The sequence below is a fragment of the Phasianus colchicus genome, chromosome 1 (assembly GCF_987193195.1).
Source record: "Phasianus colchicus chromosome 1, bPhaCol1.hap1.1, whole genome shotgun sequence".
In the NCBI taxonomy this organism is placed as follows: Eukaryota; Metazoa; Chordata; class Aves; order Galliformes; family Phasianidae; genus Phasianus; species Phasianus colchicus.
Genome location: NC_143436.1, coordinates 87,794,219 through 87,866,307, shown reverse-complemented (window position 1 = coordinate 87,866,307; position 72,089 = coordinate 87,794,219). Strand labels below are relative to the sequence as shown.

Sequence of the window (72,089 nt, the reverse complement as noted above, 5' to 3'; positions counted from 1 at the left end):
AGGCAATGGAAAAGTAAATAAGCTGCTTCCATCAATAGTCTTCACCTTTGCCAATAGTCCCTCCAGCCTACAGGAGGATCTAAGCTAAAACCTGTTAACTAGATTCGGATCCATCAAAGCAGGCCAGCACACAAGTATAAAGCAGTGATTGATACAAAGAAGTTAATTTTATGAACCAAGGTCCAAACAAGGAAGGCCTCTACAGAGGTTTGGAATAGTGTTTTTGAATTCTATTTCTGCCTTTCCCTTCCTCCAAGGCATTAGATTTGGACTGCCCCCAAAGGCAGATTTAAACTCAGCACATCCTGATACGTATTTTAGAGTTTTATAAAATAATCAATACAGTATAAAATAAGCTATTTTCCTTGACCTTCACTCAGAAAAGATTTCCATGCAGGATTAAAATCCCTGCCAGTGACCAAGTTTCTCTATATTCTTGTTCCTGAAGTTTTCATTTTCCCCTGAAAAGAATGCCCAGCTCCAAGAGCAAGAGGCTGTCATCTGTCATTGTGTTTCATTAGAGAGCATTCATTTTGCTTAACCTCACCTTTTGCATGCCAAGAGCCAACATGTCCATTTAAGCTTTAGAGAGGGTAAGACAGAAGGAGATTCTGCTTGCAAGTGCCCTTCCCATTACCATCTCACAGAAGATCCTTTACATAAGATACTTCCCTATTTTAAATCCAGCTGCCAGATCCACGCATATTGCCATCTTCTCAAACACCAGCAGACAAAACACTGATGCTGCTCTGCTACATCAGGTTTTGTGGATTTTTCCTCTTAATTCCATAGTACTCTGGTTTTTCTGTTCACTCCCACTGATAATATTAAAGAATCCTAGTAGAAAGTACATTGTAGGGAGAAAAAGCCAGTGAAATTAGAGACCAACTGAATTTAAAGCAATAGGCATGAGCTGAGCACCTGCTAGTTTCTTCTTTCAGTAGAAATTAACGATATGCAATATCAAAAAGAGAATAAGAGAAAAATAACCCCCTTTCCTCCAAATAATAACATAACAATAACTAGTCTTTTGCTTTATTCAGTAGAGCTGATGTATGGAAGTATTTCACTTAAAAGATTTGAAAGTGGCTTGGAGGAGAACAGTAATAGAAGGGATTTTAAGGCTTCCCAGCACCTAGCAGCATCCCACAGGGACAGCACTAAAATTTATTTTGGTAGTGTTTACCCTCCTATTGCCTATATTTTAGCAAAATTCTGTCTTTAAAGCTGAGTTCTACTACTAGTACTACAACTACAAAAAAAAAAACCCTGCTTATTAACAAGAATGCATTCACTACAATTCAGAGAACAATTTGTTATTCACATGCCTGCCAGACATCTTAAGTAGTGCCTGAAAACCCCAGATCCTGTGAATTTTAGCAGAACTTCAAACAATTTTTCCTAGCCACAATTTGTTTGCTCAAAGTATTTGGGTTTCCCAGCTGGAACTAGGAAAACAAAGGGCGAGAACAACATTTAAACAACACCACACAGCTTAGATGACAAAACAAATGATGTATCAAAGACCTATTGTGCACTAAGCCTTCCATGGTAAGGGCTTCTAATCAAATACATTAAAATAAAAGGCACTAAAAAGAGGCTATCAATCCAACAAAAATCTGACGTTCATCTTCGTGCTCATGAAGAATATAAACACATACATGCACTCTGACTCACCAAAGAAAACAATACAGAGGTACAGTAAAACAGGAAGAGAGCGCTTTCAGAGCAGGCTTCCTGTTCTAGGAATTCACAACTTTTACTTAGAGTTGCCTTGGCATGTACAACTGGCTCAGCATGGGTAGATCTGTGGGCCAAGCAGCAGCTTTTGAGGGCAGTGCCCACTCTGTAACCATTCCAGGAGATTTACTTTATGCTTGGTCCAACGTAGCCCTACAGAGCAAGCAAACCTTTGCTTCTGAAGTGTTTTAGGTGCACTTCTGGCATCTTTGCTTAGTTTCTTCCTGCAGAAATATGGTTCATCTGTTCCAAACTGATCCTCCTGCACGGACAATTAGGAAACACTCCTAGAAGTACCGTACTTCTAGGTACCAATCTAAGACACTGGAGTAGATGTAGTCATACACATTTCAGTGTCTTCCGTGCTCAAATACTGAACCAAAGCTTGTTCCCACACCATTGTAGAATTTTCAGAATTCACAGGAAGTGAAGTTGGGATTGAAGTAACCACCTCCAACAACAATGTGAAAGATTAAAAAGAAAATTGGGACCAAACTTAAAGAAACATACAGTGATAAAATAGATACAATAAGAGCACAAAGCAGGGTTACAGGGAATACACTACTAGTATGATCTCTTAAGTAATTAACCTTTTCAGTGTCCCTCATCCCTATCTACAAGGATATGAGAATGAGTAGTGAAAGACTGGGAGTTACTCAGATATTAATATGAATCACACAGCTACTACTTCAGATTAAGAGTGTCAGATTTTGAAGCAGAGAGGTTAACTATATAATTTTTATCTAACCACACAGTAGAAACACCTTGATTCCATAGATAGATGGCAAATCTTAAAGCGGAGCTTGTGCCTGCTGGCATCCATCTCACTATTTTACTGCACTTTTTGCCTGGAAAATCATTCAAAAAAAAAAAAAAACCAACAAAAAACAACAAGAATGACCACTACCATCTCTCACTTAAGCTTGTAAGAACTTAAAAAAAAACTCTAAAAAGCACAGCTATATGAGTGCTACCTGAAGGCTCTTTTAAGTACATTAAATTTAACAAGTAGGAATAGCAGCTTTTAAAGGGTGGTATTATCACAGCAAGATTTGAGTTAAAAACAGAGCAAAAAATAGACATGTTCTGACATTTACAGAAAGCAAAGGGTACAGAGAAAAAAATAACAAAAAAAATCATACAATTGAAATTCTAAGGTCTGATAACAACAGGAGGTGCTGATGAAACCACAAGCTCAGAAAAGAGAGAAATGCGTGTGGTTCCTCTCAGGGAATCCAGTGATTGATCAGTCAATCACAGGCATATTAACCTACTCTATTTTACTTATAGTTCAAGCAAATATATGATCTAAAGCAGAAAAAAACAGCATCATGAAGGAAGTAATCTGCATGAATGTAATTAACATGGATAGTTTAGTGATGGAACAAAACCAAGACAGGGGTACAAGTGGGCTTGATTTAATTGCTGGGGGAGAGGATTGACCACTCTCTGGCAGAGAACTTCAATACACGTGCGAAAGAACTCGTGTTTTTAAAATAATCACATGCATCATGAAAAGAGCAACAGCTGCTCAGCAGCAACTTGACATGCAAATTTCTGCCTTTATTCAGTCCACACATGCTGATGAGATATAAGCAGAGAGGACTGTCAAAAACTGCTCCCAAGCTGAACTAATGATCATTGTGAAAATTAATTTTAATGTATTCATCTTACATCATCACATGTAAAAGGGATATAATTGTTAGCACTGAAAGCAACCCTTAAAAAAAAGCAGTGTCACGTGTAAGCAACAAAATATTACAGTTTTCACTGCAGTTTTATTTCTTTGACTAGAAATAGGCCAAAGTATACTGAGTTGAACATAATCTCATACAAAGGTTCTGCAAAAACAGAATCTCTGGTAATCTGTAATAAGCACTAATCTGCAAAATTAACATCTAATTTAATTATTTCACTGTGAAGACGAAAGAAACCTCCACGTAACTATTGTTCCCCAATGAAGCCAGATGGATTTGGCCAATTGCTTACCAGCTTTCAGTGCTTAAAAGTGACCACACCAACAGAACATGCCCACCTGTTCCTGGATAGATTTGTAGCTGTTGTTCACTGCTGGTCAGATTTTTTTTTCCTTGGGTAGTATAAAACCAGAACTTCTTGTTTAGGATGATATATACAGTGAGGCTTATCTATAGTAGTCTGACCTGACAGGCATCATGATAAAGACATTGAGTATGCTCCCCGGGTATGAAGCACAATAGAATTTCACTGCAATTACCGATGACAGCATCCTTCTCTATACCCCTTAAGCAAGTCCCTAGTAAAAACTCTGAGAATCTCTAGCTTTCCTCATCATTCCAATCTTGCTTTGGATTTTTTTGTTGTTGTTTAGGTTTTGCTTGTTTGTTGTTCCCGCCCCTCTCCTACATTTTCTTAAGGCCTCAGTATCATAACTCTTCTTTATTTAGGCTTTTCCTTCAAACATTTTCAATCTACGGTAGTTGCTCTAAAAGCAGCTTTATCCTGAAATTCCAGTAGATTCCAAGCATAAGTGAGAAAAAAATTATGTAAGTAAATTAAAAAAAAAAAAAACAAAACAGTTCAAAAAGCTTTTCTCATATTAACTACAGAAATTACAATAACTTTGTTTGTCTTACTGGTGAAAATCAGGAGAAATATTAAAGAGAAATAGTAGAATTTCATGATACAAAAGCAGATGTCTGCACGAAGGAAACCAGTATAAAAGTAGTACAACAAACACATCTGAACTTAAAATACCTTTTTTTAAAAACCATTAGTAGATACACATATTTAGTTACTCCAGTTAGTATCAGAAGTAGCACATGGAAATAGGAGACATGCATGCCTAGGATGTCTTAGAGGGTGAACTCAATGTACCACACAGTACAGACAACTACAGAACTACCAATAACTGTTGTCATCAACATTATGCATCCCAATCACGGAGAAAAAGAAGGAGTCTAAACATTTTCCCTGCCAGAAAACATGCCCCAACATGAAAAGAGACCAGAGCATTCTCTGAGTCAACAAAAGCACAGACTGTCACAATCAGAAAGGTCAATGCAGTGCAGGGATGATAGAGGAGTGTAGTAGTAAAGGCGCTAGTGCAAATGGAACGGCGCTACAAAGGAAAAGTGCTCACCTTCCTCTGAAGATCAAGGCTCGCAAGGCAAATACTACAAGGGAAGGATTTCCAAGCAAAAATCCTTCTCCAGTGGCAGTCAGCCCTTAAATGAGGTCTAAAAGAGGTGCAGCCAGGCTCCACAGCTGAATTGCCTTCACCTGTGCTCCCAGTGCTGACCCAGTCTTTTCCCCAGGTGCTCAATCAGTGCTTCAGGCCATGGCTCAACAGTTACCATACACACACATTGCAAGAAGTCATGTCTGAAGAAAAAAACAACACACTACAACATGCTTGAAGACCTAGGTGCACAAAGGCAAAGCAGGAAATTAAGTGAATGGCTAAATCAGTATTATATTGCCTACAGTAAAATTAAAATATACCTCTGACAAGTCCAAGCCACAAAGTTGGCATTCTGTTAATGTTCCAATGTTAAGTGTCTCAATGGAGTGGACAAGCAACTGGGAATAAATTAAAACAGGATTATACACATCTATAAAAAGTATATAAATCCCCTGCCATCTCCCAGCTTTTATAGCCATACACTCTTCCAGTCCTCTGAGTCTACTTGCACACAGTTACCAGAGACTGTCTGAGAGACTATAGGATGGCAAAGATCATTGCCAGCATCACAGCTTCCACTCCTTCATTTTTGTGACATCACCCATCTCTTCCATAGCATCTCCAGTTTCCATAAGGGCGAACAGTAGCAATTATTATGAATTCATTCCTCAGTCAAGAAGTCAGAACTCACTTCCGCCAGTCAGAAGTCAGAACAATATTGGAGAAACAGTTGTTTTAACACGACCTGATTTTCCTCAAAATGATTATTCTAGAGGACTTTGGACTTCTTTGATTGCACGAAAAAGTTCAATCCACGCAATAAAAAAGGAAACAAGCCTGCTTAGAGACTGAAGAGATGAAGGTGGTCAGACACACACCTGACATTTAAATTAAATTTAGCAAATTTGAAAGTTTGTCAAGACCTGTAGAAGAAAGTCCTTCATCTACAAGACACCAAGCACATTAGAAGTGCAGCTTGAGCTTTATGAGTAACTAAAAGTGTGCAACTTATTTCCCCACCTTCTATCTGAATAGTTCAGGAATATTTCATGACTTTCAAGGATGTGTTGCTCTCCAGAAGTTATATAGGGAATCATTTATACATTCTACCTGAATAAATGGTTGCTCTCATTCAGTGTTGGAAATTCCAGCTGTACTGTCTGGCATCTAGCTCACAGCACATCTCTGCTCTTCCTCTGAACTTAAGTAGCTCTTCAAAATTTTGATTGTGTGAATTCCAATTTCAGCCCTGATTCAGTGGCTTGTTTTCTGTGATTGTGGTACTCGCAAACAATAAACATTCATACTATCTGTGCAAGCTCTGCAAGCCTTATTGATACAGCTCCAGGAAGAGACGCTGGCTTTTGGCCAATAAAGGTGATCACCTCTCAGTGCTCAAGTAGAACTTGTATCAGAGAGAGTCATAATGATCTTCCTCCTTTAAAAAGCTACTGACAGCAATCGACAGGCAGAGCTATAAATGATCAAGTTCAGGTTATTAAACTCACAAAAAGGAATAATTACAAAACTGCAAATATTCACTGAAGATTTCAGTATCATATTTACCCTAAATCTTCAACAGTTTTTCCTTCCAGCAAATGCATTATATAAAACAGCAGATATAAAACCCTTCTGCCCTTTTGTAAATGAAGTGGACGCTGATCAAAGTGTAGATTAGCTGTGCGGGGGGTTGGACAGAACAGATGTTGGAAACAGCAGTGTAACCATCCTAGTAGTACAACAGATGTCAGTAAACATCAAAAAAGTGTCTCATTTTTATACTTTATTTTTGTTTCGTGGAGTTGCTTTATGTTTGGTTGGTTGCATTGCTGTTTATTTGTTGTTGTTGTTTTTACTTCTCTGTTATTTTTGTCAGACACTTCACTCATTTACACAAAAACATGCTTGTCAAGCATGCGGACCGCACTTCTTAAAGCTTAATCTCCAGATGCGGTACTTTGAATCTGCTGTCAGTAATCTCCAAAGGAAGACTTTGAAATTGATTCTTATTCAGGATTCTAGTTCAGAAAAGCCCTTTATTTCTATGCTAGGAACTTTGGAGATGTGGGTTATTGTCCCTTTTAGTTTAAGAAAGAATTTCCACTTTACAGTAAACTCTGTTAGACTCTGTGGGGAAGAAGAGAACTTTTGAGTTGAAATACAATTCAGAAAATTCTCTATTCAAATCAATAGTTATCCTCCTGACAGACAGATGGGGCAAAGGATGACAATTTGATGTTCTGAAATTCAGATTCACTTTCCAACAAAAATCATGTGAAGTTAAAACACTACTGAACAAATTCAGGTGCAAAAGCTAATGCAGATGACAATTCTGGTCAAAGCTTGAATATATTCACAATTATCTTTTTCTTTAAACTTGTTGGATAAAATGAGCATCAAAATAGAAGTTTGAGTAGTACAGTACTTCACTATAGACAATAAGTACTGTGTTCCCCACTTCTAAATAGACTTGACAATTAAATCTGAACATCAGGTTCTTCCCAATTAAGGTGTCACAGCAATTTCAGGATGAATGTGAAGTGGCTAAGTGATCCAAGGCTAGCTTTTAAAGGTCAAGTGCCTGTTGCAGAAATAGTACACTTGTCAGCAGCCTCAGTTGATGCAAAAGATTTCACTAGCACCAAAATTTGACTGCTACCCATCAGTGCTAGAATGGCTCCCTCAAGAACAGTGTTAAGGTATGTTAATAAGGCAATATGGAATAAATATTTTTTAAATATGAAGTTGTATTTCTGCCAAAGTAATTCAGAGGCACTGAAGCAAAACAATCACATTTTCCTTTACTTGCAGAGGGTTTCTATGCACTGCTAAGGAACATTCCTGAAATTATTCACATAGTAATGTCTAATGAAGAAGCAATGGTTGAAAATCATAGAATCATCACAGAATTGTAGAATGGCTTGGGTTGGAAGTGACCTTAAAGCTCATCCAGTTCCAACCTGCTGCTGTGGGCAGGGCTGCCCCCAGCCCCATCCAACCTGCCCTTGACTGCCTTTAGGGATGGGGCATCCACAACTTCTCCAGGCAACCTGTGCCAGAGCCTCACTGCCCTCTGAGTAAATAATTTCTGCCTAATATCTAATCTAAATTTCCCCAGTTTTAGACTAAACCATTCCTGCTTGTCCTATCGTTATCAGACCATAATATATATATATATATCAGTCTCTTTCCTGTTTATATGCTCCCCTCAGCTACATGAAGGCCACAATGTGGTCTACCCAGAGCCTTCTCCAAGTTAAACAAGTCCAGCTCTCTCAGTCTTTCTTCATAAAAAAAGGAGTTCCAGCCCTCTGATCACCTACACAGCCCTCTTCTGGACCCACTCCAACAGCTCCACATCTTTCACGTGTTGGGAGTCCCAGGCCTGAATGAGTGTTCCAGATTGGCCTACCAGGTTGTTCTCCTCACATAAGATACATTAACTAGGATGTCCAGCATACACATCTGTGCAGTAATGAAAGGATGACAGTGCAGCCTTCTTACTAAGACCCCACTGAAGTGAGCGATGCCAATATCTCATCTTTCCAAAAGGGCCAGGCTACACATTTAAAATATTTGGAAGTGTAAATACTGCCTATGCATTTTATGACACAGTAAAAAGTGGTTTAATGTAGCAATAAAAACTCAAATATGCTTTGACAAAGTTATTTTAAACACAGTTCTAAAGCCAATAGCTACTAAGTTTTAGACAGATGATTTCCAAAGGGCCTTGGCACAATACCATTTAAAATGAAGGTAAAATATTCTACATATCAAGGCTTGCTAAATAAATCCCAAGATTTTTATGGCACTAATGAGTGAGTATGAGCACAGTGGGACTGCTCAGTAATTCACATTAAAACTATATATATTGTAGATGCAAAATATAGAACGTGGCATATTCCTTAATCCTAAAACACTCTTCCAGCCTATCTGGAACAGGAAGGCTGAAAATGGGGAATTCCTCAGATTCAAACAAGAGTATTTACAACCATAACCTAGGACACAAATGAGATCAAACCTTTTGAAGAACAGGTAGCACCACACACTGCATGCTCCTCAAAGCCTCACACAGTAGAAACAACACCACACAGTAAATTAAATGTTTTTCCCCAGTGGTCAGTGTTCCATTATGACTGGCCCTGAGCAGTGCACCTGGGCAATATTACCCACCATGAAGAAGAAGGTTTCACCTCCACTATTTCCAAGACATCAGAGTGGAATTCCCACAGCCACCCCAACTCAAGTTCGTAGCACATCTAGCCCCTGCAACAAGGAACAGGGCCTGGACATCCTCTGCAGGCATCAGAGGTGTCCCCAGGGTGAAGAGACATTCCAGCAGAGTTGTCAGCACACACGCTGCAGTCATGGCTAGAGCTCATCCCATGTTGTCTGGACAAGTATCTATGCAAGGCCTGCCTTTAGGGAGGCCATGGGTGGCAGCAGAAGTTTTGAGAAAAGCAAAAAGAGGAAAAGCATGAGCTTTATGTAGATGATTTGGGATGGGGGGGGGGGGGAAGAATTCCTCCCCAAACTGCCCACTCAGCTCAGAGGTTAAGCTAGCAATGCTTTGATTTTTATCCAACTTAAAGCCAAATGGATCCATTTCAGAAGAAATGAGTCACACATTGTTCTCAGAGATGTTGGCTCATCTAACAGGACGGTCTGTGGCTGGAGCAGTAACCACTTTGTTGGGTACCAATACCACTGAATTACACCACTTGCACTGAGCCCTTCTCTGCACCTGATAACTGGGCACAGAGCTTGTGGGGAATGGAAGTGTCTTCTTCTGAACCATCACAGTCCATTCCAGAACTGCTAAACCAGCAAGGTTTAAGCACAATCAGTATGTAGAGTTGAGCAGGGTATGCATGACCTTTGTCAAGTAGTTCTGTTTTGACTGCAATTCTCAAACTCTAAATGAAGGGAACACACCAAAAAGTTTCCTGATGTCCACTATTTGCACTTCTTTACTTCTTTTTTCATTCAAAGTTATTTTTAATACAGAGGGAAAAAAAAAAAAAGCACAACAAACAAACATTAAAAAATGCTTATGCTGTGTTAGTGAGAGAAGCCTGGTACTGCCTGATCCTGCACTCATTGACACCAGCACTTTTCCTTTACCAGCATTAGCTAGCATGCTTCTAGGGAACCAAGGCAGTATTACAGCAAGATAAAAATTAAAATACACAGCATCGCCAAATCATACGCAAGTAATTGGCAGAAATAAGACTCAGTCTCCTGATTTAGACACTGTAGAGCCCTATTCTTGTTAATTAAAAAAGGTTAGGTGAATGATTTAGACGAACAATTCAGAAGAAATATGAACCTTTCTAAACCTTTGTTCAAAATAAGAGCTGAAATTTCTGGAGACTCATAAAAAGCTAATTCTGGACACACATCAGATTCTACATGCACACACACGTGCATGCACTGAGTGCTCCTCTTTCTTCTATACTTCCCACATTTAACAAGCAGTAAAAGTGTCAGAACAATCTTGAAGAATAATGCCTGTGTCAATAGAAAAATTTCCACTCCATACCACCTTCAATAAGGTGGCAGGAATTTTTAAAACATTTTGCCTTATTCTTTTTAAGAGCTACGATAGATAAAATGTGATCAAATAAGGAATAAAGTTTTGTTGTTGTCAACTAGAAAGATTTTGATTAACTCATTTTGTGGTTGACTGTTTAAAATGATATTTAGTCTGACTTATAGGAGGCTTTTGTTTTTCCTTTTAACTTGAGTGACTTTGGTATAGACAAACACCTCTAACCAAACAATTATTTAATATTTAAACACAAAAATACCTACTTTGAAGACACTGCTCAGAAAAGGAGCCAGACTTTTTTTCAGTGGTTTTCAGCAGTGGAACAAGGGGCAATGGGTACAAACTGCAACATGGGAAGTTCCATACAAACATGAGGAAGAACTTCACTGTGAGGGTGACGGAACACCAGCACAGGCTGCCTAGAGAGGTGGTGAAGTCTTCTTCTGTGGAGAAGTTCAACACACATCCCCGTGCATCCTGTTTTAGCAGGAGGCTGGACTGTATGATCTCCAGAGGTCTCTTCCAAGCCCTGTACTTCTGTGATTTTGTGAAATTAGTTTACTGGCAAGGAAAAGCAAATAGAAATTAGGCACGGTAACACAAAAGGGCATGAGACGACTTGAACTTCCATTCTCACTGTGACACCAGCTGTGCTCAGGTAGCAGCATGACCCCATTTATACAGAACTAGTATCCTGTGTAAAGGGGCGGCAAACCCAGCCAGCGTTAGCACTGTGCCACCGCCACTTGACAGCTGGACCTGGGGAGCCCAGGGGGCTGTGACTCTGTTCACACATATCCACATAATGATACCTGTACAGGGAGCCCAGGCAACATATCTTAAGGGCTTATCTACTCAGGACAGTAAAAGCAAGTCAGCTGAAGGTATGTAGTCATAGCCAGGAACCTGAAGTGTTGACAGATGAAAGTTAAAGCTAAGTGGGAATACTGAGACTGTACTTAAAACATTTTAATGCAATACACCCTGACTTCAGAGTTGATTTGTTTATCTCCTGTTTTTAAAGCATGTACATGAAGAACAGTAGAGTGAGGTGAAAAATAAACAAAACAAAACAGGAAATGTCAGCCTTTCAAAAGGTGCAAGTTCTTGACTTGTTTAGATTATATACATGTAATTACCTTTAAACATAATTGGGAAAAACATATACTACAATAAAGTTACCAGACCTTTTCTTCGAAGCTGAGAAGGAACAGACTGTGGGTTTCATCTTGAGGCAGTGTGAGCTCATCCCAAGACCCTAACCCAAAAGATAAATTAATTTTGGTAACTAATTGCTCATCATAAACCTTCAGGCTACTCCAGAATTCCCTCAATTCTAGCACCTCTCATTAAAGGGCTAGGTCTATATTCTTTTCCTATAAACTACTATCTTGCTGCAATTTCCTGCCAGCAGCTCCAGTTGGCTGCACCTCAGTACAGGATCAGCAGTTGACTTTTCAATCTGAGACAGCAGCAGCATTTAGCAACCTGCCAACTAACACAAAGCAAACTGCCATTTAATTTCAGAAAAATCAGAACCAAGAAATTTATATTGTAAAGGAATAAAGAGCACAAAACGTGTCTTCCTATCAAATATGGGACCCGGGGCACAAATGTGAAAAACTTTATCTGGCTGGGTCCTATCTAGTCTTCCCCTAAGGATGTCCTAAACTCATTTCCAGATCATTTCCTTTCACTCTTGTATCTCTTGATGTTCAGCTTAATTTTCTGTAGGCACAGATGAAGAAGTCTAGAGAAGTTATTGTAGTGAACAAAGAAGAAAGTCTGTCTTAACCTTGGAGTTTCTGCATTGTTTAACTAATCTGAGCCAAGAGCCAATCCTTATGAAATCCCTCTGAGCCTTCTAAGGTCTGTTCCTCAGGGGAGAACAAACTGAACATATCAGAAGTTAAATTCTGAGGTTTTTTTTTCACTTGGGAATTTAGAATTACAGAATGAAATTAGCTAAATTCTGTCCATAGCATCCTTAAATCAGCTTCAAGGCAGAAGTGATTGAAAGAAAAAAATTCAAACTGAATAGTGCGAAGACTGATTTCTGCATAACCTTCCACTTGATTCAGTTTTTGGTTGATTAATTGGTGTTCATATAACATATTATGCAGAATGAAATAGCGTTCAATACTGAAGCAGTGTTTAAATTTAAGAGTACAGATAAGTTGAAGCTCTGTATTGAACCAGGCTCTCTTTTCTTTAATCAATTTTGAAATGTTTTTGATTTTGTATTTTAATTCTTATACTGTTTTATTTTTTTAAATGCAGGTAACCTTTTCAAAACTGAAGAGATGAAATAGTTTTAATTAATGAATAATCTAAACAGCACTGGTTTTGTGGGTTTTTGTTTTTCGTCAACAAAAGAATTCAATTTTTTCCCCCCTTTCTTCCCCAAAAGGCAATACATTCTTTACTTGATAATCTGTAGGAATTTGAGTGTTTAATTAGCCTTATTTTTGTTCCCTGAATGCTATCAAAACATAGTGAACTACAACAGAAACATATTGAGAGTTACAGACAAAAAGTTAATTAAAAATTTGAATTTAAGGACTAAGGTTAAAACAAAAGATTTTTCCCTAGTTCATACCAAGATTTGGCAGCATGCATGATTATACATAAATCAGACTAACTTCCTATGCCTTGATTCCTCTATAAAAATAACGTCCATCCCCCTCTCCCCGTGCAATCTAACTATACATTTTATGACTGTAGTAGAAGCTCTGGTTGTGAATATCTTGTAGATGTGATGTTAAAATTGTGCACAAAAGAACCAAAAAGTACCAATGATTTGTACTCTTGGGGCAGCATGCCAGGCTTCCCATCTAAATCCATCCTATAAATGGAGGTATTCAAGTGCAAAAAAAAAAAAAAAAAAAAAAAAGTTTTTTAACTATCCACTCTGGTTTAAAGACAAGTTCCTTCAACATCAGCTTTCCACAAATATAAATGATTGAGTTTAGCTCATAAATGTCATTTGAAAGCTAATCTGAAGATTGCCTCCTCCAATGCCCACAAAAAATAGCAGATTTTACATTGAAGGCTACAGCTCAACATACTGAAAGAGTATTTCCCTTACCTCTCTTTTCCCCAATCTTTTCTTTCTCATGAAAGCCTTGGCACACAAGGACTTTGTGTAAGTAGGCAAAGATTAAATTAAACACCATACAGAAAAAGATGATGCACAAAGACTTTTTAAAGTTTTGATGGTAACCAAAACTGAAAGCTATCTATACAGCTCCAACCTTATTACAGTACAATTTTCATCTCAAGAAAGCTGTTAGTGACACCAGTAGAAGCTGTATTAAAGGGAATTCAAGCAGACAAGACAAGAGTCAGGGCAAAGACATCAAGAAGGATGCCAGCAAGTTTCTCATTTGTGTTGGCAGACGTGGGAACCTGCTAACTCTCTGTTCTGGTCCCTCCTACACATCGAGTAACCCTAACCAAGACAGGATATGGGGCAGAGTCACTGCTTAATATAACATATTTCCAGCTTTGGAAGGAAGGCTATGCTGTCACTGCCACTAGTTTCTGAAAGAGTGTCCTTGAGACAGATTTGATAAAGCATCACTGGAGATCAATCATAACTTCAATTTCTGTAACTAGTTTGAGTAGTTCAAATAGTGCCGTGTGCACCAGCACAAATCTAATACAGGTTCTGGGGCAGTACTTCTCTCAACATGTAGCTGACATGAAAGAGAGAGCAACTTTAATAGCAGCATCATGGCAACGGTGTTGTATGAGTTGAGAGGCAAGACTAATGAGCAGAGGTAATCGTTTTTATTTCATCATCATTAAAACAAAGGGAAAAGCATACAGATTTTTAAGAGTCAGTGTAGAAGCACCTACTGCCAGGATAGCATAAATGAAGTTTGTAGTATCTTGACAAGCACATTTATAGAAGCCCTGGCCATTATACTACCCTGACCTGGGACCAGTACAGATTATTTAACTATCATCTGTGAGACTGTCTTCAAAGGCATTTTCCCTGTACTCCTTGCCATCAGGCATCACTCCAGCTTTGCCAAACACTAATTCCAAGTACACAACCTTGTTGTACCACATAAAAATACACCACACTAAAGTAATACGAAACATAGCAATATGTTTTCATAGCAGCAACAAATGCTTCTGTCATACAACAGCCATCAAAATCTTTCTTACACATACACTTCACAAAATGTATTATGGTTCACCACATGCATCCAATGCTCTCCGAGAAGAATCACAGTTATACAGTCAGAAGGTTGGAAAGGACCTAGAAGATAATCTAGTCCAACCATTCTCCCATCACCATTACTACCACAAGCTACTAAACCATATCTTGTAGCTCCTCATCCAGACACCTCTTGAACTGCCAGGGATGAAGACTTCTTCACCACCTCCCTAGGCAGGCCATTCCAGTGAAGAGCTAGACAGTTCTGTATAAGTTAGTGGACTATTTGTGAAGGACAAGTAATAAAAGTCAGCATGACAGCTCTCTAGCAAGATCTCTCTACCTCTGCTTCCTATCTTTAAGTAAGTTCTATGGAAGTCAAGAAACAAGATTCAGACATCTAACAGATATTAAATACTCATTAAAATTCATCAAGAATTTATAGACGCATTTACTTTCCAAGATAACCTCTCCATGCAGCAAACAAAATGGCAACCCACCACGTATATAAGCAGATCTCTTAAGAAGGAGATATCCACTGAGTTTTCAAGTGCACGTGCAACAGTTCAGTATAAAAACAACTCTGCACTTGCTTATCTGCTACTAGTTGGCTAATGATTTAAAGGCTTTCTCCTGATAAGAATTATCAATAGGAGAAATGCAGCTCAAAAGCTCAATGTCAAGGAATCTTCTCGTCCATAAGTTAGTTAGTACAGCTTAAGGAATGACCTGCTGGAGAGAACTTCTGCAGAGAAGGACTTGGGTGTTCTGGTGGACAGCAGGATGACCATGAGCCAGCAGTACGCCATTGGTATCCTGGGATGCATTAAAAAGAGTGCAATCAGCAGATTGAGGGAGGTGATTCTCCTCTTCTACTGTGCTCTGGGGAGGCCACATTTAGAATACTGTGTCTAGTTCTGGGCTCCCCAGTTGAAAAAACAGGGATCTTCCTAGAATGAGCACAGCAGAGGGTAAAGATGATAAAGGGCCTGAAGTATCTCCTGTATGAGGAAAGACTGGGTAACCTGGCTCTGTTAAGCCTAGGAAAAGTCCCAGTCCCATGGAGACCTCAGACTCCTGATTAAAATCATGAACTTGTGCCAAAAAAAAAAAAAAAAAAAAAATCAATTCAACACAAGATTTGTGTGACCTGGAACATGAAGGAGCACAGCACATCCTAATGTAACAAGGGCTGACTTCACATATATCTGTAGAAATTCAACTAACCACATGACATATTTTGGTATGTTTGTATATATGTTAATATACATATTAACATATATGCTATATTTGTTGTTATATACTATATTAACAAAGAGATATGCTACATAAATAAAATCCAGTGTCACTATTATATGTTATGAAGTATTCTCTTCTGGCAATATAACTGTTCCAAGGATACAGATACATTGCCTTTCCCTAAAGCACACCTGCCCTGGCAGCACAGAAGCAGGGTTAGAAAGGGCTAACTTCCAAATAAGTAGATTCAAACTTCCAAACAAGTAGACCATTCTTTCCTCAAAGCAAGGTAGCAGAAACATTGTCAGTTTTAATAAAATGAAGCAATACCTGTACCAGAATCTCACTCAACTCTCACAGAAACACAGCTTGGTTCAGATGACAGAGACTGTTCATATAATATATCTTTTTCATACCTAGAAAGTGTTTGCAGTAATACATGGATGTGTTAACACAAAGTAATATTTTCCTTTAAGACACATAGAACATTAGATTATTATCTGAATACTTGCCTTTAGCATCCTCCTTGTTATTGCTATTTTTTATTCTGAGGGCTAAAGGAAAACTTCCAGCATTTAGAAGCTGTGGCAACACTTCCAACTGCATAACAATAGAATAGATGGAGAATAATCCAAGCATTTTCCAAATACCTTTGAAAAGTACCAATAAAAAATATATCTGTAAACATATATGGGAACATTGAAATGTACAGCACATTATTCTTACTAGTAAGTCTGTACTTGAAGAGGCAATAAAGCTCAGCACTCTTACCTTCCCTTAATTGCATTAGAAATGACCGTTTGAGGTTGACTGAAGCTCCTCTTAATGGATTTTGAACGGTATGCACTTTCTCCACCTCCTGTTTTAGAAGTCTCTTATTCTATTTTGATGTACATCTTGTGCCTAAATTGGCTGGGAGCTGTTCTCCCGTGCACTAGTTAGCTTGCAATCACATGGGGAGTTATCCTTCACTTTCACAAGGCTCTGCGCCACCTCTAGATTTGAAGCTACACAGTTCCAATTGTACTTGCAAACAGAGTCGCATATTTGGCAGAAACAGGACACACCGGCTTCATGTCTTGTCTGTTCGTAGTGCCTCTGTAGCCACACTTTTTGGCACCTGGAAAAACAGCTGCCATTTGCTCCTCAGGCATTAAGAAATTACATTCCGCTGCTTCAGCTCTTCCCTTCAGCGCATCAAAAAGGTGTAGGGTTTTTTCATGTGTTCTGCAGCCACAGATTTTGCAGAAGACAGACAAATACACTAATGAGACATAGGAGAGCCTAACTGCTCTCATTAGAAGACATGATCTCTTCCTCCATACTCTTACAGCTCCCTGGCTGTGTGCCACAGATTTGTTTTCAGTAAGATATCCTCCATGAGGCTTAAAAGTCCTACAGGGACCTCTACACATGCTGAAGAACAAACATGAACACAATGGGATGGAGCACCAAGGAGATCCCAAGGAGTAAAAAGAAGGTAGGTCTTACCAGCCAAAGTCTAGTCCCACAATGTTAAAGTAGGAAAGGTCCAGAGTTGACTCATTCCAATAGGAATCCATCTCATTAAACAGTGTTCTACTGATGAGGCAGATATGAAATCAACCTAGAAAAAATCAGTCCACAGCTCAGCATTAAGATCACATCAGGCATTTTGCAGGCAAATCTACAGCATTAGCCAAAAACAAGACAAGAAAGCAGTCTTCAAACAGACCTGAAGATCAACACTCTTCCAAGGAAGCTGAAAGAAAGAATAAAGAGCAGAGAGCTAGGCTTAAAAAGAACTCTTGGGTTTACAGCTGTGGATGGAGATTCCAGGCTAAGCAGCTCAGAGCCATTAAGGTTCATGCCTTAATGCACCTGAGAGCACCAGCAAGTAGCAATTCATCTCTCAGATATATTAGCACAGAACAAGGTGTGATTACAATACTGTGGTAGTTTTCAGTTCATTCTGTTGGCTGATTGTTTTTTTGTTGGTTTTTTTGCTATTCATCCCTAGTAGAGACCTGTCTTATCTATGCTACTGGATAAAATACATCCAAGGAACTATATTTTTTTATGCTCTGGTACGTCCTTTTGGAGACTTTATGATTCATTCCCTTCTGAGAAACTTTTGAAAACTAACAGCATTCATGGGTGCACATACCATGCTCAAGGGGTGGGGAGTAGAAGCTGTAGCAAAAACAATGAAAAATTCTTCACTAAGGTTTTGAGACTGTCCTAACAGGGGTAAAGCTTTCAAGTCTCTGCTTCCTCTGTACTAGCTTGCTCTACCACTTCCAGAAAGGAGTTAGATATTCCATGTAGATTTAATCAGGTAGCAACAAATGTCCTGTTCCGGCTTGCAATAGTCCCATTTTTTTTCTGACCCACTGTCACCATGGCCTTTGCATTTTATTTTTTCCCTGTGCATCCTCAGGTATCTTTTGGGGAAATCAACAGGACCATATTGGCATAGTGATGCAGTGGTTAATTGCATTAATTAGTTGCTGAATAACCAAGGAGAGAGGTTGAGAGACCAAGACCAATTAAAAAAAGAAAGGGACAATAGAACAGGTATTTCAAAGTGCTAAAAGAAAGGAAACTGATATGTTTTTAGTATAGCTAGTTGACAAAGCCAATACATTCAATTTTATATTTGGTTTTCAGGTAACAAATTTGGCGATGTTCTTTGACCTTCTGCCTGATTTATAAAACCTGCTGGCAGCATAACACTTCTCTATTCAAAGGAGAGAAAGTAGTGTGTTTCTTATGAATGTACTTGTGAACGTGGCCAGCTAGGAGTTGCTGCTTCTTGCATTGAAAAATCCTACTCAATTGTCAGAGAAATGGCTATAAGGCCACAGGGAGGCTGTACTTCAATATGTCTCTCAGCAAGGGCCACTGAGAAAAGTGTAAACAGTGACCCCAGTGATTCCCAGTTGTAGTGGTCTGCAGTTGGAAAAAAAAAGTAGTAATTAATCACGTTCCTGAGGTACGGGAATATATTAATCCAGTATTCCCTTTCTAATGCAAGCAGTGCATCAGCCAGAAAGACAACTGGCAGAAAAAAGATTATGGTAAGAGCTGGTTCTGAAAAAAATAAAAAAAAATGAATTGTAATAGTTTTCACTTAACTGAGGCAAATGAGGCTAACTTGAGAATGATGGTAATACTCATCAAAGTGAAATAGTTCATACAGAAGTTTTAAACAAACAGAAGGTGAAAAACCAAAAGAGTTTGTGACTGATTTAAGGTTAAAAAGTTAATCTTGCAATTGCGGTTAGCAATCATGTTAATTGAGCTCGTGATAAGAGACCAGATGGTGATTATGACTGGGAGAAAACACCCAGAGAGACTGATTACTAGAAGTTTGAGATTAACACTTAAAGAATAAAAATTAAGAAATACCGCAGAATATATCAAAGGAATTTGTCTACATTATGATGATGTTGGGAATGATCCAAAGCGTCTGATGCTAAAGTCGCTACTGGGAATGTAAAATGACATGATGACATAAAAAGAAGAGCATGAATGGCTCAAAGAAAGAATTTGAAAACTTAGGACAAAGAGCTGCATAAAGAACACTCGTATGGTAATAAGTTCTAAGTCCTTTAAGACTGACAACATAAAACTCAGTTTCCCATGAATGCTTTCAAGCAGGGAATGTCACAGTCCTCCTGTAATGACAAAGTCAAATCTGAAGACCCTAATTTACATCTTACAAGTTGAAGAGCAGACCTACACTCAATTATAGAAGGTGATTGGAACTCTGTCCACATGTGTAAAAAATTTTAAGTCATTATATGATCCATACAAACTGGAACAACAATAAATGATTTAATGCCTTTGTGAAAGTGGGCTTGGCAAGTAGCCTACTTTTCTAAAGGAGGAACATCTTTTTTTTTTTTCCCCCAACCTGGAATGCATGATTATAGAAGTCATGCAAAGTTGAAAAAAACATAATGATTACACTCCACCTTTGACAAAAATCTGAGCTGAGTTTGGTTTTACAGTATATATACATCACTGGGCACTACTTTTATTTCAGTTCAGTCACAAAAGAAGAGCAGAGTGTAACTGTCAGGTCATCTTCCAAAGCAGAAGGTACCTACAGTGAAAGTTACCAACTTTATTTTTGTATTTTGATTTTTTTAAAATCAAACTAATCAAACTGAAGAAATATTAACCTTAAGGGGGGGGGGGAAATGTGGAGAAAGTTGTTTCACAAGTTTAATCAATAGTGTCCTGGGAGTAATTGGTGCCCTTGATCGCATCAAATACAGATATGTGGATGCTTGAAAATATGAGAATAACTGCCCTAGACAATAATTCTCATTTCCAGTTCAGACCCTCTAAAAGATTCTACTAATAAAGAGTTGCTTGTTAAATCCTATTTACATTAGACACAGTCATGGGATTCATATAATTTAATTTTAACTATCCAAAGTGAGTTTCTGGTTTCAGCTAGTTATTAGGTTTACTCTACAGTAAGTGGAGAAAATGAGGTACTTTGAGAGGATTCATCTTTTTTATATCATCCTAGGACAGATATCTAAGATAGTAGAATTAATTGTTCTCTGGAGCAATTGATCTTCATTTTATCTCTACAGACTACATACAAAGTCTAAACATTTATCTTTAATGAGATGCTTCATTTTTGATGGCCAAAATTAGATAGGAAAACTCCCACTTGTTATGCTTGGGAAAGTAATCTCTGATCACGGGTCTCAGTATAATAGGCAGGAATTTCAGCAGTTTTCATTGCAATGTAAGTTAAAAGATAGCATCTTTTCCTCCTTACCTCTGCCACTCCTTTTATTCTCAACTGTATGGAAAATGACAATAAAATATTGAAACATACATCAAATAAAAAGTGCAGGTTCTGATCCTTTTGATTATTTACTAAATTTAAGGATGGCACTAAAGAGTACAGACCAGCAACTACCAGCTTGGATTGGCTTCTGTTCTACAGGGAGGCATATAGATAACTTCTCTGAGGAAAATGAGCCAAGAAATCAGTGAGGTCATAACTGAAGATGGTAAAGGTAGCCCTGTAAGATGCTGCCACTCCAACCATATCAAAAGAAATAGACATGCAACACATACCACAATAAAGTACAAACAGTGCAACATAAAATGGAGATAAAGACAATGCATTCAATATTCTCGTGCAATGGGAAGCCTAGAACAGAAGTTGAGATCCCAAGAGAGATCTGAGCTAAAATAAGTGGACATAAAATTTCACAGATGGTGATAGACTATCTCAGAGTAGATCTCAAGGTCCTGCTAAAGCTCTGAATCATTAACAAGCTAATTAGATGACATTAATTATCAGGTGTGTTTGAAATCCTATTAAATGAAGGGAAATTGTTACTTAATGTGAATTTTTATACTAGAAGGGAAAAGAAAAAAGGAAGGAACACTATCTTTTAGAGGTTCTGGAAAGGCCCAGCTACCATATCATACAGATGTTTCCACTGGGCTTTGCTGACTAAGAAGATTCCATTAAGAAAAGTCTCTGTAGGCTTTAAGTAATTGCTAAACAGCACATGGAAGGTTCAATTTATGTACAGTTATGTAGGAAGCTCACCAGTTGCTAACACCAGTGAAATTAAAAAGGGAAAATGTTTGTTAACTTAAGTTTTACCATCCTCTGACCAGAATTGTCCCTGACAACTCCACTCATACAAAAAAAAAAAAAAAAAAAAAAAAAAAGTTACTCTACTCTCAGGAGTCTTGTTAAGTTGAAGGACGTTTTAAAAATAACTCACACAGTAGGCAGACCTTTAGCCTCTAACATTGCTTTATTAAATCACAAAACACAATATATTCAGATAACATTAAGGTTCTGACCTTGGATGCACAAAAGTAAGGAAATTCAGAGGAAAGTTTGAACATCTTTCTGTACCTAACATCAGACTTTTGCCTACTGTTTGCATTGAGGGCTTATGGCACCTACTGTAGTTACGAAAGGTCTCCTGGTGGTTTGGTGACCCTTTCACAATTTGTAGGCACAATAGATTAAGGATATGACTTTAAACTGGACATGAATTATCTTGTGCTTTAAGGTTGAATTCAGATCTTCAGCCAAGTTTGGAAACTTTTGAGTTCAAATGTTCCTGTGTTTTAAAGGCATCAAGACAAACCAAAGAAAGACCTCTGATCGACAGCATGCTGTGGTGGTTAATGCAGAAATACAATGTCTTTATAACCAAGCTGTATGAAGATTGAAAAAGTCTCCTCTTGCCTGAGAATCAGCAGGAGAAGTTTCAGAACACAAGAAGAAATTTTTCCTTAGGTTACAAAGGATTCCAAAACTGAGGTTAAATATAAAATTGTGGTTTAATCAACTGTTTCATTAATCTCTAATGAACTAAATGGATAAACACAATTAGAGATGTTTTCCATCCCAACACTTAAATGGAAGGAGTTATGAAGGGGTTAATTTCTTGATTAAAAAAAAAAAAAAAGGACTATTATTATTTTCATCTCTCACATAAAACTCTAATTCCAAATGCTTACTCTAAGTATGACATTACAGTGCGCACACAATCCGTTTTGCAAAATTAAGGATATGAAAGAAAAAATTAACATTAAAAAAGAAGCACCCTGAGCACCTATTTCCTATACATACAATAGCAGCTCTACAAGGTGGAAGATTAACAACACCTTGTTTCCTATGGCTCTGTGTTCCCAATGCCATTGTGTTCCTGACCCTCTAGTTCCCTTCTCTACAGGCACCTCAATCTTTCAGTCTTTCAGCACTGCTTGAGCTCACACCATGCTGCTCACACTTATTCCTCGCTCTTCTCCATGGGTATCCCCAGAAGTCAAGGGAGAGAATATGGATTGATATGTGGGTCATTGGTGAGCTTCATGGACCAACTCCTGGCTGAGGGTCCCACAGCCTCCACATGGCCCCTCAACCCTGTGTCTTTCAGGCCTTTGCTGTCTCCATTTATCTGACAAGTTTAACCAAAATCAACCAAGAGGTGACAGATTGAGAGCATGAGGATGGCTGACTGATGTACTCACAGTGGTTCACTAATCTTTTCTTAATAAATCAGATGTTTAAGAAGCTTTCTGAAAGGGGAAACCATGTCCTGACTTGAGCTCCTACTACTTTATGTTACTTAATTCTATCTACATACCAAGGCACATGAGAACTCCATAGGGGTAACCTCTCGCAAATCTTCACACTTGGGAGCCTTCCATCTCTTCCATACCTGATGCTACACCACACTCACACGTGCAAAAACCTGCCTATTTCCCAAATGAAGAAGTACATGTCCTTCCCACATAACCCCCACAGGGTGAGCTGAGGATAACTGCCCAGTGCCACAGACCACACCAATGGAGACACTGGGAAAACAATACTCAGTAACAAGAAACAGAGTTTCAACCCTGTAAAGAGTTCTGCTTTAATCCCTGTTCAGTTCCTAAATGATGTTGTTCTCATTAGTTCCACAAAATAGCTAGTTTGTAATTGTACTGTTGATTACTAATGCTAGACAGGTGCCATAGATTTTGTTCTAATTTCTTAACATAAGGTAATGTGTTTAAAGTAAACACACATATACACACATACAAAAAAAAACCAAAAACAAAACAAAACAAAAAAAAAGCCTAACAAGCCCTTAGGAGCTCTGAAAAAAAAAGAAAAAAAAAGAAAAAAGAAATTGCATTTTCAGCCTAACAACTTTGATTGTTTCCCATTAGCTACAACAGGGAATTTTAGGTGACAGGGTTGAATCTATCTGTACATTTCACTTAGATTCTTGCATGTAGGTACTCCAAGATTTCAATTTTATACTGTGAACCATCTAAGGTCTGTCTAGAATATTCGGAAATGTGTTTCTAATTGCTTTCTTCATGCAAAAGAGATGCCATAGATTACCAACAGCAGACCTATTAATCATCAATCTAAGTGCAGCTAGTCTTCTGCATATAATATTTATAAGTTTTTATATACCTCTTGCTAATGCTCACAATCAATGACTGCTTGACAAGGCACACTAGAGACTTATCAAATACCTAAACCTTTCCAGGAGGCTTAGTCTGTAGATGACCGTTATTCCAGATTATATTAATGATAAAAAGATTTATATTTTTTAATATCTATTTTCATAGGGAACTAAAAAAACTCACTGGCTACACACTTCTTGTAAATCTGGGGGGACTTTTTATTGCTTTTTGTCTTGTCTTTCAAATTATCATTTGCTACTTAATGAGTAAATATGATTTCTCTCTTGTCTTTGTAGTTTCAGAAGGTAACACTATGAAATAAGCCTTATGTTAGCTGTGAGCTGTGTGGGAGAATCCAATTACTATATTAGTAATTGTGAATCTCCACACCCTATGAGACCAAGTAGGAGTCTAATCAATTTACAAATAGAGTCTATTCACATTATACATGGTTGTAGCTGCTGGAAAAAAAAAAAAAACAAAAAAAAAAAACAAACTATTTACATTCCAAAGTGTGCATTCATCAGCTGCTGGTCAAACAACATCTAAACATTCACTTTTTCCTTTCACAGTCAGGCTCAAAAAATTGTTGTAATTCAGCAAGGAGAACTACAGAGTGCTCTTTCATTTCAGTTGAGTTCTAACGTTGAGAAACAGAACTGATCAAATTATTCATTCCATTTATTTATTTATTTTGCAAATAAACTATGTGATTCATTTTTTTCTCCCTGCTTGCAAATCATTTGTGAACCAATCCAAGTGCTGTGACTATATATCTTATTTACAACCATTTCCACAAACCTATTCTAGAAACATTTGCAATCTCTTTACTTTGAGTATGTGTTACTTTGTCTTTCTTGTGTGTAACTGGTTGCATGATAGACATTAGGGGACAGACACCAAATCAATCCATAAATTGATAATAATAATAAAAAAAATTGCTTGAAAGAAGAGCAATTCTCAAACTATTTGCAGAAGAATAGGAATAGGGTGAATAGTCATAAATGCTTGGGAAAAAGCCCCGTGTTGATCTGCTTGGGATTCTCCAAATAATATCCATACCTGGCCTCTCCTCTCCTTTTTACTACGTAGGAGTTGTTCTACTTCCCACCAGCTTTAAGAAACACTAAGACCTTTACCTCACAGACCTCTGCCATTCAGAGGGACTCCCCCATTACTGAAGCACCAGGCTCTGTGCATGGCTCTGGTAAGCACTTGGTCTCACACTTACCTGCCTGTCTACAATCACCAGCCAGAAACAGGAAAAGCAGCTTACGGCTATAAAGCTGACAACAGACATCTGTGGACATCTCATAAGAAACAAAAGGGGAATATTCTTGGAGGTCACCAAGCTGCAGCCAAGGACCCTGAAACACTGTACAGAGCACTCTGTTTCAGTGCTGGATGCTAAAATTCACATCAATAGCATTTGCTGCTTTAACACTCAATTAGCCCTTAACTCTACTGGATTTCTGTTGCCAGAAGACTGGGCTTTGAATTTTTTTTCCTTCTTGCTATAGTTCACCTCAGAAAAGGTAGGTAGGTACTGCCCTGAATTGATCCTCTGTGTCTTCTACTGACCAACAGTAACAAAACTGTAACTGCATGAGAAGAAGATAATGTTCAGCAGCAAGCTGTGCATTTCCTTCTTATCCTGAAATAACTTGTGGCAATAGCAGGTAAAATAATTTTCCAAACATAGACAGAAAAGCTAATAAGGAAGAAATTCATTGTTCAGTTGTGAGAAATAGCCAGGCACTGAGCACTTTTCACTGAGGACACTGCCTCTCTGCTCAGCACTGACATAGAGGCTTTTCACAAAGGAAATACAGTCAAGCTTTTTAAACTTTCTGGTTCCTCACATCAAAACTGGGTGAGATTCAGAGATCTGGGGCCTCACTGTTGAAGAACTGATGCCTGGAATGCAGAAATACATTTCTCCATGCAGGTTTTTTACTTCTGTACCCACAGGAATGCACCTCCCAGCCCAGAAGGGTGCTGGGAATATGTCCTTTTAAACACATCCTTTGCTTTAAATGTATGCGTTTGGAAGTGAACTACTCATCTGCTTAAATAGAAGGCCCAGTGCTTTACCTATGGGAGTCCCACAAGGCCCAGCATCACTCCCTTCAGAGAGTCCCTGTTTGCAGCATCAAACTCATTGCCAAATTGAAGCTGTTGGCAGGACACCTGGATGCACAATAGCATTTGATATCCACAACCCACACCCAGAGCAACATATTGCTTTGACTGATGGTCAGTACCATAAAATTAGTACATAATCTGCTCCAATTATATACCACTGTCATTTTGCACTTGTGTGGGCCACACTTTTGTGCTTGTGCATATTTCAAAGTAGATGGGTTGAAAGTCCTGGACTCAGGCCACAGTGCATGATGTTTTATGTAGTGTTGACTGTTTTAGGATGGCTTGATTTTTCATATCTCAAAATGAAACACCTTATGCCTGTTTTTTTTTGTTGTTTTTTTCAGGCATGTTGAACACCATCAGATTTAGTTCCTGCTTTAGAGGAAGGGAAAATAATACCTCAAAAAAACCCCTGCACCCTCAAAACCAAACCAAAAACCTACACTTTCTCCCCGCCTTTCCACTGGGCATTAAAAGTATTAAAGTACAATTCTTTCATTCATTAGCTTTCATGTGATGCCCTTTTATTAACGTATGTTCAGCTCTCTTGCTGAAAGGACCATCAGGCCCTTCAGAAAACCAAGAAGAACATCTTGCACCCATTTCCTGCAAATGCATTCCTTGAAAAGTAGTTTGTTTCAGCTCCACAATCTCCCATTGAGTTCATCAGCAAAATCTGTTCATTCACAGACTCAGATAAATGACAAGAGATGACTTTTCCATCAGGATACTCTTCTCTTGGTATACGTACATTTGTTCAGCTTTGTTGCCAGGCACCTATCCCCTCTAATGGAACACAATTATGCCCAGAACATTATTTTTGTAATGTTTTAGAAGTACCACTTCAGGCAAACTTTCTATCTTTTCACCACATGCATGCTATTTACAGTTTCATTGGACTGCTTCAATGCTCGCTTCAGGTTTCATCTCTAGAATTAGAAAGAGAAAAATATTAATCATTTAACTACTTTTGCTGGAATATGGTCTGACATATTTTACAACAACAACAACAACAACAACAACAACAACAAACAGTGGAATTTGCTAATGTTTCTCAAGCAATTAAATCCATTATGTATGCTGCTTCTTTAAAGCTAACCTAATTGGATGGTCATAAATGAAGGCTGCTCTGAAGGTAATGCCTCCTGTTTTATGTTGGCTCATGACATCAGAGGCAGATGGTGGCAGTATGGCATCAGAAGTTGAATCTTACACCAATATCACCTAACATTTTGTTACTATGATAGCAGCAGAGAAGAAGTCTGATGAAATGGTGTCTGGAATGGAGGTGAAGATGAAGCAAAGATGTGTCATTGAATTCCTCCCTGAAGAAAAAATGGCACTGACATTCTTCAACACTTGCTGAATATTTCTGGAGACCAAACAGTGGATGTGAGCACAGTGAGGCACGTTTCAGCAGTGGCAACGGTGACATGAAAGACAAGCCATATTCTTTTTGGATGGCCACACACAGCTGTCACATCATGAAATGAAGAGTGTCTTGATCAGCTCATCTGCGCAAATCAGCTAACATTAATGACAATGTTGAAAAATAGTGTTTTGTAGCTGAAATTTTGCTCTATCAAATTGTGCTATTGTTCTCTCTGTGGCTGTTGTAGTTTCCATGGAAATAAATAGGAGGTATTACTTTCAGGCACGTTGGAATTTAGCACAGTTAGCCATTGCTTAGTGAATCTTTTAAAATAGTCCAAACATACTATTAATCATCTCCAATAGTCTCAAAGTGGCTGTTTATGTTTTGCTTAGACTTAAGTGAGGTGACTGCTTTCTGGCCACTGAGTAATTTTTAACGTATCTTTCAGTAATACTTTTTCAAAAGCTATTACCAATCTGTGTGCATGCAGAAATATTGTCATTGGTATATAGGCAAACATCAGAATGTAAACACATTTTGAAAGAGATGTGCTAAAATGATGTCAAGGGAGAGGTGAATATTGCTTCAAGAAGAGTAGGTTTTTTTGAGCTTACTACCCATAAATTTCATCACAACTATGGGCGGAGAACATCCAGACTGAAAAACAGGCTCTTTTAATTTTGTCCATGTATCCTGAGGTAGTCATTGAGCCACTGGTAAACTGTTTTTTCAATTAATTTTGAAGGCAAGGTAGGATTGATACCAGCACCATGTTTTCCAGATGCTCTGTAGAGTTCTTATTAAATCTAGGACATGACCTTGTCAATCTTAAACAGAATGAAGAAGAGCTTGTACATAGAGGTAATTTACCTAACTGTGCTGATGGGACTGAAAAGGACAGTGTTTATGTTTAGTGTGCTAAGATGACTCAAAAGTGAAGGAAAGCCTGTCCTGTTTTTTGTGAATTAGAGAAGAAGAAAAGAAATCTGATTTTCTACAGCTACAAACCAGAAGCTCCAGTTCTAGAGGATCCTTAAATCTCTTTGGGTGTTTAGAATATTGTATAAAACAGTGCAGTGCAAAACAAAGCATAAATTAGAGGGATGGCTTATTGTATGAGTGTCCAATCTTTTGGCTTGCCTGGGCCACACTGAGTGAAGAGGAATTGGCTGCATATACATACGCTATTCCAAAAGTAATGCCTCCTATTTCTTTGCACAAAAACTACAACAAAGAGTACAATAACAGTTTTTGATAGAGCAAATTCTCAGCTACAAAACAGTATTTTTCTACATAGCTATCACCACTAGCTATGCATTTTTGCCAGCAATGAACAAGAGCCTGCATACTGTGCTCATAAAAATCTATACCAGGGGAGGTGACCCACTGTCACTGTCACCACTGCTGAAACACACCACCCACTGCCTCACTGTGCTCATGTCCTCTGGTCTCCAGACACATTCAGCAAGCATCAATGAACATCAATGGATGCCATTTTTTCTTCATGGAGGAATTCAATGATACACCTTTGCTTCATCCGTACTTCCATGGCAGACCCCATTCTGTCAGTCTGCCCCTCTGCTGCCATCTGTCACACAGCAACAACTTATAAGAGAATATTGGTGGGAAAGTTCAACCACTGCTGCCATACCACCACCATCTGCCTCCAATATCATGGGCCAACACAATAAATCAGGAGGCATTACTTTCAGAACAGTCCTTGTAAAATATACAATAATGTTAATATATAAGAAAACACTTTAATTTTTAATATTTTTCTTAAAGCACTAAGAAAAGAGAGTAACAAAACCATAAAACCGGGAGGATATGTGACCTTGGTTTTGTGAATCTATCACATCAGGTTCGTCCAACAGCAGTGGCTGCAATTCTTAGTGAGGTTTCAAGGTGTTAATCAGAGATTTAAAAAAAAATGTTACTCTTCCTGTACTTCATCCTTGACAACTGTTCACAAATGTGCATACTGCCAGAAAGCAACGACATGAATAAGGTGCGACTGTGAAGCAAAGGATGTTTTTTTCTGGTAATATAGGGATTATGAAAGACTGGTAAAGACAAGATCAGATTTTTGAATTAAATCTCTGATTGCAGCTTTACACATTCCATTTGAACATTTGCAGGTAATGAATTTATATCAACTGTAAATGGTGCCACAGACAGACTGATTTATTTATTTATTTATTTTCAATCTTGAAATATAATCTCAAATTCCTTTATCAAAATGGAAAGCACAGCTGAGTATTCTTTGGAGCTCTGTGTTTAGCCAACGTATCAGAATGTGTACAATTATTTGCCATCACTTGAGTCAGCACTGCACAGCACTGCCCTCCCTGTGCCCTGGTTTCCATCGACACCACGTTAATAACGCACTGATTGTTTGGCTGTTACTGAGTGATGGGAGCATGCCTGGGGCTGCTCCACGGGGAGAGTTGCCACCTTTATAGTGCAGGGAGAGAATGGCTGCATTTCCAGGCACGCCACACCATGGATTGGATATGCCTGGCTTATTGTATAGTCATGTATTCTAAGCTGCATTAGAGGTATCCACTTCAGGTGACGTAAATGACAACCTTGATGGTACTGAGAGATATTTCTTTTTAATTCAGTGATACTACATTCACGTAGACTTTTCCAAAATCCATTTTCAAATATATTTTAACTTTAAAAACAGTTTCAGATGCAAGATGTTGTCTAAAACTCTAATATTCTTGAGCGGCTTGATTTGGGAGGCAAACCTGAACTGAATATTAAGCTCCTGCCATGAGTTTGTCTACCATGCTGAAAGCAGACTGAGTATACTAAGCTCTCCAAAGCCTGTTCCCTGGGTTTTCTCTACACCCTAACCATAATGTTCAAAATTGTTTCCACAAAGATGCCATAAGGTTAGCACAATCAGTAACAGAGAACTCTGCCATCTGACTGACCAAAGTTCAAAATCATTTTAGGTTTCTTCCTGAAAGACCTGCAACTTCAAATGACAGCATGGCTAGATGAACTGTGACAGTGGTACAGTGGCAGTGTTGTTAGCTGCAGGAGTGTTCTCTTTGAGCAGAGCCCAGCAGCTGCCCCATGTAAGACCAGAATCAGATCCAGCCTCTCCAACAGGACCTGCCATAACTGATGCTGATTGTGCCTCCGTGAGATCGGATTTAAGGAAAAAAAAAAAAAAAAAGAAAAAAAGAAAAAAAAAAGCTATGCATCAGCAGCTGGGCAAGAGGAGTGAGAAAATGTGAGAGAAACAACTCTTCAGACATTCAGATCAGTGCAGAAGGAGGGCAGGAGGTGCTTCAGGCGCTGAGAAGAAATTTGTCTCAGCCTGCTGAGAAACCATGGTGGAGCAGGTTGTCTTCCTGCAGCTTCTGCTGCCTTCCTTGAATGTTGTAGCCATTTCACAGGCTCCCTCTCTGAAATTGAACCTTGGCATGTCCTCCCTTTAGTCATGCAGATAAAGCCTTAAGGTGCCATATTGTGTATGTCCATGTTATGCTTACTCTTGAGCAGAAAAGCACTGACTCTTAATAGCTGAGATACTGGTCTGTATGGATGAGAAGGAAGACGCATTCTCTTTAAACTGCAGGACCTTTCGGTTCACAAGCACTCCAGTATTGCCACAGAGGTTAACCCTTCAACCTAACTTCCACAAAAACATGATGCCTGCTTATAATCCTTATTCTCAGCTGCTGTCAAGCAGTACATTGGTACCAGTCTATACAGCAGAAAATTTGACTTTGCAACTTGCACTGTTGCAGCATTACAGAGATCAAGAGTCAAATTCATGGTCTTCAATACCAAAAATCACAGATTCATACTTGAAAGTTCAGAATAATCTTACGTCAGCCATAACTAAGCAATAGACTGTTTGTATAAGTGAATCAGCTGCTGGAAGAAAGATTCATTAAGTGTACTCTGCACTTTCCAGTCTCCTAATGGGAGGCAAACGTCTATGTTAAAATACTATCACAAAATGTAATTCTGACATCTTGTCGTGTTATAAAAAAAAAAGTCCCCAGAATGGCATCACTCACATCTTTTTTTTAATCATTTTCCATCCTCCTCCCCAAAGACTTATTGGTTGGAAAACATGACCATAGATCTTTATTAGGATTCCTCATCATTTATCAATACTCTCACGGATCCATTAAAATATTTCTTGAAGTGGGAAGAGGGAAGATAGGAAGCCTGTTTTTCAGGAGCAAATGGAGCAAATCCATTTTACTAGAAGACTCATGCAGACACTCCAGCTTTTACAGTCTAATTCAACATAAACATAGATGACAACTGAGCAAATAGTGAAAATAAGAGTGCTGTATTCATACTAGTCTGCCACATAATCGTGATATACATAGCAGAGCCTCTAATTTCAGAGATAAATCATAAGTTGTGTACTTACAAATCTTCATTTCATCACATCTTCTAAGGCAGATAAGCTGAATTTCATATCAATCACTATGTTCTGATTTTTTAAGCCTTTCATCATTTTAACATAGCACTGAAATAATGGTGCCAAATACTGCAGTTTCTAGTATGGTGAAGCTAGATATTTTGGACATTTTTTTCTGTAAAATACTCATCTCCTTTATCTATAGGTAAGATTTTTATCTTAAATTACAAGAGGTCCAGCTTGCATTGCATTAAAGGTATTGCGGAATTTCTGTAAACACAAAGGTTGAATAAAGTGTCTAAATAAGTGCTTTATTTTAAGAGAGATACTATATGTAATCCATAAATACAGTTATGAATGCAAATCTCTGAATTCTGAGTGTTTTGCATTTTGCATTAGGCTGCACTAGCCCAGACACTGGATAATGGACAGGGAGCTATTCTATTCCTAAGCACCACTTGCAATACAGAACAGGGCCACTTTGTTGTCTGTTTTTGATAGCAAAAACAGGATTGAGACACCAGCTAAGCCAAAAACAACTTCCTTCTCAATCCTCTGTGCAAGCTTTCCATATCCTGAGGTTCATGACACAACTGACTTTAAATATTCATTAATGACATCTCTCAGAGCAGAGTATGCTATCTCTTGCCTTCACTCCCTCAGCACATCAGCCAGTGAAGGCTGAGCAACCCCTGCAAGCTCCCACCTACCACAGATCTCAGCAGGAAGTTCCAGCTTTCCAGCCCAGAAAGGCACCTGTCGACATGTTGAGAGCAATCTAAAGTCTCTTGCCATCTTACTCAGTTTAGTACTTTGCATTCATCTGCTTTTTACCACTGGGTACATCTTATCTGGTATTTACTGTCTGAAGTTATTTAAATTGGATCCAAATCTTATTTATCTAAGCCTATTAGAATTCCAGTTCTGTTTCTACACTTTTTTCTGAGTTCCAGCTTCAAACGTATTCTGTCTCCTTGTTTGGTTTGGTCAGTCTTTCTCCTTCAAGGCCCTCTCCTCCCAAGACCAAATATTTGCTTTTCTTTTTTTTTTTTTTTAATTAAACACAAGTATAGGGGCGCCTAACATGAAAATCTTGAGGTCCAAATGCATCAGTGCATGCATCAGTACATCTCATCTCTCTCAGTCTCTCCGCTAGCACCATCTTTTTCAGAAGCAATGCTTCTGAGCGCAAAGCTGAAATCCCCAGAACACTCTACAATGTGCCATCTCATAACAGACAGTGCATCCACCCTCTGCACTTGCATGTAGAGATATTTTAAAAGGACAAACTGGAAAAGATCAGCGGTGAGATCAGACGTATATAGGAAACAAAATATCTTGTTATCTTGAAAAGGGCTTACATGATACAGCTGTATTTTTTCTTACTTGGTCATATAAGGGTAGATTCTTCCTCGAGTGGAAACAAGTTGAAAAATGGGAATTTCTCTGGAAAGTTGGATTAGGAATAGATCTGATCACCAGCCAGAAACAAATAAGCAAGAGTAGCTGGGGAAAAAGGCAAGAAAAATGTGCTTGCAGGGGACTGGTTGGTACACAGAAGTTCCCACTGTAATAGGAATGACTCTACTATAAGATAATTATGGACTCTTTTGTGAGATGACATTTCCCAATTCAAGGGTCTGCCTAGAGCACCAAATCCCATACTGTCAGGGGCACCTGCAATGCAAAGAGCATAGGGAATCCCCAGTTGGACAGACCTTCAAAAGCTCAGTACTCTCCAACAGAAGCAGGAGAAACAGCTACTTCGAATTTATTCTACTCATACTTCTGCAGCATCCACATTGCTTAGATTGCAGATGTGAGGTGATGCATCCCTGTCTATTTCCAATAGCATCAGTTTATGAACCTAAATAAATCAACTTTTGGGGAACTCTGGAGTTCCCCATCCAGAGCGCAGCATTTGACTAACAAAAAAACAACTTGGTGTTGTTGGCAAAATAGAAGATGTCACTGCTCATTCTCTTGTCAGCCAGCTGAAGTCTGCAGAGTCTTATTTGACTTCTCTGTCCCCTGTAATTTTGTCGACGTTTTGGGAGAAGAATCAGATCTATTAGCCCCACACTAGTGGGATCTTCTCTGAGCTCTAGTTAAAGTATTTGTTGGCTTTTACTTAACAGCGTCAGCCACTCAGCAACATCCTTCACTGAAGTGCATTCTCCAGAGTGGCACAGATGGAAGTTAATACTGGTTAGCTTCTTATTTGGTTGGGCAGTCAGATAATTCCCCTGTTATCCAGCTCCTACCTTGCTACAACAGTTAGTAAAACGAGATCTGGCCTAGCTAAGTTTCCCTGTCTAGCTCACTCTCCAGGATCTGGTTCCACTTTATCTCCCCACCTCTACCACATTTCTCAGTCAAATTGCCATGAAAACTGTCCTACCTGTGGTCCCCTGTTCACTACACTTATGTTTCTGCAAGGCTAACTTCTGTGAGTTATTTTCATTTGTGCACAAATTCCCAGTAAATGTCAGCATACGCTAAGGCTGATACATAAAGGGCTTGAACTAGAAGCATACTATAGGCTCACAATTTTTTGATCGTCTAGCATTACATTTTAATAGCTCTATCAAACACCATAAAACAGGTATGTAGAAAATATAGTGCCTGTGTTTAAGAAAAGGTTAGCCAGGAGGAGAGAAGGAATGTGGATAACTACAGTCCTTGAATTCTGACTTCAGTAGTATGCAAAGCTTCAGAGCAGCTTCTAAGTGAAAAGATAATTAAAGACAAGAAGGTCAAATGAAAATGGCATAAAATACAGCGTGGGCTTACCAAAAGTAGATTGTACCTGATTAACCTCATACATTTCTTTGATGAGATAACCTACATTCTAGACAAAGGACATGTGATTGATCTCACCTGTCTTAACTTCAGTGAAGTCTATGATAACACACAGGGAATTATTAGTAAAACAGGAAGAGACAGGGATTAGCAGAGAAATTGTGAGGATGAGAAGATGTCTCAAGATAGACACAGAGTGCACTTTTTTAAAAGGAAAATTTTATAGCTGAGAAGATATTATAAATGAGATTCCACAAGAATCAGCTATTGACATAGTTTATATAATTTTATATACTTTTATGAAAGTCACCAATGGCCAAGGAAGAAATGTTAGTAAAACACTGATGAAAGAATGACTGAAAGTATTTTTAGTGCAGGGGAAAAAAATGGACAACAGTACATAAAAAATGGCTAACATAGAAGTCTTGAATAATAAATTGAAAATCTACAAGGACAAACTGAAAGATCACAATCTTTGGTACTAGGATCAAGAAAATATCTTATAGACTGAATGCTCCTACTTAGAAAATGTCTATGGAAAAGAACTTGCTTTCACCTTACTCACTTGCAGAACATTCACCAGCCCCTAACCTAATGAGGCAAATGGAAAAGGCAAATGCCATCCTACCATGCATAAATGAGCCACTGCTCTTGAGAGAAAGAAATAGGAAAAAAGTCTTCTTATTCAGAGAAAGAAATACTCAAGTGAAAGAGGTACAAGGAAGAGTAACTTAAGGATAACCAAGGAACCTATTTTAGGTAAGAAGTGTAGAGTCTTGAAACAGAAAGACTGAAAGGAGCATGACTGTTTTACACTAAATTAACTACTTAGACTAAAATTAAACTTCACCCAAACAAATGGGTACAAGTTTTAAATTGGGACACTTGAGTTCAGTGGACCCAAGAAGCTAGTATGAGATGGTTGGGGTTTTTTTGTTTTGTTTTGTTTTTTATCTGTGGAAATATGATGTACAAGAAAATTGATTTTAACAAACAATCTTAAAGTAAAGGAGATCACATAACAACAGTGCTTACACTAGGCAGGGATGGTAATTAGTTAACTATGAAATATCCCTTCCTGTCCTGCATGTTACTTTTAGCAGAAGACTAACCCAAGTTTGCAGAGTCAAAAGAGTAATTAGGCAAATTCTTTTCCAGAAAAGCTCATACCTTGGAAACCTATTATTGTTGTTATTATTATTAGCCACTGAAATTTAATATGACAGTTTTGACAGTCAGGAGACATCCATGTCTTTCTCTTGCTGTGGCCACCACTTCTGTGAGCTGTACAGAGGAAGGTAGTACTTTCCCACTTTAGACCACAGATGGCTGAGACTGTGGCCAGCACCCAAATCAGTACACAAATTCCAAAAGCTGCCTATGAGCACAGATGTGGTGGACACAAATTTGCCTCTGGTGATAGGTTTTCTCCTGTTTAACATTCACAACATCTCTGTGCAACTGGCAAATGCAAGCTTGAGGCTCAGTCTACAAACATGTCCCATGATAGATTTAATCTAGCTCATATAAGTTGCAGGAAGTGAAGATGTGGCAGCACCAATTCCAGTGGGATTGAAGCAATCCAGCCAGGAACCAAGGAGAGAACATGTACTCCAGTTTAATCAATGCCAGCAAAGTGTGCTTCCCACACTGCCATCTTTATATACACATATCCCCCAAAGCTAATAATCCTTTCTATCCAGAGAATTCCACATCTAGATATACACTGCAGTTTAATTTGTACTTGATACTGTATGAAAACAAGTGAGGAATTAAGTGCTAGCCCCTCCGGGTTTCTGTATCCTAATATAGACTTATTTCATTACTTCTATCCAACTTATCAGGGCCTTCTTCAGTCCACTGATGGTCTCTGTTATTCACATACATGAAACTGGTAGGAGCAATATATTAACCAAAGACTGTTTATGATGCACTGAGAGGAGATGGCCCAACTGAGACAGTGTTCAGGTGCTTCCTAGTCAAATCACTACTGTAATTCTAGATGCAAAAAGAATGTTTTTTTTTTTCCTAATTCTTTTTTAATTCTCTTTCAATTCTTTAATGACCCGGCTAGTTATCTAAGCACAGAAGTGTTTCAGCAATTGTATGTCAGGGAAGTTCAAGAGATCTGGGAAATGGTGTTCCATAAAAATCATCACTGTTATTGAAGCAGGCAGCAGTAAGTCAGATGTGGTTTGAAATTTGACAAAACACATCTCAAATACGAGGACCATAAATGGAAAAGGTTAAACTTTCAGTAACAAGACAGAATATGAGAACAAACCCAACATCAATTCTTTTGCAGAATTAAATGCTGTGTGAGATGACTCTCTTATAGAGACTAGTCTTATTTAAGATGACAAAAGACAGTGATTTTTCTGACTTCAGATCATGACATTCCTCACATAATATCAAAAAAATCTATGTTTCCCTCACTTATACATGTTACTTCAAATTCACCCTCAGCAGCTGCTTCCTGAAGGAAAATGATGTCACATATGTGAGCAGGTTTGTAGATAACAGACATCTGCTATCCTCCTTTAAAAAATCTGAGAGAGCCCAGGGTTCCCCCAAGTGGCCTCATTCCCATCAAGAAGCACTAACCCAAATCTGCAGAGTATTGCAGCTGCTTTGCACCATGGTAGCAACATGAAGCATCAGGCTGGATTTACCATGACACACAAATGTAGTCTGCCGTTTTCATGGTTGAACAATGGGAGTAGCAGCCAAAAAGATTTACTCTGAATTATGGCACATGTCTCACAAGATTAGTTGTCATGGTCTAAATCATTCCCCTTGAACCTGAATCCTAGAACTACTTTCACCTGAAAACCAAACACCTGCCTAGAGCTACCACATATCAGTGCTGGGCCACTTTGATTCTTCTGTTGTTCAGGTAACAGCACCAATTGCCTATTACAGACATGTTATCCACCAGGGCCTTTTTAATATGTGAATGTGGATTCAGAGATCATTTGAATGTAATAGCCCTTCGCACTTTGTTGTTTTTGTTGAGCTACCAGCCTTTCTGCCATTGCTGTACTATAACAAATGAGGCACAGACTTATGTCTCCTAATGCTAGTGTCCAAAAAAAAAAAAAAAAAAAGTTGTAGGCTTAGTTGTCAATGGCAACAGCAATATAATTGTCTAGCCTCTAATTAATAGCATAGAGTGAGTGTAATTATCAGTAAGCTTATGCTTCCAAAAATAGCGATTCTGATTCCTTTCTGCACAAATATTACAAAGCAAACAATCCTAATCCAGCTACCCAGAACAGGGATTACCTGTGAAGTTTGCAGCACACATGCCCCAACTTTGATGTTCAAGATTGTTCCTAACGATAGACAGCAAAGGCTTCCATATATTGAAATTATTTATAGTTCAGTTTCATCAAAGTTGTAAATTTAGATCTCTCAAATTCTAAGGCTTTTTCCCCCATCCTATTATATTCCTGGCCTGGCTAGATAGTGTCACTTTTACTTCTTCAGTTAGAATCCTGTTGTGATCTGTCCCTGGAGAAGCCTTTACTTTCATCCATCAAAAAAAGATACACCTTACTCTGCTACTTGCACTAGATAACTAAGGTGGGCCAGCTGGAGTATCCTGCTGACTGCTATGTGACTCTGTTGCTTGCTGTATTGCATGTGGCTCTTATAGGTCTTGAGAAGAGTTTCCGTGCAACCAACCATAAATCTAAGGCACCAAGCTGGTTCACTCTTTGCAAGCGGAGGCAGAGCAAGAACTTTTGCACAAACATTTAGCCATTCTGCACTTGCATTTCTCCATTCTATGAGTAACTTAACTTCAGCATTTCTGAAGAACAAGCAAGGGGTCTGAGGATCATAGGAATGAGTTCTATCAACACCAGCAACAAATTGCACTGGTTTTTAAATTGTATTTCATTGTTGCTCACTTATCACACCTCCAGCAAGCTCTTGAGCTCAAGAGAATAAATATTCTCTGCAGAAAATTTATTGAAAACATGATACAAGGTGATAATATCTTCAGATGTATGTTATGAGTCAACAAAAGCTAGAATGAACACCTTTATTTGGGGGAAACAACACCACACTCTGTTTCTTCATTTTGTTTCAGAGGGAGGAAAGGCTCAGATTGTGACCATATTGGGAAGGGTGAGACCTCCTGAAGGAGGTCTGATTTTTAGCCAAAGCATTTTCTCATCAGCCAGATAAGGAACAGAAAAGATTTCCCAAATCTTTAATGTCCCTCTGGGCAAACAACAACAGCATATGATCCTAATGTCTCAAACTTAATCTTAAAACCAGGAAGGATCTTGAGTTTGTAACTGCCTACATGGCTGCTTCACTGCGCTAATAGGAACCTTTTTCCCATTTTCAGTCTATGTTTATTCATGGCCCTCTTACATCTGTTCCTCTTGCACCAGCATCATCCTCTCCCTTAAAAATGTCTTTTCCTTTGTAGAATTTATCTTTCTAATGCATTTATAGATAGCAATAGTATCCTATTCTCAGCCTTCTCTCTCTTCATCATAATAATGCTAAGCACTTATATAGCACTTTTTATGTCTGAAGTTCTGCAGAGACATTATGAGTTTTTCCCCACCAAGAAGATAGGCAGATAAGCAATAGGAGAGTTTTCATTCTTGGCTCTCTGTGCAAGTGTGTGATGAGATCATTCAGGCAGAAAGCTGAAGCTGTCACACTGCAGAGAAGCATCACATTGCAGCCAGGAGAAGAGTCAGAATTTCCAAGTACCAAACACCTTCCAGGCAATATTCTGGACCAAATCTTATCTCAGGCTGATTTTGCTTTACATCAGTTTTATTCTCCTCCTAAATATAGGTGTTTCATAATAATCCATAATCTGACATATTAAAGAAGTGACATTTTAGTAGGACAAAGATATTAAATTTTCTAGTAACACACAAAAAAACCCCAACATATATATATTCTTTTTGCATAATGTTTCAATACTGAGGCTGAAATATCACTCACCAGTCCAAGGGTCACAGCTGAGTTATGCTTTGTTCTGAAAATCCTGGAGGATCTTAAGTTTAGAGATTTTTAAATGATATGATAATAGCCCAATATCTTCAAAAGCAGAGGAATATTTCTGGAGATACTGAAAGAATATACATTAAAAAGTAATGAAGGAATGAGATATGCTCAATGCTTCTAAGAAAATCTTACAAACAACTTAAAGCCTACATGATAATCTAACAGGATCTTTGGCTAGTTTTCAGATACATAGCAGGGAACATGTAAATGTTTAGTGCTCAAAGAGATGAAAAAAGAAACAAGGAATCAGATCTTACACACACAGAAGACAAAAGCTGAGCTTTCCATTTCAAAAGTTATTCAATTCATGTAAATACAACCCAGTGAGTTTTCATTCAATGAGACACCAAGCAAAATCAAAGTGTTAGACATCGATCACTCAGTAAAAGGGAATTTCAAATATCTGGGTATCCTTGTATCTGATTTTAAAAAAAAAAACAAAACCAAAGACAAATTAAATCAATGGATAAGCATCACCCTTCCAACAAAGTCCCATTTCACAGTCTAGATGATTTCCAATAAGCAAGTGGACATGACAACTGCAAACCTGCATAAAAGTCTGACTACGTCAACAAAAATGGTGATGTATTAATGTGTTCTTCATCTTTTTCCAGTGAAGAAAGTCAGTGGAAGAGGAGAGAAAGGTTCTAAACTGAATAAGATGCAGTATTCCTAATATAAATAACAGCATCATTTTAAAAGCAAAGGAGATCAAATAGATCACTGTTTCACTTGAAATTTAAGAGGTAGGCAATAAAGCAACCCACTCAGTAGCCACAAACCACTCTAAAGTTGCAGCAATAGTTTCAGCTACAGTTTTCAAGATAGTTGTTGACAGTGGTTAAACAAGACCATGGCCCTAAGAAGTGCTCCATCTCTTCCTGAGCTCCTCCAGGGCAGCGACCATTATTGGTTACAAGAGAACCCAGAAGGGATTACTTAAGTCCAGAAATTGGTAATGACTTTTAAATCTGAGTGTCAAGAACAAGCATGTGGCCAACATAGGGGTCTACCTCCCTGCTTTAGTCCCTAGACCTGGGAGCGTCCAATTCACCCAACGCAGACTCTTAAGCCAGGTCTGACCCCCCTCAGGGCTCCCTCACACCCAATCACAGCAAAAATCAATCCAAATTCCAAATTAATGACTGTATCATATATTATCATTTTTACCAAGAATACCAGAGAAGGTGCAACAAATCAGCAGTTAGCCAAAAACGTGGGGTGCAACAGGCTTTCATGCAAACCCAGCCAAGAAGCCTCCAAAAACAGGTCAAAAAATAAATCCTGTTGATAACAGAAGGACCTAGGCCTACAACAGTGGTAGCAAAGAAATACTCATTATCATCAAGCCAACAAAAGACAGTGTAATTTAGTCTGTTAAATAGTAAGAACATTATCAAACACCAAACAGTAGAAAATGACTGCATTATTCAAATAGGCTTAAACTAAAGGTGGGACAATCCTGGCTCATAATTATAGCCCATCATTTTGAGCAGATCAGCTTTCAGAGTCATCTATTAAAGGTGACTGAACTGAAGGCTGCAAGGACCTAAATGAAAAGGCATAACATATTTCCAAGTCAAATGTACTAAATACAATCTGTTACATGAATTATAAATGGGGAGAATGGGAAGATGTAATAAGCCCTCCTGGACAGGCATTTGAATTAAAAAGGATGCTGAAGATGCCTACAGAAAGAAGATTGACCAGTAAAGAAAACCACCCCTTAACTTTATCCTAATACAAGATTAATTAATCATTTACTATCAAATTGGAAAAAATGTATTGAGTGCAGTTTTGCAGCACTGTCTTCAGTCCAAGGCCATTCAATATTTTCGCTCATTATGTAGATGATGGAATGCATCATATGCTTATTAAATTTATAGACAACTTCTAAAGTTGTAAGGACAGTGGAGGACAGGAGACTGAAATTCAAATTGCATTGGCAAATTGGATAAAAGACTTTGCAAAAATGTGATTTTATTTAATTGGAAGAACAAGCGTGAGGCACAATAGTTAGGCAGGAGTAATCACTTTTTACCAACAAGATGGAAACAACTGGTCAAGTAGCAATTTAGCCTAAAAGGCTATGATGGTTATAGGATATTATCAACTACAGACAATTCAGCAATGTGGGTCTAAAAAAGATTCAAAAGAGATTCAAAACACGCTACTGTAGTACATAAGCAGAAGGATAGACTATGAAATACATGAAGTGGTGCTTCCTCTCTCAGTACTGTGTGGAGTCTTTGCCTTAGTACTGTGTCTGCTGAGGGTACTTCAAAAAAGAAATTGACCAGAATGCAAGAAGAAAGAACTGGAATGGTCAGAGATGTAAAACTTATTTTCTGCCATCTTCATGGCAAGAGGGAATGAACCAAGAAAACAACGAAGGTGAGAAGAAATTTTGATAGTTATTGAAGATATATATCTAAAGGATAAATCAAGAACTGTCATAAGGCAAATAGAGAGTATTCAAAGAAAAAGTAAATACATAGCCTTTCTTTTTTCTTTTTTTTAAGCTTGATACATAAATTGTGAAGAGAAGAAAACAGAAAAGAGCAAGGTCATCAGACAGTGAAGATGGGATCAATATTAAGCATGATCTTGGTAGGGCCCATAAACTAAACAAGTGCCTGAGCATATTTGCACTAAAGATGATGGGGTCAGAATGCTCAGATGATGTAGAATAGAGGCACAAAAATGGAGTTACTATAAAACAGAGGAGACTGAAGTGAAGCAGAAGATAAAGTTGAGGGACTTTAACACACACAATTGATGGATCGAAATCACATCTATCCAAAAATTCTAGGAGAACTGTCATATGAAATATATTGTGATAGCAGTAACAAATCTACTGCTTACACTTAAGGAAGAATAAAATACAATAATGATAAATTCCAATGACATACCTGAAAGAAGCAACAAACAGAGACGCAAAGGTAAAGGAAAACAGTAAAATAAAATTCAAAATAGATTAAACAGAATACGCTGGTCTAACCTAAAAACATACTTTTATTACCATATTATAGGGCCACAGAACATCATTTACAGCACTACATGGGAAATGACCAGGACCACAAGAATCTGTAGCAGCTAATTAGTAAGAGAATTAAAGGAGGAATGTAAGAATATTCTTAAAGATTGATTTTGTAGCCAGTCTTATTCAGGAATATTTTTGTTAGCGGATACAAGGATAAAAACTATGAAGATAATTAAGTAATATACTGATAAGACAAAGCCTGTGAACACTGTCATAAAAGAAAAAAAAAAAAACACTGAAAACAACATGGAATTAAGTGGAAGAAGAGGGATTAAATACTGCCGTAAAAGGCAGTAGTAGCTAATGGTAGGTGGGAAATGCAAGCAGAAGATAGGAGGGCATTATTTTGAGGACAAGGATGGGTCTGATCTGATCCCAAGCGATATTAAGACAAAGTAATTGCAGAAGACACAGGGAATCACTAAAAACATGGCACGGGGCACTGCAAAAATGCCTTTTGCAGCCCCACCAGGCAATTTCAGTGATTCATGTCACACACACATAAACAAACAAGCAAGCAAACAAAAAGGATTAATTTATGCTATTTAAACTGAAGCAGGTGCACAAAATAGATTCTAGTATGATGGGGGAAATATAAAGATTATCTGAAAAGAAGAGAAACTGTTTAACAAATAAAGACTGAGCGAGAATATAATTGTTCTCTATAAACATATCAAAGAGGTAAACACTGGGGAAAGGGAAGAGCTATTTAAGCTAAAGGCCATCATTCCCACAAGAACAAACAGGTAGAAGCTGGACATAAATAAGGTTAGACTGGCAGCATTATTTGCAACCACTAGAGGAATGAAGCTCTGGAGAAGCACTAAGGAGCAGGAAATCAAACTATCTTTAGTGCAGTGTTATTGGTTTGTGAAGGCAACATGCAAGGTGCTGCCGGCACTGCAGGGGGATTTAATTCAATGACACACAGAAATCCTTTCCATCCTCTGCCTCATAAAAATTAGAGAGGTCTCTCTAGAATAGGTTGAACATGCATATATTAATCAATTGTTCTCGTCACAGAAGTATCTTCTAATATGCACAGTGTGGAGAAAAAAATGACCATCTTGACAGCTTCCAGGATTCTGCTGTGATACTAAGACTTGTATGAGAAAACTGTAACAAGGAATTTTCCTCTAAGAACTGTCAAGACCTCTGCAATGCAAGCTTTTCAAAAATCTGTCCTAGTGCATATATATTGATGCTACACATAGAGTTAAATCCTGCCGTTCCTATTCCATGAATTCTACCTAAACAAAACCTACAAAATAGAATCTGTTGCTACGCAGCATTCTTAGATGCCTAAGTTTTTCCAGAGGAAAATAGTGCATACACAAATTCCAGAATTGCAACAATTAGAACAGGTCAAATCTCAAAGAAATAAAAAAAGTTCTGCAGATTTTTCTGTATCTTAAAAACGAGTCCAAATCACATCTTATTTCTAAAGCTACTGCATATACCATGTTGCATACAAAATAAAATATGAAGAATCTGGCTTAAATATATATGAAGTGCTCTACAATTTTCATCCACTACAAAGTCTCTTCTTATAAATTATTTTTATTTGAATAACAGTTTTGATTAAGTTTGATGAAATATTCCATTAAAATTGAAGTAGAGTGAATGAGAATTTATAAATTCATTGAATTCATTGGAAGCAATTAAATTTTGTAAAAGTTAACAGTCTGTCAAATTACCTTTTCAACAAAATATTATATTTTAGTTCGTATTTGCCCATACCTGACACACATTTTCTACTAAAAAATGCCGTCTCACAGCACTTTGCCAAGGGGAATAGTTTCAAGACCTTTAGTACATTACAAATGAGAGACTGGGGAAACAAAGATAATTTGCCCAAAGGGAAAACAGTGCATCATCAAATATTGGACCTCAAACTGCCAACCTCCAAACCTCATCTGTATTTAATGATCATGAAACAATTCATTTCTGAATGTACATATGCAAAATATATGGAAAATAGTGAAACGTTGTGGTTGTGCAAAGAAGTGCTATGTATGGCATATTTTGCAAAATTATATAGCTTTTGACAGTTTCCCTTACTGAAGAATAAACTCATTTTCCCGAAGAGTGACATAGGTGTTGTGACAGAAATGCTGTGAAATTGTTTCATTCCAAGATACGACTCAAGAAAACCCAGACATCATCTCTGCACAGCAAATTTGTACGAGGTTTCAAGAATAATAAGAATCCCAGACAAAACATTTGTTAAAAGGTTCCTCCTGGGCTGAAGTTTGGCATCAGGTTAATAAATCACTTAGATTTTCAAAACAGAACCTAAGACGACTTAAGTGCCAAGGAAACTTACTTTTGTCTTCTTTCCTAGGGGTAATGGCTGCTCTAAGGACTTGCACAATACATCTCACATGCTGTTGGGTGGGCCCTCCACATTGGGATGAGCCACTTCTTTCTTCTTTTCAGACAGAAGTCAGCATAAAGCACACAGTTGTCCATTGAAGTTAGCTAAGGTGTTTCTGAAACCTCTTTCTGGCCTTCTAGAAGAGCCAAAGTATCAGAAAGCCTCATCTGAATTTACAACTCATGATTAAATTTTAATCCACAGCTGATTAAAGTCCAAATATTTATTAAGTTTTTATTTATTTGTTTATTTTAATTGCCACTGAGATTACAAAACAAGTAAATCTCAACAGGCCTGTGATAGGACACTGAATTTAACAGAGTGTTAATGCTATAACACTTGTCGACAACATGTTTCCTTTAAATACTATCATAAAAAAAAAAGAAAGAAATGCAAAGTGAGCCATAAAGTAATCACTCTCCTGTTTGTTACAGCCAACACAAAAGGAAAGGAAGCCATTTATTTAAAGGGCTGAAGCAGTAACATGGAAATCCTAGGATATTTATAAGAGAAGGGATCAGATGGAATCAACTACTCATGGTCTCATAAATTAGAAAAGAGAGACCTTAAGTCCATATGGCAGGCCTGCACTTTTACAGCCCTGGGTTGGAAATTATATCCATTCTGAAGATAATAGTTAGGAATTCTATCTATTATTATTCTGATTGAGGATACTCAGTACTGGACAACCAATCTTAAAATAAGTCTTTAATTGTTTATAGTACTTCAAGTGTTCAGTCATGCCTCAGTACCAAAACTTATACCTAGTCCTCAGACTGATACTGCCTACAAGTGTTCAAAATCAGCATTTCTGAGAAATTCCTCAGCTCTGATCTTAACTTGGATGCTGATTTCCCATGTAACATTTACCAAATCAAATAAGTTCTACCAAGTCTCTGAAAATCCTCTCCAACACAACAAAACACACAAAACCTTTGAAACCCAGAACTCAACAAACCAAAATAATCTTACTCAGTTCAGAACATTAATATTTATCCATAATTCACTTTAGTGTCCCTCTGTAAAACTCTGCCACCAACATAGCCATAAAAAGAGGTATAAATGAAGTGTGGCATAATGGACTCTGAGAAATTAAACCATTTAAAATAAAAGGAACCCCAGACAAGTACTTCTATATTATGCATTTGTGACTTAGTTTGCTAATTAAAACAGATAATAAATACGTTCACATGAAAGGCATCTCATATGATTTTCTTTCTCAACTCAGTGACTTCTATTTGTTCAGTGCTCTAAAGCAAAATCATATTTATCACAACCAATTATCCAGATAATTTTTTGAAATGGTCCTTTCGTTTAATTATCCTCTAACTTGGGGTCTTCTGTAACCGATAAGAAGCTGCTAGCTTGAGAAATAGAAAATAACTTACAATCCATGCTTATCAAAGACAATCACTTATAAGGCTTTGGTAAGGAAACATTTTATTTTGAACTGAGTGCCTCAAAAAGAGACTCACTGTGCAGTCATTTCAAAACTGTCAGTTCCAGTAGTCTACAAGTGTTTGTTTCAATACTTCTTAATCACTGATTTTATACTGTCAGTTGCTTTCTTTTATTTGATACTGCACTCTCTGCTAGTACTGACCCACAAATTTCCCATGCAGATAGGACAGATTCACAGACCTCACACTCCCTATAGGACACTGAACATTACACAAACAGCATTTTAGTCTGATTAATGGATCTGTGCATCACATTAAAACATCTTGCTTGGCTCTTGCTTCTATTACCTTAGTCAGTTCCTTTACATAAGTTAATCTTGCCCGTCATACCACATTTGTCTCAGGGTGAGTGTTTTCTTTATTCATCCTCTTTTTCCTGCTTCACTTCTCTCAAAATGTACCAGCAGGTCTGCGCTGCAGGTGGCCTAATCTGCTGCACTCTCACCACTGCCAGGACATGTCCATGGGGACGCAAGTACAACCTGCTCAGAGCACAGAGAGAAGACACGTCTCCAGCCAAGGCTGTGGACAGAGATGTGAAGCTGCACATCCAAGCATTAGGAAACTCATGGGGCTCCTCAGCTGCATCCCAGCTCAGGGCAGAGCAGAGGAGGTGGGATGGAGATCACAGTGAAGAATTTGAGCCACTCAATGGAAGCACAGAGACACAAAAACACTCAAGGAACTGGTAGAGCAGAGCTAGCTAGGTCACTGCCAAACTGCTATGGGCTGATCATATGGCATGTAAAACCTGGAACAAGCAAGTCCCAGATCTCACAGTGCAATATAAAAAAAAAAAAAAAAAAAAAAAAGTGATTTGTTTGGGAATTTTATATGATTCTACTATTCTATGATTCCATGAATATCTTTACACACTGATTCTGACATCTTCTAATCTTCCCAGTACTGCAAAACAGCATATTTTGCCCTATTCTTCTATTTCTTCCCTAAATTCATTACACTTATATTGGCTTTAAATCTGAACTGTAACGCAAGGGTAAACCCAACACAGCCACAAAAGATATTCCAAATTAGATGAGATTGAGTAGAAACTTTTACGTTTATTACTGAAATTTTGCATCAAGTGATTTTATCAGCTAAAACTTCTTAATTGGAAAGCAAAATCTGTATATTTATTGGAAAGTCTCCTGGCATTCTACTGCTTTAAATACTTTAAAGTCTTCCAACAAGTATTTTAGATATCCCTTCCCATACTCATCCATGGTGTCATGACGCCTTTGCCCTTCAGTTGCAAGAGATCAAGAAAAACTGGTGTGTAAATTAACACTGTCAACGCTGTTCCAATATCACACATGCTGGGCCAGCATCCTACACTTAAAATCAATGACACAAAAGGCTGCCATCAGGAGCAGAGCTGATGTGCCCCAGGCGGTCCGCCATGAAAATCTAGCACTAGTCAATTAAACTCTGTTAGTTCACTGCTTAGATTTGCAGCAGGAGTGCTGCTGATACAAAAACAAAAGCAGCCACATTGTTTTGCGTTCTGCAGTAAAGCACAGCAATGGCATGGGGTGAGGGCTGATACACTGATGGAAAGAGGGCAAAGTCGTACAGAACAGAAAAGCTACAATCACACTTGTAAGAGCAGGGACAGTATTACAGGGTTTTTTGCCCTCTTTACAGAATGAGTGCTTTGATTGCTCTCTTCTGTTTAAAACTTCCTTTAACTTTCCTCAGGGTGCTATGGAATATATGTATTTGCATAGGAACTGAGCATAATACTTTGGTCAGAGAGCATAGTGACTTGTTAGGGTTATTTTTTTTTCCTGCTGAACCAATCTGCTACTGAATATTTTCAGTTACAGAGTGTTATTGTGCCAAGTACAATAGTGTCTTGCTGTTAGGTTATGCTCCCGCTCAACTCAGGATCATTTGTGGGCCACCCCCTCCCTCCTTCCTCCAAGGACTCCTGCTAGTTTCTGGAAAAGGGAGCAAAACCTGTGATGAGATGCGTTGTCCTTTCTGGAAGGATGATCATTTTGTTTAACTATGTCCTCCAATATTCTTAGAATGTTTCTCACTTTTTCAGTATAGAATCATTAAGGCTGGAAATTACTTCAAAGATCATCTAGTCCAACCATCAGCCCATGACCTCCATGCCCTAACCACTAACCACTTCCCTCAGTACCAGACTGTATGGGAACTGCTGAGTCATGGCCTGAACCTCTGACTGATCACCTGAGGCAAGCAATGAGTCAGCCACAGGAGCACAGGTGAAGGCAATTCACCTGTGCTGTCAGAAGGGGTGAAGCCTGGCTCCACCTCTCCTAAACCCATTTAAGAGCTGACTACCAATGGGGAAGGATCTCTCTGGAGATCCACTCTGTTAGAGTTTCATAAGCAAGCCCAGGATACAGGTAACCGTCCTATCTATTCTCTTTTTGTTATTATAACCTGCTTTGCCTAACTCTCTTGTTTATTTCATAATTAAAACATCTTAATATTCATTGATTATACATGCACCTACATGGTTGTTGAACACCTCCAGGGATGGTCACTCAATTGCCTCCCTGGGCAGCCTGTTTCAATGCCTCACTGCTCTTTCTGAGAGGACATCTTTCCTAATATACAACCTGAACCTCCCCCCGGTGCAACTTAAGGCCATTACCTCTTGTCCCATGACTAGTTACCTTTCTTTTCTTAAATGGAGAAGAAAACAAGGTCTGCTATCAGATTAATAAAAGATCTTGATCAACATCATCCAGGCTCCTGCTAACTCCAAAATGGACAGAGACCACCTGTATCTAATGCTAACAGAGATAGCTGGGTCTCCATCCTTTCCCACGTATGTTCAAGAATGTCAGAGGAGCTGTAACAACTGCCAGTGCTGAACTGCTCTCCTCTTCTCTTTACAACCACAAAAGAGAGAGAAGTAGGTTGTTAATGAGACAGCCCATATCAAGCAAAGGTCCTACAGAGCCAAGAATGAAGGGCTCACTACACCATGAGAAGCTATCGCCTCACCCCTACCCAAATATGAAACATGAAGCTATCTGAAATGCCATAGCCTTTCTCCTCTCTTTTGGGGAAAAAGGTTGTGCAAGTAGAGACAGAGGGATGGCCCAAATCTGCCTGGTTTAGGAAACCAGCTGACAGGAGGAAGGGAAAAGGAGCAGGGAAAACACAAAGTCCTAGCCCATGGCCCAAGCCTTTGGCCCAGCACAACAAGGCCCATCAATACCAGGGCTAAGAAAAGCTGTGAAAGAGAAAGCTGCATGGCCACCTCAGTGCCCCAGTTGGCCTCCAGAGACTTGTGGGGCTGAGCCAAGAGGCCCTTGCCTGAAATGGAGATCAGTGCTTGCTTCTGGCTCCATGCTCCCAGCACTGCACGTTTCTCACCTCATATCTCCACTGAGGTGGTGCCAAATCCACCCTATCATTTCTGATTTAAGACATGGTGGCAAGTGCAATACATTCCGTGTTTTAACTTGAAACTCAAGGCCTAGCCATTGCAGTGAACAACTGTAATGATTACTTTCCAGTAAGGTTACTAATTTGAGCTCATGTCAGACAAGGGACGTTCTTTGCTTCATGTCTTTGAGTAATTCAATGGCAAACAACTCTGAACAGAAAAAAGTTCAGAACCAAACTGAAATACATGAATATTTCAACTTCAGTTCAGAATTTCCACAAACGTTCCATATATTCTACTGTATGGTATGTTTTCCACACACCAATCTCCATATACAAAAACATGGACTGAACAGTGTTTCAAGGGACAGCACCATGCTTCTCAGGCAGCTCTAAAAAGGTAAATCTTGACCTATAGCATGTTACAGTAACTACTTGCTCCAAGAAACTCTGCATCTAGAAAATGTATCTACGGTAGTTCCATAACACAAGTGATTGTGCTTTAAACATATTTGCTCCTAAAATTGACTACGTATTAGCATCTAACTGACTTGAGTAACAAATCCTAAATTTTATTAAGGCTTGATTATACATGTAAAACAACCCAGTGAAGTCACCGCTTTGTCACTCCATAAAACTTAACAACAAGTATAGCCATAAGGTACATCCATATGTTTCTGAGGTCATCAGTATTACTCATTCTCATCAGGGAATATTTTTTTCCTCCCTAAATGAAAAAAGCACAAACTAACTGCAAGTGTCTTCTAGATAAAGCTGGATTTTTTTTGACTGTTTAGAAACAGCTAATATTTCACCAAGGTTCTGCAAGAGGAACAGGGAAACTGCAGAAAAATCTTGTACCAAGGCCGTACCTTGCCTACTTGGATCATTTAACTTCTTCAGCATAGCATTAGGATGCCAGCCCATAGGAGAACTTTCTATGTTTAGCAGAGCTTGCCACACCAGTGGGTAGTTACTCATGCAATTGCCATCAGGAGCTGAGCTGTCATACAGCTCACATTCAGTAGTGCTTACAGACAGCTTCAGGGCTCAGTCAGTTGCTGCACACATCTCCCTCTTGGGAGGCAGAAGCTGTGCAGAGCACACTACATTGGTCCTCCAAAAACTCCATCAGCTTTCTATTCATCTCAGAAGTCATCTCAGGATGTAGACACTGCTCTGTAAAGCTCTCAGACGTTTGCTTATGAGCTCTCCCTCATACCAGCTCTCTCCATCAGACCTGAAAGCCTGAAAGTTGCCTTGAAGGGCTCAGCTTGGAGCTCTGTCTGACAAAACTTTCAGCTGTTGAGCAGGTTCTCTGGGTCAGAAGGCATATTGAGAAGCCTATCATGCATTCTTTGCCTAAAAGGATGAACCTCTCGTGATGCTGGGTGATCAGTCACTTTGCACAATGCTGACATATTTTTCTCCATCATCTGCAGGCATTCTATAAACCCAAATATAAATATACAAAAATACAGCATGTATAAGGAAAAACATCATGCTTGTTTTAATTTTTCTTTGCGCAAGGAAGATTACTTCACCACAATGAATTAATTTGCTAATACATTTTCCCTTAGGGCCTGTACATCTCCTTGATTGAATTAGTTATTGAAATTGATTATATTTTAAGCCACGCTCCCCAACACGTGCAAGGCCCTGATTCATTATTAGATGATTTGGTACAAGTCTGAGTTTTGTGCATTTGAAAAACAGATGTAGCATGGATTTAACTTAGATATTTTTTAGCTCACTGGCAATGAAGCTCTGGATATCACACATAGTTTACATAATTTTGGTTGATGCAACACTTGCTGTTTCTATAAAACTAATGAATACAGCAACTATTCATTTCAGTGCAAACACATTTGAGGAACTTTTCCTATTAGGTTGTAAAGACAAAGAATGCTTACCAATGAAAAGGAGAGAGGGAAGATGCATGGAGCTCTGCACATGGTAGAAAGGGAAAAATGCTGTTAATTCTGTACCCAGATAAGATTTATTTCCTTTTTTTTTTTTTTCTTTTTTTTTTTTCTTTAGGCGTGGTTCTGGGCTAGTCCTTTTCATTTAATTTGATTTCTGACTTTGTGAAATGGTAAATCTAGTGCTGAATCATAAATCTAAAAAATCTCTTCCCTCCTTACCACAGAGGGCTGAGGGGGCAGATGACCCCAATAATGTGTATTCGGAACAGCACACAGAGTACCAAGCTGTGAGCAAATGAGTTCAGGTAACAAGAAGAGAAAAATTGCTTTAGTGCAGTCTGGTCATGATGCATGCTGGCCTAATCCAGCTGACCTAGCAAGACACATTTTCTGGTACAGCAAGAAAAACCAAAGGAACCCTCAGCTTTGGTAGGAATAAAGAGAAAAATTGGCATTAAACACTTATCAAATTGAACCACTCTGCAGTTATTTACTATTCTAAGCACAGAAAGGTGTCTCACCACTCATCATTGATACAAATGGAAGCAGAGCTAGAAAATGTTGATGCTCACTTACAGAGTCCACGTTTGTATCAACAGACAATTATGAAAGAAGTCAAGAAATGGTACTTTCCATTAGGGAGCATCTTCAGATCAAGCATCTCCTGACAAGACCATCCATTGCTATCGCCTCACTTTCATCGTGCAAACACACCCCAGCACATGCACACATATCAGCTAAGAGATGATACACCCAAGCTGATTCTGGTTCTCAGAGCAGCAAAAACAAGTGGCAAATTAAGTCTTACCTGTCAGAATTCAGCACACCTGCAGACCTCAGCAGGAAGCAGAGAGGAGAACTTGGAACTTCAAGTCCATGCTTTATAGGAGTTTTGAAACAGTTTCTCCCTACCACATTCAATGTGTAGCTTTTGAAATGTTGGAACAAAGAAGTGTCCTACCATAAACAATTTTACACATGTAAACTCCATGGCTTGCAATGTACTGCTGCACAGTGGATAAAATGCCCATTTCAAACCATGTTCCAGTGGTGTACTTGGATACAAGTTCAAATATGAAGTCACTATTTGTTCTCCTGGCATGCTAATTGCATGTTCCTTCATGATTTGTAGAGCACTAAATTTTATCAGAAGACCAAACTCTGATTTGCTCATGTTGTGTTCAAAATAAATTCATTACTTTTCACATCACAAATAGCATGCATTTTCTTTTCCAGATTCTTTAAGCTATATTCCCCTATTTTCTCTGCATGTAAAAAAACTTTGGAAAAATAATCTGGGATTAAAAATTCAGGGTTGGTCTCAGTACAGTAAATCCACACTGGTTTCAGAAAATATTGCCACTTACCTGTGGTGAAGCAATTTAACCAAAAGACTCTTCCAAAAACTGTTGAAATTCCCAAGGTATTTGCCTTTCTATACTGCACCTGTGCTTCATTAGTACCTCTAATGCTTCAGGTGTACCCATTTTCTACATGCCAAATGTTCAACTCTGTTGACAATGTGCTTACCATGAATTCACCATCTGTAAAATACAACTTCACATTAGAAAAGAATCATCTTAGGACCTGTGAGTTTATCTATGAGAATGATTAAGTGAAAATATCCCTTCTTGTAATTAATGAGCATAATCATAAAGAAAAACTTCAACATCTTCTGATTCATTCCCTATGTCTTAAAAGTTTAAGGTAATTAGTTTCAAGTGTTTCTTGATGTTTCTTCTATTTCTCATTGGACTTTTATTCTAGCTGTAGTTTGACCTAATGTACTCAATTTTTTTCCCAGCTCCTTGCAATCTGAAGCAGAAGTGTTCTGACATATTGTCCATTATAGTCAATCAGACATGAACTGTGTCCAAGGCTTGCTTATTGTTTTGCTGTTAAATCCAGCAAATCTGGGACCTCCTGCTGCTGTGAAAGCTGACAAGCTATCTTCCACCATCTGGAAGATGCGAAATGCACTTAAAACTAATAATAATAATAATCCTTAATGAATCCAGATTCATTTTATTTACTTCTCCTCCAGCTCCGGTTGTCTTTGAGATCACCTCCTTCAGAAAAGCTTAAACATAACCTAGCTAATAGGCTGAGTTGTCATTCCTGGAGTTGCTGTCCCCTCTCAAGTTGTATCTGCAGCTGTTCTGACTGCACTGCTGGTGCAGGAACCCAGGAAGCACTATGCATCCCACTGTTGGAGCCAAGGGACAATGGCAGTAGTCCTGCCAGACTTCATGAGCTCCACAGTCACACACACAGAACACTGTCTCTGTTGAAAGAAGTATTTGTATTCTTTTGGAATGATTTCAAAACCCTTTTGTTGTTGCCCAGAGAAGCTGTGGATGCCCAATCCCTGGAAGCGTCAAGGCCAAGTTGGATGGGGCTCCGGACAGCCTGATCTGCTAAGGTGGAGCCCTGCCCATCTGGAGGGTGGGTTGGAACTGGGTGGGCTTTGAGGACCCTTCCAACCCAAGCCATTCAATTATTCTATGAGAGGCAAATTTGAGGGGGCCTGCAGTGAACTTTTTCTCTTTTTATTATCATTCACTGTTGCAGATGTCAGCTCACATTTTTATGATGGGTCTCTTGTTTTCTTTGCTTGATGAAGAGACAAAAACTGGTTCTGACATTAAAAAAAAAAAAAAAACCCACAATTTTGGACCACAATGCTATAAGGAAAAGGTGGAAAACTGGTACTCAGGTGCACCTAAAAAAACAGAAGCCAGCTCATTTGGTTGGCTCTGTGAGTTGCCAAATTAAAAAAGCTCAGTTCATTATCATACAAGCTCCATTTGAAGTTTTTCCCACAGTTGTGACTTCTGCAGTCTTTCTCTCTGCTTCTTCCCCTGGTCCATACACTCTCCGGAGTCTAATTAGGGTTGAGCTGAGACTGAGCCTTTCCATCCACTTATTCCCTTGCAAGCTGCAGGAAGTTAAATATGCCAGTATCACCATGAAACCTCAACAGTATCTTATCATGGAGGAACAGCCGCACAAATTCCTCCTGTAGTACAAACTGCTTAAAAAAAAACTCCTTAAAAATGGAACTACTCCATTTGTTTTAAGCCGTATGATTGTCTGCACCTACCTTATGTTTCCAGAGTGAATGAGGTCAGCATTCAAATGCGGCGTTTTGAAAAAGGCAAGGAAATATTCAAAGGCTGTCCCATTATCTCCCAGTAAGAAAGGATATTGGGGGCAAGGGGATGCATGCTTGTTCAGCTGGGTAAGTGAAACAATTAACTCTAGTCTTCGGCTATCTTTTTAATTGCTCATTAGACAGCTCATCTGTGTATACTTGCAATGGAAAAAAAAACACCCAAAGTATGTCACAAGCAGATGTGCGTGCTCTGTGGCAGTAACTCCTCATGGAGCTTTAAGAAACAATCTCAGGAGCAGGGCAGGGGAAGGAAGAGGTGTATTGATCTACCAGGGAGGCCAATATACTGAAACAGATCCTTTTATGTTTTCCATAACTATAGACGAGCCATTTAGATTACAAAAACCCAGTAAGAGTAAACAATGCAAGTAAGTCCTTTACCTGCACGGCAGCAGTTCCGAAATGGCTACTGCCCTTGCACACTGAGAAATACAAAAGGACAAAGGGACTCACAAGCAAAGGTGCACAAATTTCACAGCTGCATGCACAACGGCCTGGCTCACCCCCACCCCCAGTGCTGTACATTTCCTTCTGAGCACACCTGAAAAGATAATGTCATGCCATAATGCATTCATGATAAGCAGCTGTTGGGTGAGCTCGTCTCTGCCAGTCTTCTGCTAGCTCCTTGCCCTAAGCACAAACGCGTGTGTTACTTTGCTTTCCACTCCAGGAGCTATTTTATAAATTCTTCACTGTGCATTAGCCTATTGGTTTATTTATTAGGAGTCAAGAATGCATTTACAACATCCCTCTGTATGAACCATTCTTTTAAGAGAGCTTCCATACTAATTAAGTTAAATGCGATAATGACACCCTGTTGATGGAACTGAAGCTAATGATAATGATGCCATATATTTAGTTGCAAGCACCTACTCAGTTAAATGAATGGGTCTATTGTTTGAACAGCACCGTGGTCCTACTGCCTAGGAGAGAGAAGAGAGGAAAAAAAAAAAAAAAAAGCTATAATGCAGTTGCTTTACAGGCCAATAAACAGGTTTGAAATGAAGTACTCTGGCTTAGACGAGCATGTGTCCGATCAATTATACTGTCCTGGTGTACAAAGATACTTGCTAGTGAAAATATGGTGATTTCCAAAAGTGGAATAATGAAAAATGAATGTCTTTTTAATCAAATGAATACACGTTTGCTCTGTCCAAATCATTCTTATTTGAACTACTGCAGATATTTGGAAAAAGGTATTTCTTCTGAAAATGTTTAAAAATCAATACTACTCCCTGGACTTTGTTGATCAGATGTCAGACCTTTTTCCACACTGGATATGTGCACTTAGGACAGAATACACAAAATCACACTTCTTCATTGGTTTCACACTCCAAAACTTGCCTGCCTATCTCCCCAGACATGCTCACGCAAACAGAGCTTTGTTGTTTTATACCAAAATTCAGTTTTTGGCAAGCATCATAATCTCCAGTTTGAAACAAGGTGGAGTAGAGAATAGTTTTTTTCGATATTGATTGCATGATTAAAGAAATATTTAAAGACTATTAGCTTGCTCATCTGGTCACATACCTGATTCACAAGCCTGCCTAACTGGTCTTGCAAGCAGTTCGCAGACCAACTCATGGTCACCCATATATATTTGCCATTCATTTCTGCCCTGTAAGTAAGCTACTCCTTCTCATGCAGTTCTGCAAATTCTCGTGCATATCGTGCACATCCTTAGCACGATATCCATGAATACCTCTATTAAAGTCAACTCCACTATTCAGATGCATACATTTAAAGTGCATCCATATGTACCTCTAAGACTTTGGCCTGTTTATGCTGCCATTTCATCTCTATTGAGCCCCTATGACTTGGCATATTTAGGAAACATCTGCTGTAGTTAACAGAGTCCATACTCCTATTTTTTTCCTTTCTTTTTTATGTTCTCCCTCAAATACATGACAGCATTGAGTGTAAATGGAAGCAATATGCTGTGTATATGCAGAGCCTAATAGATTCCGTCTCAGACTTATATGTGAAACTGAACCAATACATCTTCAAACCCATAAGATCTGCAGATGTCATTTATAGCCTTGTAAATTACAAACTTTTACTGTCTTATTTTTACAGTTGATGATTGTAAAATATAAAATCGTGCATTATCACTGTGTAATAGCACAAGCTTTAGAAACACTGTGCTAAAGAAGGGAAGGTATATTGAAAGCCAGAGTATACAAGTGAGCCTTATAATGAAATTTTAAGCTCTGTAGCTGTGGTATAATGAAACTGTAAAGCCAGATATGAAACGATATTTGCTAATAACAGAAAAGCAAAAACTGTATTGAGTTCTGGGGTTTTAGAAACCAGCAAGAACAAAGGGATGTGTAGAGGACATTTAATTAATAATAAAGACAGTTGGAGGCACTATGGGACATTTGGTCACTCTACATTAAACTGAACACTACTGCTAACAATAAAATATGCAAAAATGAAATAAAAATAACTTAAATTTGGAATTGTGAGCTGACAAAAGCAAAAGAGTCTTGAATTAAGGTTTCTGCTCCCACCCCTAAATCTCTTAAGCAACCTTCTGTGACTGAAACGCTTTGCAGCCACCCTCTGTGACATTATTTCTATCTAACGGCTGGGGACAGAGCAGAGATGAAAATGGTCAGAAAAGGCTTTCAAAACAAATAATTCTGCAGACTGGATGAGACTGCACTGCCTTCTTGAACAGCACCAGCCCAGCACACTTCTGATCTCGCACCTCCTGGTAAACTACAGCCCGCTGGCACCCGAAGGATCTCCCACACCACCATGGGCTATATGATACAGACACAAATAGCTGGAGCATATTACATGAGATGAGAGTCGGCATCTCCATGGTGTGCCTGAGTGCTAGATACTTCACTGTACAGCTTGAATCTTTTCCTGCTACCGCCGTTTAGCAAGATTTCACAGAGTGATGAGAGAAAATCATGGTGTAGCCAAGGAAGCATATGAAGAATCCGTGAAATTATCCTGGCTTTTGGGCAACTTCTAGTGTCCCATTATGGAGATTTTTCATCCCAGAGGTTAATGGATACCAAACACAATGTGGGTCAATGTCTCATAGATATTTAGTTGCTTAATTCCTTAATGTGCTGTGGAAATAAAACAAAGCCACAATTCACATCTCCTAAGGGGTAGGATGAAGTGGGACCTCAGTCCCACATTTCACAGCACAGACAGAACTACTGCAAATTTCTCGCCTCTGCAAACAGTTTCAGCTTATGCCTTACTGGGCACCAAAAAGCCTTCAGTGCCATCCCAGTGAAATGCTCCCAAAAAGGCATCTGTCTGAACATCACTCAGCGTGGTCCTCTCCTGTGTATACTCTAGTGTCCGAAAGGGGTGACCTCATACTGCTGCTTTAGGACAAAATTCAATTAAAAAGTCTGTCAACCGTGAGAGGTGCTTCCAGAGGGAGCCAGGCTTCATTAGTTCCCATGCTCACAGCCCTGCTGCTCCGTACAGTGCCAAAGCAGAAGTGCTTTTATAAAGCTTTTGGCAATTTCGCCTCTCTTCTATCAAGTTTACCACCTTTACCTTACAAAGGGGATCACTGCCACACTGCATTATACAACAGTTCATTTATAACAAAATATCAAGAAGAGCCAATAGCAGTTGCTTATTATTTAATAGTTCTGGTGCGTATCCTATTTTTTTTTTCTCTACAATAAAAACAGCACAAGGTAGTGTCAGTCCCCTTCCCTTCACATAATCAAAACAGTCCCTCCACAGTATGTGCAAATTATGCTGGACGTAGGGGACAGCCACAGCTTTGCAGCTTGCATAAGCTGCAGGACTAAGGACAAACATGGGAACAAGAGCAAATACAGGAAGAAGAGCTCCACACAGTCACTTCAGAAGTGTCAGTCCTGCCAAGCACGCCCCCAGGCAGGTTTCTATGTCTGCCTGGAAACACATTTAAGATGAAGATATCATTTTATTGCTGAGCCAGGAAGGAATTCCTACTCTTACTAACCTCATATTCATGGAAGAATTAAAAACAAAGGAGAAAACAAAAAGAGAAAAATTAACAGGTGGAAGCAGGTGGTGGTCTGTGAGATCATATGTTTGGCATTGCCCTATTTTCTAAGCAATACATATGGTAATCTCCTATTTTAATTTGCATTCTGTTTTCAGAGTGTAGTTTGGCCATACTTCCTCTACAACAACATTGAGAGTCTTACATTTGCTCTTGCCTGCAACATCTGGAGCAGTGGGTGAAAAATGGGTATTACACAGCCCCATATTGCCTCATACACATACATGTGCCTTTTGCAGTAGCTTATTCCTCCACTGCTCTCTCTCCACAGTTGATAATTTCTGGAACACTGGTTCTCAAATCTTTTTTTTTAATATATATTTTATTTTAATATGCCATGCACGTGGCAGGTGGATGAAAAAAAATGCAGAATTTAGGTGAAGAGACAGAGGCAATGGCAAGAAGTGTTCTGAAGAGATAGGAGATCAAAAAAGGTTTCATTCGCACATCCCTTGAAGGTCTATTCACATATATAATAGGCTCATCATATCTAGGAATTACTTTGCATCGGAGCTCAGTGTGTGCTCGTTTTATCAGCCAGCTTCCAAAAATGCATGTCTTTAGGAGGGGCTGCCACCACCTCGCCTGGGAAGCAGTGGCAGGAAAGCTGGGCACACAGGAGTGGCTGCTGGGGGCAGAAAGTCCAGTCTTGTCTGCAGCCACCCACAGAGACTCACCAGGAAACACGGCAAGCAAATACATTTGAGAAAGAATATACAGATAGAAATATACATACACGTAACCACACATACACATGTATCTAAGATGCTCTCCTTATCCCTCATGCATGAGGGATCATCCCTCAGCACTCAACCCTCTGAGTGAGTCACACAGAATTTCAGCACTGAAGGACACATCCCAGGACCATGGGATGACCACAGGAGAGATTTATGTCCCAACTCTTGTGCTACTGTTATCCTGACCAGGAAGTGTGTCCCCACTCTGATGGGAGATCTTTTCAGTTTGGGGATTCCCCAGTACGATCAGGAAAGAGGAGGTGGAGTACATGGGGGGGCCCCCAAGTGGAAGATAGGAACTACCTTGTGAGAGGTGGAGAGGGCTTCTCCTCCTCTTCCAGCAGTGCTATTTCAGCTCAGTTTGAAAGGAGCCTGAGAAAGCTGTCTCAGCATTCTTTTCTAGGTGTTTTGTGAATGAGGTGAAAAGAGGAAAGAAAAAAAGCACAAGAAGGATTTTAAATATCTGCCAACTTCCCTTAAAATCCTCTGCCCTGCCTGCTGGCCAGCCCAGCCTCTTCCCATTCCCCACTTAAGGGAAAGCCATACCTCATGAGATTCTGCAATCTAGGCAGCCATAAATTCATTTAGCTAATGCACAGCCACTGACTACTGACTGGAAGGCAAATGTCCAAACACCACAAGTGAATGGCATCAGTGAAGGCAGCAGACAAATTTCACTGACTTTTGCCAATGCACTCACCAGTACTAAGCCATGCTTCTCCATCCAGAGGACAGCCACCAGCCCAAACACGTGTCTCTGTTCACCATGGCCAGCTGCTGAATTTTCCCATTTGTTAACTTGAAACTTCAAGCTAAATGTGGTGATTTGTGATGACACAAGCATCAATTAAAAAACCTTGCTATTTTATTGATAGAGAAAGGGCTTGAAAATCTGAGATAAATATGTCTAAAAAGTCCAGGCATCACAATAATTTAAAAAAAAAAAAAAACAGCCACAATTTTTAAGCAAATGTCAGCAGGTTTGCAGAGGTCTGGCTCATGATTTTTGAGTATCTCAGTTTGATGATATTGCTCAAAACCAGAATGCCGATGTCAACGTTTCACAAATATTCATGAGAGAAATAAAAGCAAGAAATGATATATATGCTTTAGCATCAAAATTGGAAACGCTACCAGAATACTGGAGTTTAAGCAGGCATTGCAGGAATCAAAATCTTTGCTAGGAGTAGACTTCTTAAATAGTTCAGTGCCAAGAATCATAGAACAGAATCATAGAATTATAGAATGGCTTGGGTTGAGAAGGACCACAGCGGTCATCTAAATTCAACCCCCCTGCTATGTGCAGGGTCGCCAACCACCAGACCAGGCTGCCCAGAGCCACATCCAGCCTGGCTTTGACATCACTTAACATTGACTCTGCCACCATATAGCATCCCCACAGTGTTCAAATAAAAGGGAAAAAAACTACCTGTAACTACTGAACATCAAGAAACAAATGGTCTTGCTCTGGAGGAAAAAAAAAAAAACCACCTTTTTCTTCCTCTCTATAAATCTTTTTTTTTTTTTTCTTTTTAAGTCATAGTCTGGAACCTCAGACTTGAAATGGTGGCTTTAACCTCCCCTCCTCTGCCAACTACCCCCTCTGCAACCCAGGTCAGCTCTCAGCTGTTGCTTGCCAGTTCAACTCCTCTGTCTTTGGTGAGTTTGCATCAGAGCATCTGCAGGTGCCATTTAATTTAGCTGCTGGTCCCCCAGAGCCCATCTGCAATCCCATGGTTATGTCGGCTCTGCAGGACTGATGAGAATAAAAAGTAGTTAAGAACTTGTTTTGTGACTGAAGTCAGCAGATACGGCACTGTACCAAAGTAGCAGATCTGTCGAGTAAGAACATTTTAAAATAGTGACTTCTCAAAGTGGGATTTTACTGTAAGTTATAACATACCAGTTTTGTGATCTCTCAGCCCTGAGACTGTCCCTGTAATATTAATTATGCTTTCCAAAGTGCTACCCTTCACATTTTTCTCAGTGCTAGCAGAAGTACTAAGAAAGGGCCAGTACCTTCCAATAAATATAAATTTCCTCTTACTTCTGAGGTAATCTGATCCATACAGATGCATTTCAAGGTCTGTCAAAGTTACTCAGGCTCATTCCACAGCAGTCAGGACACCCTCTGCCAGAGAGCTTTACGAAGACATTTCAGGAAGCAAGTCCAAAAACAAGTGAATTTTGTTACCTGCAGAGTGGGTAATATGACATACAATGGTGTGACGTGTATCAGGCATACACACCAACAAATGAAAAACAATGAACAACAATGGAAAGGTGGAATCCAGACAGAAAAAATACCCTAAGTAAAAGTCGTTGTAGCGATGCTCTTGCATTCAAACATCCGAGCTGTGATCAACGTTATTTTAGCACACATCAGTCCTTGTGTCTGCCTGAGTCAAAAGCACAGCTGTCAGCAGATGCTGCCCCAAGTACACCATTAATCATGTAGTACAGGAAATGCAAGCACAGAACGAGTTGCTCAGAAATGTGTATGAGTTAATCCCAGCTCAAACCAGGCCCCCTTCAGAGCACAAAGAATGGTGTTTAATCTTTTCCAGGCAGGTTTCCTTCCCTAAGCATGTACCAGCTCTCATCGGGGGGCCGCCAGGTTCAGGCTAATGGATGCATTATACAAAGCTCGAACATCACTTCCCCTAAAATACAAGTCTCTGTCAGCTTTGGTGCCACCAGGCATTTGGGAATACTTCCTAAAACTGAGGTGATGCTCACTGTGTTGCACTGCAGAGCAGGTGTTCCTGTGCGCTGCTACAAGAACTGGAAACATTTTCTTGCCAGCATGCCAAGGAAGGAATCAGTCAAAGCAGGAATACCCCTAACAGCCTTGGTAACAGCCTAACAGCCTCTGTGCAGGGATGGACAGAATGCCACCCCACACCCATAGATGGAAAAACCACCCCAGACCATGCATAGAACCTGAAAAAACAAAAGAGCAACTGAAAATAGAGTAAGTCTAGCAAATACCAAGATGGAATTGAAAATCCTGGCCACCCTGCAACTAGATCATAGAACTAGACTGTGAGTAGCTTTTCTTTCTCTGTTAAATATTTCCCAATACAAGAGGAACATCAAGCTGACATTTGAAATACACTATTTGACTGGAACTACACCAAGAATGAATGCTGCAAAGTGACTGCCTCATTGCACACAGCTGACAGTAATTATTTATAGGACTGCTCCTCCTTTGATAGGCACACAATATAGATGGCTGAATAACAGAAACATTTGTGAACAATTGTTTGGTGGCAGAAAAAAATGCTGCCAAAATTTTAACACTTAAACAACAATTAACCAGCTCCAAAGCCAAGCTCTTGTGAATATGTGATTGCTTTCATAACACCCACTGAGCTCTGTGGGAGCACAGACATGAGCAGTGTTTACAGGGTCAAGAGTGGATGGCCCTGCAAAGGTTAAACTCACAAATCACACTCCCAGCAGTTACACCACCCAAGTTACAGGGAATAATTTCATCTTCATTCATTCAGTGCTGCCTACTTCTATAGCAATATGCAGAGAGGGGTGAATGGAGGCCTGATCCAGTGGGTGGTTGTGCAGCCATATAGACATAGCACAGACTGCTGGGGAGATACAGGCATAATAGCAAAGGGATTTGCAGGCTGAATCACATCTTTACCTCCAGAAACTGGGAAAAACAACCTTGTCAGAAAAAAAAGCAAACATTAATGGCGACAGTTCCATCCTGAAATTACAAAACCAAACCAAAACAAAAACAAAACAAATGAACCAAAAACCACCCAAATTTTGGTTTGCAGAGGGCAGGAGACAGAGAAATTACCCTTCATTATGAAGAATGTTCTTTACGAGAGGAACTTAGGAAGGAAGGAGGAAAGACCCTACTTCATAGAATGTTGCACTACAAAAATGATACGATGACAATATAATGACCCAAACTCTGAAGTTGTTAGTCCCAATCAAACAGGATCATCCACACGTAGCCTATGCTTGGCTCAAAGTGCAATATCTCACATGCAAGCATTTCTCCTGCCAGTGCTCATTTAACCTCAGGCTCCTTGTCTAAGCCATGCCACAGCCGTGCCCATGCCTGGCCATGCAGCATGCTGATCCACTTCTTAACCTGGGCAATTGTTATCCCAGCCTGATCTAGAACCTACCTCCTCATCATGCATTTGCCTGGTGGTCTGGACTCCTGGCTGCTGTCACCAGATTGCCCTTGCTCTATCTGTTTGGGTACCAGAGGATGCATCTCTGGCTCCTACTTTGCTACTGTCAACATCCTTCACAAGGCAGCCCCCACCCAGGCATGGAGCTGCCACCCCCACCCTGCTTCTTATCACCTCTCCACGTAAAGCATCTCCCTCAAACTCTATCATCCCTGAATCTGGCAATCACCACTACTCCCACATGAATGCTCACCAAGGGCTGACAGCACACAACATGAAAGAGCAACAGGTTAGACACATCCCCGGATATCTTCACTGCAAATTTGTCATCATAGCTATGGCCACTTCTAGCCTGATCCATGAACAGGGTAAGAGACAACAGCTTTAAACTAAAAGAGGTGAGATTGAGATTAGACATTAGAAAGATATTCTTTACTATAAGGATCAGAACAGGCCGTCCAAAAAGGGTGTAGATGCCCCACCCCTGTAAGGACAGGTTAGATGAGGTTTTGGGCAACAGGTCTAGTGGGAAGTAGTGGGCTAGACTCTGCCCATAGAAGAGCAGGATGGAATCAGACGGTAGTTAAGGTCTCTTCCAACTCAAATCATTTTGTGAATGTGGCCAAATAGCTGGGACTACTTCACCAAACCCTACTGTTTTCCCTTCCCACTAATGATTGTCCTCTGCTTGCTTTCTTCATCTGTTTTTAAGCCACATAATTTGCAGACAGTAGAAATTAAAAAATCGTCCAAAACGAAATAAACTAACTGAAAAATAAACTCAGCACAGTGACTAATGTAGTAAAAAAAATAGTCACTGGCTCTCAATATTTCCACAGAGTGGCCCTAGTGGCATACATTAAAGAAATGCAAATTCAAAAAAGAGAATCAAATATTCTTGCAAATAAGTTTATTTTCAGAAAATTAATGCAAACAGTTTTCAGAAAAAAAAAAGTCTCTAACCATTTCTACTTTACATTTTGAATAGGGAAAAATGAGTAAACACAGCTGTCTGTCTATAGGGAGAAATAAGGAAAGAGTCTGAACCGTAAATTGTCCAAATTCAGAACAGAACCTTCAACTGGGCTTGTAATCGATTTCAGCTATTTAGAGCAGCAGATATAAAAGATACTTCTTTCCCACAATAAATTTTTGGTGTTTCTGATCTATATTGGCATGATGATCTTTAAGCGTAAGTGCTTTCTGACAGTGCCTGATATGACAACACTTATTCCAGGGTTTTGCCCTCATTCTGCTTACATGAGAAAGAAAAATGACAAGTGCATATTGTAACATGAATCCCAACAATTCAGCCAAGCAAAGTTCATGCAGCAATGCCCCTGCTGAGGAAAGTTACTCTGTGTCACCCTCTGGGGAGAGAGTGCAGGGCCAGACGTGCTCCTGTTGACTTCAAGTGGAAAAGCTCCAGCTGTCCCCAGCATATTTGAGCAGTCAGACCTAGGAAAACGTTCAATACAAATAACCTCAGTCACCCCAAGTCCAACTTCAATTTGGTATTGACTAAGGCTAACAAGAAGAAACCATCAATTTACTTTCCATCTTCTTGAGCCTTGACTTGGAAGGCTTTTGCTAGGTTTTCAACAAGAACACATAACAATCAGCCCTGTACAATTAACGAGCTTATGGTGTTAATGCTGAAATTGCAGAAGCACCAGCATCAACAATTTTCCATATTGCTGACAGAAGATGGGGGTGAGATCTTCATCACTGTAGAAAGACATTTCCAGATGACTCACACCAATCTGATCAGCCTTGGGGTGAAACGGAAGCCATGGGTTGGACCAGTTCTTCACCTACGCATCAGTATAGAGTGCTGTTGGCAAACAAAGCCATGGGTACACACTGCCACACTGACTGAAGGGGCAGTGTGTACCTGAAGCTCAGTTGCTTTTCCAGTCACAGCCCAAAATGGTCTTCATCTTCCCAAAAAGGACCTTCACCTTTCCACTTCCATCAAATGAAGGAGACATGCTGGACAAGGAGACAACCAAATAAACAGCTACGTAACACTGTGAAGATGGAGAAAGGCAAGTTTGAAATGCACTACTTATTGGTGGTAAGTGGACAGTTGGACAAGGCAATCTTAAAGGTCTTTTCCAAACTTAATGATTATATGATTCTATGATCACGATTCTATGATCCCACCATTGCCTCACAGTTGGTGCTCACATTCAGCAGCATTATCAGCCCAAATCATTATGGAGGAAGCAATCAGTACAGATACAGTGAGAGCTCTGGGAGATGTTGTGGGGTGGATGGTTGGACTGGATGATCTTAGAGGTCTTTTCCAACCTTAATGATTCTGTAACTTTGTGAGAATGTAACACTGGAGTCACTATGGATCCCTGCAATGGATGGCAGTGCTATGGAAACCTTAGTCATGGGCTGAGCATAGTCAGCCTATAAGTCCTAGAGTGCTGATGAATGTTCAGAAATCCCCATGCATTCAGACTGGTCCTTAGCAGACCTACAGGAGAAAATAGGCAAAATCTATTGCAGTTCTGAGCTGTTACTAAAGGCTTCCATAAATACAGAAATGTACAGATAAGGATATTATCAGCAATTGTTGCAGGATTCCTGAGTGTTGCCATACCAAATGCCAAATCTGTCATTACAGAAAAATTTCCAGCTGCCTCACTTGAAAATGAATTGTTTCCTGCCACTAAGGCAAAGCTGTAGCCTGCCAAAAAAAAAAAAAAAAAAAAAAAAGCCAAATAAAATCTGCTGCCTCTCATTAGATCAAAGGTTGGCAGCAGAGATAAACCACCGCACAAACACACAGCAGAGCAATTGACTACAGAGTCATTTGTCACTTTTAATAATACTACAGTTGTAAAATGATGATAATGGAAATCAAGTTACCCTAATGGTAATAAAATATTTGTAAACTAAACTTGTTCATTTTGACTATAAAAGAGACACTGAAATAATTTAACTGCAGAGAATAAAATTGAAATGGGTCTGTAATTACATAGATTTTCAGCATCTTCTACTTTATGAAAAGAACTAATGGCTGATGACTCCCACATTTCCAGCACCTTATTCTGAAAACAAAAGATCAGAAATATGTACAAGATGTACAGAAAAGGGACCTGCAGCAACAATTCAGAAGTGATGCATACATTTCTTCCAATTTCTCTTTCTTATTAGTAGCATAGCAAGTGTCACATCTCATTAACAGAGTGAGCCTGCACGCAGGTTAAACTTCTCAGAGCCAAGAGAAGGGAGAGAAGTATTAATGAAGTCACTGGATTCCAAGATCCTCCTCATCACTGGCAAGTTAAATATCCCTGGAGGATTTCTGGTGACTCTGGTAAATCAGCATACAGGCAAAGCACATGTTGAAGTGGTCTCACATGGCTCACTTATCCCATCTGACGTTCCTTCACAAGTTTGGTGAGTTGAAGGTAATGACTGCAGGACGTTTAGCATCTTTCTTTAATGGCTCAGATTTCTTTGAATTCTGTTTTGACCCATTTTCTAATGATTTTCTTGGAACACTTCACATTAAACAAGTTCTAGAACTGTCAGCTGAAAAGCATGGCAATCCCAAAGGAAAAACTGCAGGGAGCTGAAAAGTGCCGTAGCCTGACTCATGCTTGGATTCTTCCTGCTGTTTAAGATTTCATTTTAATTTAAATTAGAGTCACATGAGCTTTTCTATAGTATCTAGATTCTAGGAAAGTCATATCTCTGAGACTATATTCCTCTGATTTCAGAATGAACCACTTCATTTTGTCCATTCCTTGTACCCAGTTTGGATTTAAATTGAGCCAAAACAATCAGAGCTGGTACTTCAGCTCAGGCACATTGCACCTTTCACACCCATGTGTGATGTGTTTTGAAACTGGATGACCTGGCCTTCTGTACATGAGATTTCTCACAATGTATTGCATTTCTATGAATTTGTCTGCAGGGAGTTGCTTGTCATGTATCAGAAACTCATAGAGAAAATCTAGACCGTGGGGAAAACAGCAAGAAGCCAGCCCATAAGGGGCTGCCAAAAATCTTGCCAGCAAGGTTTTTGTAGCTGCATTTTCAAACACTCATCCTATTTTTTATTTTAATTACTAAAAGCGCTGTGATTAGCACTATACTGTCAATGCTCCTGACATTGAGAAAGGAACCCAGAGGAGCAGATCCTGAGGACTCCAGGGGGCTCCATGATATCTGGTGGCCCAACATATTCTTTGAGGGAAAACTATAAACCAAACTACCAATTGCTGATGTTAGTACTGAGGGAGCCAACAAGATGGGTTTGTGCATGGCTGAGCCTGAATGCCGGGCTTTGTGGCTGCCAGCACTGGAGCAGGTTGCTGGAGCTGGGCCACATGATCGCTCTGCCTCTGTTCTCACTGAGCGTCCGGGGACAAGGATGCTCACAAGGCAGAAAGGAGTCTGCTTCAGAATGAATGGGTTTGTGGGCTTCAGGTGAATACAGTGGCTCCACACAAAATTTCATGACCTCAATAGCAAAAACCTCCTAAATGCATTGCCATCCACACCTCTCCATTCAGTGCTGACCTACCTTCTCTCTATCTCTACTTCAACTCTCCCCTTGTAAAGGGAAATTGTAACAACACAGTCCTCCCTTTTATCTCTGTTTGGGAATGGACTGTGCTATACATGCAGAGAGTAACTTGCACAAGCCAGAGTGAGCCAAGCAGGTCTCATTAGCTTGTACCTAATAACATACTTACAAAAACAAGCTCCAGCAGTGGAAGCTGCCTGCCCAATCTCAGAAAGCACGGAAAAGGTTTCAGGAAGCCTTGCCTGATTGGAACCACTCCAGGAGAAGCCAGCCCAAGTGTCAGTTTCCTAAATACTGAACTGGAATGAGAAACAACGGAGAGCAAAGCTCTGCTGTATCTCTGGCTTCTCTTGATGCCAGCTAAAGACCTGCCAGGCTTATTGCCTCTGGCTCCAGACTGCTGCCACAGACCATCCTGGGTGACGTCGCAGTTGTTCACACCGCTTTGGGGAACCTTCTTTGCTGTGGCAAGGCATGAGCCTAACAGAAACATCTGGGGTTCAGCCAGGGCCAGCTTAGATGTCTCTTGCTTCAGGGATAGACATACTCATGGAAGATGCACTTGGATGCCTCAGTGGTACACAGTGCTTGAAAACGCCCTACCCCACAAATACCCCACCATCAAGTTGCCAGCTGCAAGATGCAGGGCACAGGAAACAACCTTGTTATCTGATTCAGATAAAACATTATTTTTCCAATTACAACTGGCTGGTTGTATCCCCTCTTAAAATATTAACGTGCAGCAACAAAATGAAATGCAACCGTAGTTATCTGGGAGTTAGAGTGAGGGGGAAGGTGTTATTTATTCTTCCTATGAAATGAAGAAAATCATAATCTCTGGAGTGAAAACTGTAATATGCCATCTCAACCAACTCATAATCCAAATTCACCTCATTAAATGAAATCATTCAATTTTGTTTCATTTTTCATTCTAGCAAAAACAAAACAAAACAAAAAAACTAGCATGTTCTGGAATAAAATCTAAGTAAATTTTCATGATAATCACAGATGCATAATCCGTGCAATCAATCATATCCAAATCTAACACGCAATTAATCGCTCAAAACTACCAATGAAATTTCATACCTTGTTTCATTTCCGTGTGCAAAACCTGTTATTTATTCATGCCCTTGAAGATTCTAAGTGAAGTGGTAACATTAATTTGCCCCAAGTCACATCAGAGAAAATTTGGTCAGTAATATGCTAAACATCAATTTCAGCCTCTGACAAACAATACATGAACACAAGTCTCTGAGACTCATTAAAATCACCTGGGTGCCAACAGAAGTAGTCAGTTCTGACCACTCACTGTAACTCAAGGAACATGCTCTAGACTATGACTCTGACACAAGATAAAAAGAAATTGCTGTTGCTAGTTAAAGGAGAAGACAATACCTGGTTTTGTCATGGGACTGGCTGAAGTAATGAGGCTCTGATGGATAAATGTGGGCTACAGCTCAGTGCTTCTCAGTCTGCAGGTCTTCACAAGGCACAAAGTGCAGCCAGGGTCACCCTCTGTCAGTGGAACAAGACACAGTAATTTCAGAGGCACTGGCTCAGTTCAAAGTTTCTCAGTGCTGATGTTGGAAGTTCACTGAATGAGAACATGCCAGAGGAGCGTGTGGAATACGTCAACAAATAAAATATATGTGGTCCAAAACTAAAATATAGGCCACGAGATTAATTTTGAAGAATATATTTTTTTAAAAAAGATGTATATTCTTATATATATGTGTATGTAAAAATCAGAACTCTATAAACACACCTCAAGCCTGCTGCCAGTATCTTAGGATGAAGCACAGCTGTGACGTATGGTTTGTTTTCCTCTTTTAAAGAACTGAGAGCCTATATTCACTGTTTATCAGATTGCCTGTTTCCCATCCTTAAAATAACATACATGTAAAAGAGTAGACTGAATGAGTGCTTCACAGGGCTTTGTTTCCAGCTATAACCTAAATGAATTTAGCACATGAGTAGAATCATTTACTGCTTATTTAACTTTGCAAGTGCTTTGGAAGACGTCCCGGAACACTGATTTTGCTTTTCTCTGCTTGGTTGCTGCTTGGGCTGCCTTGAGCTGTTTGCATCTGCACAGTTACAAAAAGATGTGGTCTTCTGGGTTTGTGGCCATCAAACAGTACATGACCACAGGACAGACTTCTCAGATTGCAAAGCCTCTCCCCCAGCACAGCACAGCACTACCAACACTGAGTAAGGCATGCTCTGAGCTGTCGCAAAGCACTCAGGGCCTAGCAGTGCTGTGAGGTGCTGGAGCACTCCCATCACTACATTTAAATCATTGAGAATCATTACCTGACAAGCAGAGAGCTAACCTGGACTCAGAGATTTTGCATTTTCCTTCTCTGCAGTCTGGACGCTCAGACTTATCACACCTCTGCCTGTGGTGCCCCAGGGCTGCATGTGTTTAAATTACACTCCTTGTAACCATGGTGAAGTGTGTGGTTCCATTCCTTACGAATAAAGCCCTTCCTGAGCATCTTATAATGTGACTGCCCATGAGCAAAAACTTATTCATTGACCTCCTTTTCCTCCCTCTGCTCCCAGCTCTGATGCATCAGAGCCATGTGGGGGGAAAAAAAGCAACCAACCAAATTGCTGGCAGGACCATGAGGAGTGAAATTGCAGTTGGTGCTAAGAAGTCCATTCATGTAAAGCATGCACATATCCTTGGCTAACAGAGCTTTTATGAGTATTTTCACTCTCAAGAATCTAGATTTTCTGAACATGTTTATGTTCAATACCACAACTCTCAAGTTTAGAATTTGCTCTTGATTTATTATTTCTATTCACAGGTCAAATATTCAGCTGTAACAGCTCCACCACCAATCTCTTAGACACTCGTTCTTCCCTTTTAATTCTCCCTCATTTACCCAATTAGCATTCTGTTAATTGAATACTGAAAGTGCCTTCACTCTCTTCCAAAAAAACACATTTCTGCTTAACCTCTGATTTATACATGTACCTCTGCAGGCTGTTTCAATGAGATTAGAGTTTGCGCACCGTTTCTGTTCTTGGTTTGCAGACATTATTCTGGGGGGGAAGTGCTGCAATATAACACCAGCCTTGCTGCCTGCCATTTAGACTGGAGTTTTGCCTAGCGTGGTTTGACTGCTGAGATAATTAATAGTCTTTAGGAACCTTGATTCCCAGGCTGTGAACTTCAAAGGCAGCAGTAGTTTTATATTCCTTCAGTGAGCTAGCAGACAGTTATTAAAACATTACATGATTTGGAAGTGAGGAACTGACCAGGAGCCATTAATTTAAGCTGGCCGGAGGGTCTCCACCACATCTACCCTGATTCAAGCTCTGTATGAGGAAAGGATTGTACTATTTTTCTCATTTCCCCTCTGCAGGCTGTGCTTGCACCTCCTGCCCAGGCTGGGCAACACCAAGTTCTGTGCCTGTCTGAAGCACACAGTGCAGGATTTCAAGTCCCTTCCATACATCTCCAGCCCCGTAGGAAACACCTCAGTGTAGAAGTGCACACTCTCTACTCTCCTGCCTCTTAATTTTGGTGCTCTGTGCTTAAAGAAACAAATCAGTTGCTGTGTGGCAAAGTGAGACAAAGCAATTAGAGCAATTAGAGCATTTAGAGAGACAAAGCAATCTATAGCTTCAGACACATGGATAAGGATTTCTGCTCTGCTCTT

At 39.3% G+C, this 72,089-nt stretch overlaps 2 long non-coding RNA genes across 2 annotated transcripts; both read right to left on the bottom strand.

The window, feature by feature from the left end:
• Positions 1-16,046: 16,046 nt before the first annotated feature.
• Positions 16,047-17,660, bottom strand: LOC149919820 (uncharacterized). The gene is made up of 3 exons (XR_016463701.1): positions 17,576-17,660; positions 17,353-17,467; positions 16,047-17,277 (listed from the first exon to the last, which is right to left on the bottom strand). It is a non-coding gene; the product is annotated as an uncharacterized LOC149919820 (long non-coding RNA).
• Positions 17,661-26,483: 8,823 nt separating this feature from the next.
• Positions 26,484-70,843, bottom strand: LOC149919819 (uncharacterized). Its single transcript, XR_016463700.1, has 3 exons — positions 70,752-70,843; positions 69,814-69,933; positions 26,484-26,885 (listed from the first exon to the last, which is right to left on the bottom strand). It is a non-coding gene; the product is annotated as an uncharacterized LOC149919819 (long non-coding RNA).
• Positions 70,844-72,089: the final 1,246 nt, after the last annotated feature.